General features: G+C 43.9%; 4 protein-coding genes and 1 long non-coding RNA gene across 8 annotated transcripts; 3 read left to right on the forward strand and 2 right to left on the reverse strand.

Annotated features, from left to right (window-relative positions):
• The first annotated feature begins 26,039 nt into the window (after positions 1-26,039).
• Positions 26,040-31,667, forward strand: LOC127347366 (mitogen-activated protein kinase 14). The gene is made up of 10 exons (XM_051373560.2): positions 26,040-26,197; positions 27,187-27,592; positions 28,482-28,609; positions 28,696-28,755; positions 29,360-29,509; positions 29,592-29,747; positions 29,836-30,047; positions 30,428-30,529; positions 30,644-30,780; positions 30,910-31,667. Exons 2-10 carry the CDS (start codon positions 27,196-27,198, stop codon positions 31,194-31,196), a joined length of 1,629 nt encoding a protein of 542 aa, XP_051229520.1. The 5' UTR covers positions 26,040-26,197; positions 27,187-27,195; the 3' UTR covers positions 31,197-31,667.
• Positions 31,668-33,996: 2,329 nt separating this feature from the next.
• Positions 33,997-38,375, forward strand: LOC127347377 (ribosome biogenesis protein NOP53). The gene is made up of 11 exons (XM_051373570.2): positions 33,997-34,304; positions 34,705-34,895; positions 34,978-35,073; positions 35,159-35,239; positions 35,388-35,498; positions 36,268-36,383; positions 36,781-36,900; positions 36,988-37,110; positions 37,600-37,666; positions 37,736-37,812; positions 38,004-38,375. The coding sequence occupies exons 1-11, from the start codon at positions 34,094-34,096 to the stop codon at positions 38,020-38,022; spliced, it is 1,212 nt and encodes a 403-aa protein (XP_051229530.1). The 5' UTR covers positions 33,997-34,093; the 3' UTR covers positions 38,023-38,375.
• Positions 38,376-38,841: 466 nt separating this feature from the next.
• On the forward strand, positions 38,842-43,026 carry LOC127347386 (F-box/LRR-repeat protein At3g03360). Of its 2 annotated transcripts, none has more exons than XM_051373582.2 (5): positions 38,842-39,010; positions 40,711-40,825; positions 40,945-41,877; positions 42,019-42,174; positions 42,268-43,026. In XM_051373582.2, the coding sequence occupies exons 2-5, from the start codon at positions 40,721-40,723 to the stop codon at positions 42,625-42,627; spliced, it is 1,554 nt and encodes a 517-aa protein (XP_051229542.1). In that variant the 5' UTR covers positions 38,842-39,010; positions 40,711-40,720; the 3' UTR covers positions 42,628-43,026. The 2 variants fall into 2 exon arrangements, with proteins under 2 accessions (XP_051229542.1, XP_051229538.1); XM_051373578.2 differs by lacking the exon at positions 38,842-39,010 and adding an exon at positions 40,180-40,414.
• A 1,941-nt stretch (positions 43,027-44,967) lies between these two features.
• On the reverse strand, positions 44,968-50,302 carry LOC127347396 (LEC14B homolog). Of its 3 annotated transcripts, none has more exons than XM_051373595.1 (10): positions 50,185-50,302; positions 49,520-49,897; positions 49,280-49,399; positions 48,096-48,173; positions 47,827-47,997; positions 46,954-47,031; positions 46,442-46,614; positions 46,199-46,354; positions 45,560-45,620; positions 44,968-45,480 (listed from the first exon to the last, which is right to left on the reverse strand). In XM_051373595.1, the coding sequence occupies exons 2-10, from the start codon at positions 49,871-49,873 to the stop codon at positions 45,262-45,264; spliced, it is 1,410 nt and encodes a 469-aa protein (XP_051229555.1). In that variant the 5' UTR covers positions 49,874-49,897; positions 50,185-50,302; the 3' UTR covers positions 44,968-45,261. The 3 variants fall into 3 exon arrangements, with proteins under 3 accessions (XP_051229555.1, XP_051229549.1, XP_071682984.1); XM_051373589.1 differs by having other exon boundaries at positions 49,520-49,958; positions 50,185-50,290; XM_071826883.1 differs by lacking the exon at positions 50,185-50,302 and adding an exon at positions 50,048-50,149 and having other exon boundaries at positions 49,520-49,958.
• Positions 50,303-53,056: 2,754 nt separating this feature from the next.
• LOC127347408 (uncharacterized) lies at positions 53,057-54,967 on the reverse strand. Its single transcript, XR_007879625.1, has 2 exons — positions 54,194-54,967; positions 53,057-54,111 (listed from the first exon to the last, which is right to left on the reverse strand). It is a non-coding gene; the product is annotated as an uncharacterized lncRNA (long non-coding RNA).
• Between the last annotated feature and the right edge of the window lie 15,959 nt (positions 54,968-70,926).

Below are 70,926 nucleotides of genomic sequence, written 5' to 3' on the forward strand. Positions count from 1 at the left end.
TATCGCGTGACAAAGGGAATTGGTATCATATGTGAATGGTTCATTCGATCACTAAGTCATCGTTGAATATGTGGGAGCCATTATGGATCTCCAGATCCCGCTATTGGTTATTGGTCGGAAAGAGTTCTCAACCATGTCTACATAGTTCGCGAACCATAGGGTGACACACTTAAGGTTTGATGTCGTATTAGTAGAACTTGAATATGGAATGGAGTTCGAAGTATTGTTCGAAGTCTCGGATGGGATCCCGGACATCACGAGGAGTTCCGGAATGGTCCGGAGAATAAGATTCATATATAGGAAGTCATTTTATAAGTTTGAAAATGATCCGGTGCATTTATGGAAGGTTCTAGAAGGTTCTAGAAAAGTCCGGAAGAAATCACTTTGGAAGGCGGAGTCCCGAAGGGACGCCACCACCCATGGCCGGCCAACCCTAGAGGGGTGGAGTCCCAAGTGGACTCCACCAAGGGGGCCGGCCACCCCCCTCATGGAAGGGTGGGAGTCCCACTTGAGGTGGGAATCCCACCTTGGGTAGGTTTCCCTACACATGGAAGGTTTTGGGTTGGGGTCTTATTAGAAGACTTGTAGTCCAACACTCGGGGGTTCCACCTATATAAAGAGGGGCCAAGGGGAGGGGGCCGGCCACCACAACACCACCACCTTGGCCGCACCCCAAGGAGGCCGGCCACCCCCTCTCCCAAACCCTAGCCGCCCCACCTCCTCCACCTCTCCCGCAACGCTTAGCGAAGCTCCGCCGGAGATCTCCATCGCCACCGCCACCACGCCGTCGTGCTGCCGGATTCAAGGAGGAGCTACTACTTCCGCTGCCCGCTGGAACGGGGAGAAGGACGTCGTCTTCATCAACACCGAACGTGTGACCGAGTACGGAGGTGCTGCCCGATTGTGGCACCGTCAAGATCTTCTACGCGCTTTTGAAAGCGGCAAGTGATCGTCTACCGCAGCAACAAGAACCTCATCTTGTAGGCTTTGGAAATCTTCAAGGGTGAGTCTTGTTCATCCCCTCGTTGCTCCCGTCTTCTAGATTGCATCTTGGCTTGGATTGCGTTCTCGCGATAGGAAATTTTTTGTTTTCTATGCTACGAATCCCTACAGTGGTATCAGAGCCGTGTCTATGCATAGATGGTTGCACGAGTAGAACACAATGTTTTTGTGGGCGTTGATGCTTATGTTGTCTTTAGTTTGAGTACTTTGCATCTTTGTGGCATAGTAGGATGAAGCGGCTCGGGCTAACTTTACATGACCGCGTTCATGAGATTTGCTCCACGCTCGACATGCAACTTGTATTGCATAAGTGTCTTTGCGGGTGTCTGTCTCTCCTACTATAGTGAAGATTCAATTTACTCTTCTATTGACAACACTAGTATCACCGTTGTGGTTCATGTTCGTAGGTAGATTAGATCTCACTCGAAAACCCTAAACCACGTAAAATATGCAAACCAAACTAGAGAACGTCTAACTTGTTTTTGCAGGGTTTGGCGATGTGATATGGCCATAATGTGATGATGAATATGTATGAGATGATCATTATTGTATTGTGGCAACCGGCAGGAGCCTTATGGTTGGCTTTAAATTTCATGTTGAGTAGTATTTCAAAGAAGTTGTAATAGTTGCTACATGGGAGAACAATCATGAAGACGGCGCCATTGACCTTGACGCTACGCCGACGATGATGGAGATCATGCCCGTTGATGATGGAGATCATGTCCGTGCTTTGGAGATGAAGATCAAAGGCGCAAAGACAAAGGGGCCATATCATATCACATATGAACTGCATGTGATGTTAATCCTTTTATGCATCTTATTTTGCTTAGATCGCGAAGGTAGCATTATAAGATGATCCCTCTCACTAAAATATCAAGATAATAAAGTGTTCATCCTTAGTAGCACCGTTGCCAAGACTTGTCATTTCGAAGCATCTCGTGATGATCGGGTGTGATAGACTCAACAAGTGCATACAACGGGTGCAAGCCAGTTTTGCACATGCGGATACTAAGGTGGCCTTGACGAGCCTAGCATGTACAGACATGGTCTCGAAACACGTGATACCGAAAGGTAGAGCATGAATCATATGATTAATATGATGAACACTTTGAGTGTTCGCCATTGAAGTTACATCTTGTCTCGTGATGATCGGACTTGGTGTGGTGGATTTGGTTCGTGTGATCACTAAGACAATTCGAGGGATATTGTTTTGAGTGGGAGTTCACCTAGTTTTTAATTTTGTTGAATTAAAATTTGAACTCAATTTGTCATAAACTTAGTCTAAACTATTGCAAATATATGTTGTAGATATGGCGTCCCCAATCAATTTTAACCAGTTCCTAGAGAAAGAAAAGCTTAAGAGCAACGGTAGCAACTTCACCGACTGGTTCCGTCATGTGAGGATCTTCCTCAATGGTGGAAACCTGCAATATGTGCTTGATGCACCGCTAGGTGACCCTCCTGCAGAAACTGAAACCGATGAAGTAAAGAATGTTTACGCGACTCGGAAAACTCGGTACTCTCAAGTTCAGTGTGCCATCCTATGCAGTCTGGAAGCCGATCTTCAAAAACGTTTTGAGCACCACGATCCTCATGAGTTGGTCAATGAGTTGAAAACTATCTTTGAAACTCATGCGACCGTGGAATGCTATGAAGCATCGAAACACTTCTTCAGTTGCATGATGGAAGAAGGCAGCTCCGTTAGTGAGCACATGCTCGCCATGACCGGGCATGCGAAGAAACTCAGTGACTTGGGAATAGTGATTCCTAATAGACTGGGGATGAATCGTGTCCTTCAATCACTGCCACCTAGTTACAAGAACTTTGTGATGAACTACAATATGCAGAACATGAACAAAGAGTTACCTGAACTCTTCGCCATGCTAAAATCTGCTGAGATTGAGATCAAGAAAGAGCACCAAGTGTTGATGGTCAACAAGACCACCAGTTTCAAGAAACAGGGCAAGTCTAAAGGCAAAAACAAGAAGGGTGGCAAGAAAGCTGCCACGCCTCCTGTGAAACCTAAGACTGGCCCTAAGCCTGATGCTGAGTGCTATTACTGCAAGGAGAAGGGACACTGGAAGCGTAATTGCTCCAAGTATTTGGCGGATCTGAAGAGCGGCCTTGTCAAGAAGAAGAAAGAAGGTATATCTGATATACATGTTATAGATGTTTATCTTACTGGTTCTCGTACTAGTACCTGGGTATTTGATACTGGTTCGGTTGCTCATATTTGTAACTCGAAACAGGAACTAAAGAATAAACGAAGACTATTGAAGGATGAAGTGACGATGCGCGTTGGAAATGGATCCAAAGTCGATGTTATCGCTGTCGGCACACTTCCTCTACATCTACCTTCGGGATTAGTTTTAAACCTCAATAATTGTTATTTTGTACCCGCGTTGAGCATGAACATTATATCTGGATCTTGTTTAATGCAAGACGGTTATTCATTCAAGTATGAGAATAATAGTTGTTCTATTTTTATGAATAATATCTTTTATGGTCGAGCACCTGAAAAGAATGGTTTATTTCTGTTAGATCTCGATAGTAGTGATACACATATTCATAACATTGATGCTAAGCGAATTAAATTGAATGATAATTCTACTTATATGTGGCACTGTCGTCTTGGTCATATTGGAGTGAAACGCATGAAGAAACTCCATACCGATGGATTACTTGAATCACTTGACTTTGAGTCACTTGATAGATGCGAAGCATGTCTAATGGGAAAAATGACTAAGACTCCATTCTCTGGTATTATGGAGCGAGCTACAGACTTATTGGAAATCATACATACCGATGTGTGCGAACCAATGAGTGTAGCCTCGCGCGGTGGTTATCGTTATGTTCTAACCTTCACAGATGATTTGAGTAGATATGGGTATATCTATTTCATGAAACATAAATCCGAAACTTTCGAGAAGTTTAAGGAATTCCAAAGTGAAGTAGAAAATCAACGTAACAAGAAGATTAAATTTCTACGATCTGATCGCGGAGGTGAATATCTAAGTTATGAGTTTGGCATGCATTTAAAGAAATGTGGAATACTTTCACAATTGACACCGCCGGGAACACCACAACGAAACGGTGCGTCCGAACGTCGTAATCGAACTCTCTTAGATATGGTTCATTCTATGATGTCTCTTACTGATTTGCCGTTATCATTTTGGAGTTATGCATTAGAGACAGCCGCATTCACTTTAAATAGAGCACCATCAAAATCCGTTGAAACGACACCGTATGAATTATGGTTTAATAAGAAACCTAAGCTGTCGTTCCTTAACGTTTGGGGTTGCGAAGCCTATGTAAAAAAGTTACAACCGGACAAGCTAGAACTCAAAGCGGAAAAATGCATCTTCATAGGATACCCTAAGGAAACTATAGGGTACACTTTCTATCACAGATCCGAAGGCAAGATCTTTGTTGCTAAGAACGGAACCTTTCTTGAGAAAGAATTTCTCACTAAAGAAGTGACTGGAAGAAAAGTAGAACTCGATGAGATTGATAAATCTTTACTCGTTGATCAGAGTAGCGCAGCACCGGAAGATGTTCCTATGCCGCCTACACCGGCAACAGAGGAAGCTAATGATAATGATCATGAAACTTCAAACGAGATAGCTATTGAACCTCGCAGATCGACAAGGGAACGTGCCACTCCTGATTGGTATGATCCTTGTCTAAATGTCATGATTGTGGACAACAATGATGAAGACCCTGCGACGTATGAAGAAGCGATGATGAGCCCAGATTCCAACAAATGGCAAGAAGCCATGAAATCCGAAATGGGATCCATGTATGATAACAAAGTATGGACTTTGGTAGACTTACCTGATAGCCGCAAGGCTGTCGAGAATAAATGGATCTTCAAAAGAAAAATAGATGCTGATGGTAATATTACTGTCTATAAAGCTCGACTTGTCGCAAAGGGTTTCCGACAAATTCAAAGAGTTGACTACGATGAGACTTTCTCACCTGTAGCGAAGCTAAAGTCTGTGAGGATTTTGTTAGCAATAGCTGCATTTTTCGATTATGAGATTTGGCAGATGGATGTCAAAACAGCGTTCCTTAATGGAGACATTGAGGAAGAGTTGTATATGGTACAACCCAAAGGTTTTGTCGATCCTAAAAATGCTGACAAAGTATGCAAACTTCAGCGTTCAATTTATGGACTGAAGCAAGCATCGAGAAGTTGGAACCGACGCTTTGATAAGGTGATCAAAGACTTCGGGTTTATACAGTGTCATGGAGAGGCCTGTATTTATAAGAAAGTGAGTGGGAGCTCTGTAGCGTGCCTGATATTATATGTAGATGACATATTATTGATTGGGAATGATATAGAACTATTAAGCAGTGTAAAAGGTTATTTGAATAATAGTTTTTCAATGAAAGACCTTGGTGAAGCATCGTATATATTAGGCATCAAGATTTATAGAGATAGATCAAGACGTCTAATAGGGCTATCATAGAGTATATACCTGGACAAGATTCTAAAGAAGTTTAGAATGGACGAAAGTAAGAAAGGATTCTTACCTATGTTACCAGGCAAGGTCTTGAGTAAGACTCAAGGTCCGGCTACGGCAGAAGAAAGAGAAAGGATGAGTCAGATCCCCTATGCCTCAGCAGTAGGCTCTATCATGTATGCCATGCTATGTACTAGACCGGATATAGCACATGCTGTTAGTTTGACTAGCAGATATCAAAGTGATCCAGGAATGGAACACTGGACAGCGGTCAAGAATATCCTGAAGTACTTGAAAAGAACTAAGGATATCTTACAATGTTAAGGAGGTGACCAAGACCTCGTTGTAACAAGTTACACCGATGCAAGTTGGAACACTGATCCCGATGACTCTAAGTCACGCCTGGGTACGTGTTTATATTGAATGGTGCTGCAGTAAGCTGGGCAAGCTCGAAGCAGTGCACGGTGGCGAAGTCTTCAACAGAATCGGAGTACATAGCGGCTTCAGAGGCTTCATCAGAAGCGGTATGGATGAAGAGGTTCATTGTAGAGCTCGGTGTGGTTCCTAGTGCATTGGACCCACTAGTCATCTACTGTGATAACATGGGTGTCATCGCCAATGCACAAGAACCAAGGTCACACAAGAGGCTGAAGCATATCAAGCTGCGTTATCATTCGATTCGCGAGTACATCGAAGATGGAGAAGTAAAGATTTGCAAAGTACACACCGATCTGAATGTAGCAGATCCGTTGACTAAAGCTCTCCCTAGGGCAAAGCATGACCAACACCAGAATGCCATGGGTGTTAGGTACCTTACAATGTAATCTAGATTATTGACTCTAGTGCAAGTGGGAGACTGTGGGAGATATGCCCAAGAGGCAATAATAAAAGTGGTTATTATATATCTTTATGTTTATGATAAATGTTTATATACCATGCTATAATTGTATTAACCGAAACATTGATACATGTGTGTTATGTAAACAACAATGAGTCCCTAGTAAGCCTCTTAACTAGCTTGTTGATTAATAGATGATTAGTTTCATAATCATGAACATTGGATGGTATTAATAACAAGGTTATATCATTATATGAATGATGTAATGGACACACCCAATTAAGTGTAGCATAAGATCACGTCATTAAGTTATTTGCTATAAGCTTTCGATACATAGTTACCTAGTCCTTTCGACCATGAGATCATGTAAATCACTTATACCGGAAAGGTACTTTGATTACATCAAATGCCACTGCGTAAATGGGTGGTTATAAAGGTGGGATTAAGTATCCGAAAAGTATGAGTTGAGGCATATGGATCAACAGTGGGATTTGTCCATCCCGATGACGGATAGATATACTCTGGGCCCTCTCGGTGGAATGTCGTCTAATTAGCTTGCAAGCATATGAATAAGTTCATAAAAGACTACATACCACGGTACGAGTAAAGAGTAGTTGTCAGGAGACGAGGTTGAACAAGGTATAGAGAGATACCGATGATCAAACCTCGGACAAGTAAAATATCGCGTGACAAAGGGAATTGGTATCATATGTGAATGGTTCATTCGATCACTAAGTCATCATTGAATATGTGGGAGCCATTATGGATCTCCAGATCCCGCTATTGGTTATTGGTCGGAAAGAGTTCTCAACCATGTCTACATAGTTCGCGAACCGTAGGATGACACACTTAAGGTTTGATGTCGTATTAGTAGAACTTGAATATGGAATGGATTTCGAAGTATTGTTCGAAGTCTCGGATGGGATCCTGGACATCACGAGGAGTTCCGGAATGGTCCGGAGAATAAGATTCATATATAGGAAGTCATTTTATAAGTTTGAAAATGATCCGGTGCATTTATGGAAGGTTCTAGAAGGTTCTAGAAAAGTCCGGAAGAAATCACTTTGGAAGGCGGAGTCCCGAAGGGACGCCACCACCCATGGCCGGCCAACCCTAGAGGGGTGGAGTCCCAAGTGGACTCCACCAAGGGGGCCGGCCACCCCCCCTCATGGAAGGGTGGGAGTCCCACTTGAGGTGGGAATCCCACCTTGGGTAGGTTTCCCTACACATGGATGGTTTTGGGTTGGGGTCTTATTCGAAGACTTGTAGTCCAACACTTGGGGGTTCCACCTATATAAAGAGGGGCCAAGGGGAGGGGGCCGGCTACCACAACACCACCACCTTGGCCGCACCCCAAGGAGGCCGGCCACCCCCTCTCCCAAACCCTAGCCGCCCCACCTCCTCCACCTCTCCCGCAACGCTTAGCGAAGCTCCGCCGGAGATCTCCATCGCCACCGCCACCACGTCGTCGTGCTGCCGGATTCAAGGAGGAGCTACTACTTCCGCTGCCCGCTGGAACGGGGAGAAGGACGTCGTCTTCATCAACACCGAATGTGTGACCGAGTACGGAGGTGTTGCCCGATTGTGGCACCGTCAAGATCTTCTACGCGCTTTTGAAAGCGGCAAGTGATCGTCTACCGCAGCAATAAGAGCCTCATCTTGTAGGCTTTGGAAATCTTCAAGGGTGAGTCTTGTTCATCCCCTCGTTGCTCCCGTCTTCTAGATTGCATCTTGGCTTGGATTGCGTTCTCGCGATAGGAATTTTTTTTGTTTTCTATGCTACGAATCCCTACAGATACTTGAATATCAAATATGCTACGTTCAACAAACAAGATCATCACTTTTATCACATGATAAACATAGCACATGCATTCACTTTATACCTAGTGAGGTAGCAAAGGAAAAGGCAAAGCCATAATAGATCATGAATTTGTTGTCACTATCCAATCACTAAAACCTTGATACTCCATCTAATACACACATCTCTCCACACATGTTCTTGCATACAAGTTGGATCAAAACCAATACTTAAGAACGGGGTACATAATATGCATTTATCAATGCATCTTACACATAATAGATTCCAATATCATATCACAATATCATAGAATAAAGATCCACCACATAGGAATTACATATATGACCACAATCATGTTGGGCAGCTGATACGTCTCCAACGTATCTATAATTTCTTATGTTCCATGCTAGTTTTATGACAATACCTACATGTTTTATTCACACTTTATAATGTTTTTATGCATTTTTCTGGGACTAACCTATTAACAAGATGCCACAGTGCCAGTTCCTGTTTTCTGCTGTTTTTTATTTCAGAAAAGCTGGTTTACAAATATTCTCGGAATTGGACGAAACAAAAGCCCACGGCCCTATTTTCCACGGAGTATTCCAGAAGACCGAAGAAGCGTCGAGGAAGGCCAGCAGGGGGCCCACACCATAGGGCGGCGCGGGGGGGCCCACTGCCGCGCCAAGGTGTGGTGAGGGAGCCCCCTGGCTCCCCCGACGCTGCCCCTTCGCCTATATATTGCCCCAGACGCGAAAACCCTAGAGAATCCAGTCATATTCCACGAAGAGTTCCGCAGCGCCGCCGCCATCGACGACAAGTTTCGGGGGACAGAATCTCTGTTCCGGCACGCCGCCGGGACGGGGAATTGCCCCCGGAGTCATCTCCATCAACGCCACCGCCATCTTCATCGCCGCTGCCGAATCCCATGATGAGGAGGGAGTAGTTCTCCCCCGAGGCTGAGGGCTCTACCGGTAGCTATGTGGTTCATCTCTCTCTCCCATGGTGTGATCTTTATGTGATCATGAGCTTTGTAATCTAGTTGAATATGTAGATGTTACTCTTGTCTATTATGCACTCTAGAGGTTACTTTAATATGAACTCCAGAGTCACTCTCCACGGTGTGATGGTGACAGTGTGCGCATCGTGTGTGATTCCTTTATGATGTTGTGGAGCTTGTTTACTCCCGCTTGAGGTGTGTGATACGTCTCCGACGTATCGATAATTTCTTATGTTCCGTGCCACATTATTGATGATATCTACATGTTTTATGCATACTTTATGTCATTATTATGCGTTTTCCGGAACTAACCTATTGACGAGATGCCGAAGGGCCAGTTGCTGTTTTCTGCTGTTTTTGGTTTCAGAAATCCTAGTAAGGAAATATTCTCGGAATCGGACGAAATCAACGCCCAGGGTCCTATTTTTCCACGAAGCTTCCAGAAGTCCGAAGGGGAAACGAAGTGGGGCCACGAGGTGGGGACACAGTAGGGCGGCGCGGCCCAAGCCCTGGCTGCGCCGGCCTAGTGTGTGGCCCCACCAGGACTCCACCGACCTTGCCCTTCCGCCTACTTAAAGTCTCCGTTGCGAAAACCCTACCACGTTCGACGAAACTAGAGAAAACCTTCCAGAGCCGCCGCCATCGCGAAGCCAAGATCTGGGGGACAGGAGTCTCTGTTCCGGCACGCCGCCGGGACGGGGAAGTGCCCCCGGAAGGCTCCTCCATCGACACCACCGCCATCTTCATCAACGCTGCTGTCTCCCATGAGGAGGGAGTAGTTCTCCATCGAGGCTCGGGGCTGTACCGGTAGCTATGTGGTTCATCTCTCTCCTATGTGCTTCAATACAATAATCTCATGAGCTGCCTTACATGATTGAGATTCATATGATGATGCTTGTAATCTAGATGTCATTATGCTAGTCAAGTGGATTTTACTTATGTGATCTCCGGAGACTCCTTGTCCCACGTGTGTAAAGGTGACAGTGTGTGCACCGTGTGGGTCTCTTAGGCTATATTTCACAGAATACTTATTCACTGTTATGAATGGCATAGTGAAGTGCTTATTTATATCTCTTTATGATTGCAATGTGTTTTGTATCACAATATATCTGTGTGCTACTCTAGTGATGTTATTAAAGTAGTTTATTCCCCCTACACGGTGTAATGGTGACAGTGTGTGCATCGTGTAGTACTTGGCGTAGGCTATGATTGTGATTTCTTGTAGATTATGAAGTTAACTATTGCTGTGATAGTATTGATGTGATCTATTCCTCCTTTCGTAGTGTGAAGGTGACAATGTGCATGCTATGTTAGTACTTGGTTTGGTTATGTTGATCTGTCATGCACTCTAAGGTTATTTAAATATGAACATTGAATATTGTGGAGCTTGTTAACTCCGGCATTGAGGGTTCGTGTAATCCTACACAGTTAGTGGTGTTCATCATCCAACAAGAGGGTGTAGAGTCTAGCATCTATCTATTTATTCTGTTATGTGATCAATGTTGAGAGTGTCCACTAGTGAAAGTATGATCCCTATGCCTTGTTCCTAAATACTGCTATCGCTGCTTGTTTACTGTTTTACTGTATTTATACTGCCTGCAATATTACTACCATCAACTGCACGCCAGCAAGCACTTTTCTGGCGCCATTACTACTGCTCATACTTATTCATACCACCTGTATTTCACTACCTCTTCGCCGAACTAGTGCACCTATTAGGTGTGTTGGGGACACAAGAGACTTCTTGCTTTGTGGTTGCAGGGTTGCATGAGAGGGATATCTTTGACCTCTTCCTCCCTGAGTTCGATAAACCTTGGGTGATCCACTTAAGGGAAACTTGCTGCTGTTCTACAAACCTCTGCTCTTGGAGGCCCAACACTGTCTACAAGAATAGAAGCACCCGTAGACATCAAGAAAATTTCTGGCGCCATTGCCGGGGAGGAAAGGTAAAAGGCACTCATACTCCAGTCCTAGGTAAAGTACTTTTCCGGCGGCATTGTGTGTGTGCTCGAAGCTATTTCCTTTAGATCCTGCAATTGCATCTTTTTGTTTCTTGTTTACACTAGTTTGACATAATGGACAACGGTGAGCTTCTTATTCTATTTCCTGATTTAAGATATGGATGGTTTGATGCGAAAATTAAAAAACCTATGGAACATATTAGTATGAACGCTTTGAACACCATTGTTGCTAATGATATGGAAAATTCTAAGCTTGGGGAAGCTGGCTTTGATGAGCATGATATTTTTAATCCCCCAAGCATTGAGGAGAAAATTTACTTTGATGATACTTTGCCTCCTATTTATGATGATGATAGTAGTCTTGTAGTACCGCCTGTTATGGAGGATAAATTTGATTATGATTACAATATGCCTCCTATATTTGATGATGAGAATAATAATGATAGCTACTTTGTTGAATTTGCTCCCACTATTACCAATAAAATTGACTATGCTTATGTGGAGGGTAATGATACTTTTATGCATGTGAATAAAGATGTTTTATGTGATACTTATATTGTTGAGTTTGCTCATGATGCTACTGAAAATTATTATGAGAGAGGAAAATATGGTTGTAAAAATTTTCATGTTACTAAAACACCTCTCTATATGCTGAAATTTTTGAAGCTACACTGGTTTTATCTTCCTATGCTTGTTACTTTGCTCTTCATGAACTTGTTTATTTACAAGATTCCTATGCATAGGAAGCATGTTAGGCTTAAATTTGTTTTGAATTTGCTTCTTGATGCTCTCTTTCGCTTCAACTCTTATTTCTTGGGAGAGCATCATTAAAATTGCTGAGCCTATCTTAATGGCTATAAAGAAAGAACTTCGTGGGAGATAACCCATGTGTTTATTTTGTTACAGTACTTTTATTTTGTATTTGAGTCTTGGAAGTTGTTACTACTGTAGCAACCTCTCCTTATCTTATTTTATTGCATTGTTGTGCCAAGTAAAGTCTTTGATAGTAGGGTTGATACTAGATTTGGATTACTGCGCAGAAACAGATTTCTGTCTGTCACGAATCTGGGCCTAATTCTCTGTAGGTAACTCAGAAAAATCTGCCAATTTACGTGCGTGATCCTCAGATATGTACGCAACTTTCATTCAATTTGAGCATTTTCATCTGAGCAAGTCTGGTGCCACTTTAAAATTCGTCTTTACGGACTGTTCTGTTTTGACAGATTCTGCCTTTTATTTCGCATTGCCTCTTTTGCTGTGTTGGATGGATTTCTTTGTTCCATTGACTTCCAGTAGCTTTGGGAAATGTCCAGAAGTGTTAAGAATGATTGTGTCACCTCTGAACATGTGAATTTTTAATTATGCACTAACCCTCTAATGAGTTTATTTCGAGTTTGGTGTGGAGGAAGTTTTCAAGGGTCAAGAGAGGAGGATGATACAACGTGATCAAGAAGAGTGAAAGCTCTAAGCTTGGGGATGCCCCGGTGGTTCATCCCTGCATATTTCAAGAAGACTCAAGCATCTAAGCTTGGGGATGCCCAAGGCATCCCCTTCTTCATCGACAAATTTATCAGGTTCCTCCCTTGAAACTATATTTTTATTCGGTCACATCTTACGTACTTTACTTGGAGCGTCTGTTTGTTTTTGTTTTTGTTTTTGTTTGAATAAATGCTTGTGTGGGAGAGAGACACGCTCAGCTGGTTCATATGAACACATGTGTTCTTAGCTTTTAATGTTCATGGCGAAGGTTGAAACTGCTTCGTTAATTGTTATATGATTGGAAATGGGAAATGCTACATGTAGTAATTGGTAAAATGTCATGGATAATGTGATACTTGGCAATTGTTGTGCTCATGTTTAAGCTCTTGCATCATATACTTTGCACCTATTAATGAAGAAATACATAGAGCTTGCTAAAATTTGGTTTGCATAATTGGTCTCTCTAAGGTCTAGATAATTTCTAGTAAAGAGTTTGAACAACAAGGAAGACGGTGTAGAGTCTTATAATGTTTACAATATGTCTTTTATGTGAGTTTTGTTGCACCGATTCATCCTTGTGTTTGTTTCAAATAAACCTTGCTAGCCTAAGCCTTGTATCGAGAGGGAATACTTCTCATGCATCCAAAATCCTTGAGCCAACCACTATGCCATTTGTGTCCACCATACCTACCTACTACATGGTATTTCTCCGCCATTCCAAAGTAAATTGCTTGAGTGCTACCTTTAAATAATTCAAAATTTATCACCTCTGATTTGTGTCAATGTTTTATAGCTCATGAGGAAGTATGTGGTGTTTATCTTTCATTCTTGTTGGGCAACTTTCACCAATGGACTAGTGGCTTCATCCGCTTATCCAATAATTTTGCAAAAAGAGCTGGCGCGGGGTTCCCAGCCCCCAATTAATCAACCTTCATTAATAATTCTCTTCACATGTTTTGCTCTGATTCATCAGTAAGCAACTTAATTTTGCAAATAGACACTCCTTCATGGTATGTGAATGTTGGAAGGCACCCGAGGATTCGGTTAGCCATGGCTTGTGTAAGAAAAAGGTTGGGAGGAGTGTCATCCATAAATAAAACTAAAATACATGTGTAAACAAAAGAGAAGAGGGATGATCTACCTTGCTGGTAGAGATAACGTCCTTCATGGGAGCCGCTCTTTGAAGGTTTGTCTGGCAAGGGGGTTAGAGTGCCCACTACCATTCGTTGACAACAACAAACACCTCTCAAAATTTTACTTTTATGCTCTCTTTATGTTTTCAAAACCAAAGCTCTAGCACAAATATAGCAATCAATGCTTCCCTCTGCGAAGGGCCTTTCTTTTACTTTTATGTTGAGTCAGTTCACCTATCTCTTTCCACCTCAAGAAGCAAACACTTGTGTGAACTGTGCATTGATTCCTACATACTTGCATATTGCACTTGTTATATTACTTTACATTGACAATATCCATGAGATATACATGTTATAAGTTGAAAGCAACCGCTGAAACTTAATCTTCCTTTGTGTTGCTTCAATACCTCTACTTTGAATTATTGCTTTACGAGCTAACTCTTATGCAAGACTTATTGATGCTTGTCTTGAAATACTATTCATGAAAAGTCTTTGCTTTATGATTCATTTATTTACTCATGTCATTACCATTGTTTTGATCGCTGCATTCATTACATATGCTTACAATAGTATGATCAAGGTTATGATGGCATGTCACTCCAGAAATTATCTTTTTTATCGTTTACCTGCTCAGGACGAGCAGGAACTAAGCTTGGGGATGCTGATACGTCTCCGACGTATCGATAATTTCTTAAGTTCCATGCCACATTATTGATGATATCTACATGTTTTATGCATACTTTATGTCATTATTATGCGTTTTCCGGAACTAACCTATTGACGAGATGCCGAAGGGCCGATTCTTTGTTCTGCTGTTTTTGGTTTCAGAAATCCTAGTAAGGAAATATTCTCAGAATCGGACGAAATCAACGCCCAGGGTCCTATTTTTCCACGAAGCTTCCAGAAGTCCGAAGGGGAAACGAAGTGGGGTCACGAGGTGGGGACACAGTAGGGCGGCGCGGCCCAAGCCCTGGCCGCGCCGGCCTAGTGTGTGGCCCCACCAGGACTCCACCGACCTTGCCCTTCCGCCTACTTAAAGTTTCCGTTGCGAAAACCCTACCACGTTCGACGAAACCAGAGAAAACCTTCTAGAGCCGCCTCCATCGCGAAGCCAAGATCTGGGGGACAGGAGTCTCTGTTCCGGCACGCCGCCGGGACGGGGAAGTGCCACCGGAAGGCTCCTCCATCGACACCACCGCCATCTTCATCAACGCTGCTGTCTCCCATGAGGAGGGAGTAGTTCTCCATCGAGGCTCGGGGCTGTACCGGTAGCTATGTGGTTCATCTCTCTCCTATGTGCTTCAATACAATAATCTCATGAGCTGCCTTACATGATTGAGATTCATATGATGATGCTTGTAATCTAGATGTCATTATGCTAGTCAAGTGGATTTTACTTATGTGATCTCCGGAGACTCCTTGTCCCACGTGTGTAAAGATGACAGTGTGTGCACCGTGTGGGTCTCTTAGGCTATATTTCACAGAATACTTATTCACTGTTATGAATGGCATAGTGAAGTGCTTATTTATATCTCTTTATGATTGCAATGTGTTTTGTATCACAATATATCTGTGTGCTACTCTAGTGATGTTATTAAAGTAGTTTATTCCCCCTGCACGGTGTAATGGTGACAGTGTGTGCATCGTGTAGTACTTGGCGTAGGCTATGATTGTGATCTCTTGTAGATTATGAAGTTAACTATTGCTATGATAGTATTGATGTGATCTATTCCTCCTTTCGTAGTGTGAAGGTGACAGTGTGCATGCTATGTTAGTACTTGGTTTGGTTATGTTGATCTGTCATGCACTCTAAGGTTATTTAAATATGAACATTGAATATTGTGGAGCTTGTTAACTCCGGCATTGAGGGTTCGTGTAATCCTACACAGTTAGTGGTGTTCATCATCCAACAAGAGGGTGTAGAGTCTAGCATCTATCTATTTATTCTGTTATGTGATCAATGTTGAGAGTGTCCACTAGTGAAAGTATGATCCCTATGCCTTGTTACTAAATATCGCTATCATTTGCTTGTTTACTGTTTTACTGCATTTATACTGCCTGCAATATTACTACCATCAACTGCACGCCAGCAAGCACTTTTCTAGCGCCGTTACTACTGCTCATACTTATTCATACCACCTGTATTTCACTACCTCTTCGCCGAACTAGTGCACCTATTAGGTGTGTTGGGGACACAAGAGACTTCTTGCTTTGTGGTTGCAGGGTTGCATGAGAGGGATATCTTTGACCTCTTCCTCCCTGAGTTTGATAAACCTTGGGTGATCCACTTAAGGGAAACTTGTTGTTGTTCTACAAACCTCTGCTCTTGGATGCCCAACACTGTCTACAAGAATAGAAGCACCCGTAGACATCAGTGTGCTTTTGCAGCCCTACACAATGAATGGTGTTTGTTATCCAACAAGAGAGTGTTTGAGAGTAGCATTTATTTATTCAATTATGTGATCATTGTTGAGAGTGTCCACTAGTGAAAGTATGATCCCTAGGCCTTGTTTCTAAGCATTGAAACACCGTTTCCAACAAGTTCTGCTACATGTTCGCTTGCTGCCATTTTTATTTCAGATTGCAATTACTACTTATAATCATCCATATTACTTGTATTTCACTATCTCTTCGCCGAACTAGTGCACCTATACATCTGACAAGTGTATTAGGTGTGTTGGGGACACAAGAGACTTCTTGTATCTTAATTGCAGGGTTGCTTGAGAGGGATATCTTTGACCTCTACCTCCCTGAGTTCGATAAACCTTGGGTGATTCACTTAAGGGAAACTTGCTGCTGTTCTACGAACCTCTGCTCTTGGAGGCCCAACACTGTCTACAGGAATAGAAGCGTGCGTAGACATCAGCAGATCATATGGTACTAAGATTTATGAAGAACAAGAGAGAGGTAGATCAAGCTACTGCCACAAACCCATAGTCCAGAGGTGGAATACTCCCTCTTGATCATGGTGTTGATGATGAAGACGTTGGAGAAGGTGGAGATCCCTCCGGCGTCGGCTCCGGAGAAGTTTACCCCTCCAATCTTTCCTATTGCAGCCTCTGTTTGTGTGTTTGAGTGTTTCTGCAATGCTCTCTTCGAGGGAACCCTAGGGGTTGTATATATAGGGGTTTTTAGGTCAAAAGAAGTCAGTGGGCACAAGATTGAAGTGAATCGGACGGTCTCGAGGGGGAAAGAGACAGGGTGGCGCGCCCCTTTGCAGGGCGTGCCACCTGTGCACTTTTGGGCGTCCAGCCCTTCCAAGTGAGGTCCAGATGCTCAAACTCTTCTTATGATGAAATATTAACGTGCCCGAAATGCTAGGTCAAATTGACTCTGTATATGTCCTTGAAAGTGAAAAATACGTACAAGATTTTTTTGTCCTCCAGAGTTATAACCCAAATAAAGGAATCATTGGTAAATCCCCATAAATCAATATAAAACATGAAAATAACATCATATATGTTGCAAATATGTGGGAATATATGTTAATAAAATGCAAAGTTCATGTATGCATTTTACATGCATCAAATTCCCCACTTGGTCATTGTTGCTCTGCGAAGACTCACAATTGCTCCCTCATACACCACTATTAGATAGCTTCATTAGGAAGCATCTTCAAAAGTCCATTATCACCGAATGGACGGCAAACTTTAAGCATGTGATCTTCTCGAGATGTGTATCTTGAAGTGGCCCTTCTAAACCTTGACGATGATCACCACTTGATGTCATCCGCTCATGGGCTATATGATATCTTGCTTTTGATGCATGCCTGTGGAAAGATGCCTAACCCATGTAGCCAACACAAATACACACATATGATGGGTTAGTTCACAAAACATATTTGACAAGGCTTACCATACCACAAGATCACATGATCCAATGTGGTACATTTTGTATGCTTCATGAGTTGACCTACTTGATTTCAATCTTTGATCTTAGTCATGGTCAACCTTGTATCTCTTCATGGTCTATCATAATATATTGATCATCCATTGCTTAACACATAAGCTAGAGCATGTCTAAGTTGAGTTCCGCACAAGAACTCCATCTTCATTTCTTCTTCTTGATCATATCATATTCTTCTCTTCAAATCGTTGATCTTCATGCCAATACTCAAAGTGTGTCTTTATATTAATGGTATCCACACTTGAATCGAACACATGGATTACAAGAAATACCTATAGAATATTCCTTCATATGAACTGAATGAAACATTAGTCCATAAGGATTTTCATTAATTACCAAACCACACATAGGGGCAATGTACCCTTACAATCTCCCCCATTTTAGTAATTGATGACAATCTCAACAAGATAACTTATATAATGAATATTAGAAACAAGCGTGCTACTTATCCGAGAATAAGTTGTATACAAGATGTTGTATTTGATATGGTCAAGTAACACAAAGCTACTGGCCCGTATCAAAACCGACTCTACTCACACAAACTACAACTAATACAAGAGATGTGAGTAAAACCAACATATATATAGACCCCCCCATACACAATATATGTACACATATGATGAACTTGAATTTCATTGCAATGGCCCGTAAACATGAAAAAAGGAAAAGGAAAAAAATGAAAAAAAATAGATATTCTGTTAACACATGTGTTGCAAGGACAAAAGCATGGCCATAGCAGCGCACGTTCATTCAACTAATCTTTATTGTTAAGATGAAACCCGATGTTATGGTATGTCGGGTGGTGCTACACTTCTCACGATTACATAATAAATTCCACCACACTCAATCCCTTTAGAATAGACAACGTCATTTTTCACCCGCGTACACACACTCCTTAAAAAAGGCTAACAAACCTTATCATTCAAAACTACCAGTAACAAACCTTAGCGTATATAACCAAAGAAAGACAGCTAGCGAACATGTCGTGAAAATCTTGCGGGCATTCATGTCATGGCCCGTATGCCGAGTCCGCAACTTTCATGAACTCTCAACATCCAATTTGTATGCTCCAAGCAAGGTGGGGTCAGTTCTACACTATTATCGGTGGGATCTTGGACCCGTTTGTCTTTATGAGCTTGTTGATGACTGCAAGTGGACAATTCTTGTGTATCTAGTTTCAAAAGTAAGAGTATCCAACGACGGAAAGCCAGAGTTCAAGTGGTCGTAATACCTTTTGTTGCTTTTTTTAAGAGAATATTTAATAATTGTTCTAAAGTCTAGGTGATGCGTGAATGGTGAAAATAGTTGGGTTGTTTTGGCTTCAAACTAAACAATAAGTAAAGTGGAAACAATAAACAAAGAGAATAACTCGTAATGTAAAAGGATGAAACTGCAATAGGGCAAAGTGTTCGGAGGGAGCGTTGGTTTCACCACTAGCATTTACGAATTACGGTTATGATAGTCTAACCCTCCCTTCATGCGTATTATGGGGTGGAGCTCCATAGTTGGATGAGTGTGGATGAGCCATCAACCCCTCAACTCCCCATCCCTCATAACCACCACAATGATTGATAGTCAGCCACTTCAATCCACTATAATTAATGGTTTCCCCATGGTCGTGGCTAGGCTTAGCGAGTCCTCTCATACCCCCTTGACTAGTAAGTGAAGATCCAATACGGCATGTCACTTAGCACCTTCAACATCACCTGACGTGGGCATAACCCTTCGGGTACTCGACATTGCTATACCCGGTGCAAACTATGAAGGTGGACCAGCACGAGGACTCGACAAGCTGGACCTGTACGCGCCTCAACTTGGACTACAAGGAAAGAAGACTCCAATATGAATCCTACTAGGACTCTTGTAAACCCTAGCTTGGCTGATATATAAAGCCAGGCAGGGGCACCCCTTAGGGACACACACAATCAGAACCATAATCATAGAGGCGACACGCCTAGACACCGCAACTCGCGGATTAGAACTAGACTAGATCCAACAACTCCGCCTATGGCGGCCCCCTGTATACATATATTCATATAGTGGATTGCTAGCAGGACGTAGCGACCCTCCACCGCGGGGGCGTGAACCTGGGTATGTCGTGTACCGTCTCGCTCCCGGAACTTCCGTCGTCGCCTTTCTCTAAAACCCAAGCCCCTCATGGTGGGCATTGCCGAGGAACCGCCTCGTCAATTGGCGCCGTCTGTGGGAAACGCGGCGACTGGATTTCGTCATCCGGGCGGGATCTGTCGAGTACGTCATCAACAAGATTAGAAGATCAGAAAATTTGGATTTAATCCGAAAAGTTACGCGGGCGGAAATCTACATCTACATCAACAACTAGGTCACATCTGGCTGACTCGTATTCACCCGGCGAGTTCAATTCCATTGACAACTTCGTTTGGAGGCTGCTATGTCCTGTATTTACACAGGCAGGATGGTTCACTTCGATTGCGAAGATCGCGGCCGCAGCACTCAGCTTTTCTGGTTCACATCATCTATGGAAATAGTATCGGGTACAGACTCAAGTGGCTATGTGTCAGGAAGCAAAGTGCAACCCACGCTTGTCCATTGGGAGTAATTGGCGAAGTTTCCAAAACATCATCTATCGTTGCATGGTGCAAAGATCAGCAAATAAGAAAGAAAGAACAAGAAGAGAAGAGAGCGGGTGGCTGTCAAAAGTCAGCGTGATTTTACCTACACGGCAGGAGCACCCGCAAGGAACAATCAAACTACCGCACAGCCGAATTAAGTCTCGAGAAGCAGTGCAAGCTGTACATCACCAAGCCCAATCGCAGCTACAATTTCTGAAGTTCCAAAGGAAAATTCAAAGAGTCGATCAAATTGCTTGCTAGTAGAGCTAGCTCGCATACATAAAAATTTCCAGTGGAAACAACGACATCACGGATCCGCCAGATTCATCATCCGACACAAGGATCATCAGTCTTTGCGCCCCAATATAACTGCAGTTTGGAACAAAATTTCGGGTACCTTGCTCGGATGACTGCGCCCGCTGTCGCGCACCAGCCGTACTCGAGGGCTCGCCTACCGTGGACCCGACATTACGGACCCGATATATTCGGATGCTCACCCGCCACGGATCGGCCATGTCAACCGCGTCCTCTTCATCGGCGACGTCAGCTAGGCGCCGCGTGGATTATCTTGGATGGCGCAATTATTTCGGCTGCGCCCGCTGTATGGATTAACTTGGATGGTGCAATTACTTCAGCCGCGCCCGTCGCATGGAGTATCTTGGATGGCGCCATTATTTCGGCTGCGCCCGCCGCACGGTCCCTCGAAGATTCGACTGTGCTCACGGTCCCTTGAAGATTCGACTGTGCTCACGGTCCCTGGAAGATTCGACTGTGCTCACGGTCCCTCGAAGATTCGACTGTGCTCACGGTCCCTTAAAGATTCGACTGTGCTCACGGTCCCCTGAAGACTATTACTCCCATCGGGAGCACCGGATCGCTGGGCGCTGGTTCGCTAGAATCCACGCTGGAATTATAGAAGATATGAAGACTATTACTCCCATCGGGAGCACCGGATCGCTGGGCGCTGGTTCGCTAGAATCCACGCCGGAATTATAGAAGATATGAAGACTATTACTCCCATCGGGAGCACCGGATCGCTGGTTCGCTAGAATCCACGCCGGAATTATAGAAGATATGAAGACTATTACTGCCATCGGGAGCACCGGATCGCTGGGCGTTTGTTCGTTGGAATCCACGCCGGAATTATAGAAGATATGAAGACTATTACTCCCATCGGGAGCGCCGGTTCGCTGGGCGTCGCTTCGCTGGGCGCTGGTTTGCTGGAATCCACGCCGGAATACAAGAAGATTTGAAGATTATTACTCCCATCGGGAGCGCCGGTTCGCTGAAACCCAAGAAGATTTGAAGACTCAAGTTTTGAAGAATTGCAGTAATTCGGGACACCCGAACTACATCGTCAGGAGCCTTGTTCGTATATTTCAACGAACATCGGTGCGATGGAAAATACGCCCAGAGATTGCACTCTAAAAAAGCCTCTGAAACTACGAGTGCTATGATGCATAATCAACGGGGACATTGCTCTTTTCCTTTGCTATAGATGCCTCAAAGAGTGCCGCAGATATCAAGGATAATGAAAAAGCCTCTGAAATTACGAGTGCTATGATGCAAAATCAACGGAGACCTTGTTCTTTTCCTTTGCTATAGATGCCTCAAAGAGTGCCGCAAATAGCAGGGATCATAAAACAACGGGGACCTTGCTCTTTTCCTTTGCTATAGATGCCTCAAAGAGTGCCGCATATAGCAAGGATCATGAAACACGTACAAAAGCGACCCACGTTCGGTACTTTACTTATGGAAGTATCAAAGAGCAACGGAGTCATCGGCAGAGCTAGTGCTTCCGATACATTCGGGAGCTGCTGTCAGAACATACATCGGTTGAAAGCAAAGTTGCACATACAACGGGTTTAGCAAGACCTGCAACACGAGCTGATCACTCAAACAATTTGCTGACCAACGAATACACATACGCTTAAACGGGCAATTAAGATTTGCTCCTTCAAAATTTGCCAACGGCATTGACATGGTAAAAGTACATATATTTGTACCTACCGAAAAACTTACAAACAATGGCATCAACGATGCTCAAAGGTGCATTGAGGATTGCCCCTTGAAATAAACAACAATGTGTCAACGGCACCTGAAGAAAACTGTAAACATCGGGTCACTCGACTTGAGTCTACTCACGGTTGCAAGCATCAGTGCCCAGACTCGGGGGCTACTTCCATCGGGAGCGCTGGACGTGCATCCGATAAAATTATCGGCTCCTCTGGGCCATCATCCCAATCATCGGCTCCTCTGGGCCATCATCCCAATCATCGGCTCCTCTGGTCCATCATCCGAATCATCGGCTCCTCCTGGGTATCATCCGAATTATCGGCTCCTCTGGGCCATCATCCGAATCATCGGCTCCTCTGGGCCATCATCCAAATCATCATCTCTTCAGGGCCATCATCTCAGTCATCGGCTCTTCTGGGATATCATCTGAATCATCAACTCCTCTATCTATGGCATCATCAGAGTCATCGGCATCAAGTTCTCGGAACTTGAAAAAGTTTACGGTGTTTGACTTAGCATTTTTTACACCCTGCACATAACTATTTCATATTTATCTACAGGCTCGGGGGCTACTCCCATCGGGAGCGCTTGCCGCGCACCCGATAAAAATATGGCAACCTCGCCAACAAAGAAGAATAAAGTTGAAGACATCGGCATCAACAATCAAGATCTTCGAGTAGTACAACTTGAGTCTATGCGTGGCTGCAAGCACCCGCCCATAGACTCGGGGGCTACTCCCACCGAGAGCGCTTCGCGCACCCGACAGAAAGCAACTTCGATTCTACATCAAGCACAAGATTCAACAGATGATCAAGACATTCGGCGAAGACAACTTTAGTTCCTGCCCGAAGCTTCACTTCGGCCAGACACTCGGGGGCTACTGACGTGGGCATAACCCTTCGGGTACTCGACATTGCTATACCCGGTGCAAACTATGAAGGTGGACCAGCACGAGGACTCGACAAGCTGGACCTGTACGCGCCTCAACTTGGACTACAAGGAAAGAAGACTCCAATATGAATCCTACTAGGACTCTTGTAAACCCTAGCTTGGCTGATATATAAAGCCAGGCAGGGGCACCCCTTAGGGACACACACAATCAGAACCATAATCATAGAGGCGACACGCCTAGACACCGCAACTCGCGGATTAGAACTAGACTAGATCCAACAACTCCGCCTATGGCGGCCCCCTGTATACATATATTCATATAGTGGATTGCTAGCAGGACGTAGCGACCCTCCACCGCGGGGGCGTGAACCTGGGTACGTCGTGTACCGCCTCGCTCCCGGAACTTCCGTCGTCGCCTTTCTCTAAAACCCAAGCCCCTCATGGTGGGCATTGCCAAGGAACCGCCTCGTCATCACCCTCTAACCAAGAGTAGTTCCCTCTCTTGTCGCGTAGGAAAATGTTACGTGTTGCACAACACATAACATCGAGAAAGTTAACTAATACATACAATCATGAATGAAAAGTATAAATCATCTTTATTCAACACATAATGTAGCTAGGGTTTCTCCAAGACTACCCAAAAACAAGGGACACTACTCACACATAGGAAATGAACATCATCATAATGGTATGAATGGAGGTGTAACTAATGGACGAATCCTTATGTAAATTCACAACAAAGTTTAGAAATTACAACAAGATGGATGAATGAATGAGGTGAAAATGGTGATGTCGATGGAGATGCTGCTGTGATGATGAAGATGACGCCAAATCTTCCAAGGGTCTTTGTAGTTTCAAGGATTGATGGCCCCGTGCTTGTTTCACCTCCAGATCCCTTTTGGAGGTGAGGTTTTTGCGAATTCCGGTGTCTCTAGATCTCTGATTTGTGATCTGTCTTCACAAGGCGGAACTATTTAAAGGGACGAAGCCAACCGACAGGCTATACATGCATCGATACGGGCAGGCTCTGCCTGTATTGGTGCTCGTTAAACTCCATGGAGCTTCTCCTCGTGAGGCTCTTCCACCCAGGTGAGCGTATTGGTGCTCGTTAAACTCCCTAGAGCTTATCCGCGTGAGGCTCTTCCACCCAGGTACGTGAATAATTATTTTGGAGTCTTTTGTAATATTTAATTTGCGTATTTATCCAAAAAAAAATGGCGCGCTAAGTCTCTTTTTCAAATGAGTTTTTCGTATCTGGAATCCTGCTGAAACAAGCATAAAAGGTGCGCGCAAGCGCGGTAAAATGGTAAAATCCTACCGCTACTAATGCAATAACATAAGATAAAAATATGATGCAAATTGGACTCATCACTTGTTAAAGACCATGCGGCGTGTTGGCCGTTGGATCAGCATTCTGCACATTCGACCGTCGCAGTGCGATCTTACCGCAGCCACCGTGGCATCCAACATCCACAAAACATATGTTGGTGTTTGTAACACAATCACAAGCTTCATGCACTTTCACATGTTTGTTTTATAGTGAAAAATAAGTGCACATATTCATCCTTATTCTATTGCAACACATGTGATATTTTTTTTTGAGGATAAACAGTATGAGAGAATCCCACTGAATATTTTATAATTTATAAATAAACAGATTCTTGCACATGGTCATAAAAGGAAAACAAAATTACATTATTCTTGTCATTCTATATGTCACCATTCTCAACTCTTGAATGTAAATTGCTTTCCAACTTTGAAATGTTGGATCCTCGTTCTTGAAAATTTTGTTATTCCTTACCATCCAGATTTCCCACACAACAAGAATGATAATCTTCATTGAGAAATGAATTTTTAGCTTGTCTCTTACGTCTGAAAAAGCTTCCATCACAGATGTGTTTCTTGATATTGAGGGCAAATGAAGTCCCAACATCCAGCAAAAGGGCATATGTCCAAAATAAATGAACCAAAATTTCCTCATTTTGACATTGTAAAGTAGCACATGAGTATGATGGTAAATGCCAATTCTTTCTTCCCAGCAAGTTTCGAGTGTTCGGCCTCTCATGACTAACCAGAAGAAGAACTTGTGCTTTTTTTTGACATGATGATTTCCAAATCTAATTGAAGTGCTAAGGAGTGTGTCGAAATCCAATCATCATTCTATAAGAATTTTGGGATGAAAACTCATTACTACCCCAAATATTGTCAAGCATCCTGATTGCCTTGCTGATAACTTGCTAGGTGGAGTGAGATAATGCAAGGGGTCAAGCGTCGATGTAGGGAGAAATGCAGAGTTGAGAGAGAAAAAAGGAGTATGAAAGGTTCAAAGGTTAATTTTCCGGGGTAGGAGAAATACACGACAGAGCGATGCCGAGAAGGATGGCGACACGGTGGAGAACAACAACATGCAAAATGTAGAGTATTGTGCTGCTACGTGGTGAGTTCAAGGGGAGAGGTGGACTTCAGTCACGTAGATCCGAGGATTGGGAAAATGTACACACCCAATGACGAAATGATGAAACATAGAACGTTGCTGCCTTGGTGAAAGGAATTAAATAGTACATTGGATTTGTAGCTAGTAATAGCATCAATAGGTAATTCGAGAGTGAAAGAATCTACATTGAAGAACCAAAAAAGTCCAATTACAATGTATTTATACGTTATGTCATAGTACTTGTTCTTCCGTTACAATCGCATGGGCATTCAACTCGAAGAGAGTGACGAATAAATTGGGCAAATGACGTGTCTTGAACAAATCGTGGTCACCGTCGCCAAACAAGCAACAAAACAGGAAATGATCCGCCACCTGAAGCCTCCATGCCGCCCAACAGCCTTTCCTATTCGAGTGGGTGTGCCTCCAAATCAAACGAAGCCAAGCGATTTTTTTTCCTTAACCAAAAAACAACAAATCCGCGAATTTAGTACTCCTACTAGTTGAAAAAAGGAAAATCCCGATATAAATTCCGAAAGCTGAGGCCACCGGTGGTCTCCTCTCCCTGGACTTCCCAGCTACCGCCGTCCCTTTCTCTCTCCTCGAGCTCTTCTTGGATCGCAGCTGGACTCCCCGGCCGCGTCCTCCAGCTTTCTCCCCTCCTCCTCGGCAAACGCGTGAGCAAGTGAGCTCCCTCCCTCCCTCCTCCCCCTCTCTTGCTGGATCCGAAAGATCCTGCCTTTCTCGCGCAAAGATCCATCCCCTCCTCCCTCGGGAGATCTGCTCTGCAGGCCGGATGCGGCAGGTTCAGAGGAGGAACAAGAACGCCCCTCTCGCTCTGCCCTGCTGAAGCGTGCCTGCCGTTTGTCCGCGCGGTTAGCTGGCAGTGTTTCTTCTTGGAGTAGATTGGTAGCGTTCTTGGTTAGAGATCTTGGGAAAGTCTGGAGCTTTTGGTCGACGAATCGCGAAACTGTGCTGTTCTGGCAGTAGGTTAGTTTGCCGCTGTGGAATTTGGGGGACAGGATAGATCTGTTCGATTTGGAGCTGGTTGCTTTAGAGGCTCGCAAGCCTAAATCGATACTACTCGGTAGGAATGGCGCTAATGTTCATTAGCTGTTACCCTGCTAAAGAGACTCTCACTTGGCGCTATGAACTCTAGGCTTCAATATTGTCCATCGGGCAAAAGTTCCATCTTGTTCCGGAGAATGAAACTATGCCCCGTTGACACCGTTGCATCATGTGGCTCTAATACTGTTCGTTTGCCTCCAAGCAACTTTCGAGATAAAGTTAATTATTTGATGCTGTATAAGCCATGGTAGCTGTATGAATCCTCCTTGGAACTTAGTATCTCATGTATCTGGCCACTGAATGAAATTATGCCCCGTAGACACCGTTGCATCATGTGGCTCTAATGCTCTTCGTTTGCCTGCAAGAAACTTTCGAGATAAAGTTAATTATTCGATGCTGTTTAAGCCATGCTAGTTTGCGCTGTATGAATTCTCCTTGGAACTTAGTATCTCATGTATTTGGCCATTGTTTTCTGTTCATAGTCCTCGTCACTAGAATCTATTTCACCCTAATATTTTTGTCAGTATCACGGGCTCTCCATGTGATAGTAAAGAAACCCAAATCAGCAGTGCTCAAGCTGACTCCATTCTGTTTCGTGTGACACAGGCATCTCAAATGGATTTTTTCACCGAGTATGGTGAGGGAAACCGGTACAAGATAGAGGAAGTTATAGGAAAAGGGAGTTACGGCGTGGTCTGCTCTGCTCTGGATACACACACGGGTGAGAAAGTTGCTATCAAGAAGATAAACGACATCTTTGAACACGTGTCTGATGCAACACGGATACTTCGTGAGATCAAGTTGCTTAGGCTCCTAAGGCATCCGGATATTGTGGAGATAAAACACATTCTGCTTCCCCCGTCAAGGAGAGAGTTCAAGGACATATATGTTGTTTTTGAACTCATGGAGTCTGATTTGCACCAAGTGATAAAGGCTAACGATGACTTGACTCCAGAACATTATCAGTTCTTCTTGTACCAGTTGCTCAGAGGGTTGAAGTACATACATACAGGTAATTGATTTATTTTCACGTGAAAGATTGTTCTTTTGCATATTCCAACAACCATTGATAATGATTTATCTGTTACAGCCATGGAAGTTCTATTAGTTAACAGTGAAATTTAGTTCAAAAGTATTGTTCTAGTAGCTGACGACGATGTAATGACCATAACGAATTTAAACTTTATAATCAAGAATCCCTGTTTGAGGCTGGAGAACTTCGGTTTAATTTTTTTATGAATTAAGTGTTTGTGATCAAGTAGGTAGTTGATCCCAATATCCCATTATGTTAGGCGTCAATTGTTCTTCACAAGTCCTGTTATGCTGGGCATATTTTGGAGCAGTAGGTTTACGTGGTTTTTTCCCCCATCTTTGCCCCTCCGCATGGTCCACTACATATGTCGATTTATTACTCTGGTCGCTTCATGCGGTACGTATAGCAGTCGAATGGGGCAAGCCAAATATTCACGGGAGGGCAAATCGGCCACCTTTTTGTCTGGTTGCCAAATTATCGAGTGCGCTTGTGGAAGGGGATAACCCCTTGCATAAAACACCAAAGAGAGTATTTTTCTATTTTATTTTTGGGATGATAAGAAACACATTTTTTGCTGCAATAATAGCAAATGAACAGCACATGTCAATCATCTTCCCCCATGTAAAGACCAATATGTTTAAAAATATTTTTTGTTCAAATTATTTTAGCTAGTCGATTGCAATCAAGTACCAGTACTTTTGTCGCGTGAGTGGCTAAAACTGCAAATGTGGCATTACGAGATGATGTGCAATAAGGTTTATTTTGTCTTCACTAAATACTCTATCTGTGATTCCATTTGTCAGTCAATCTTGTCTGTGATACAAATACTCCTGTGATGACTGATGCGTCTTCCAATAGCTTCTTGCAGCAAATGTATTTCATCGAGATCTCAAACCAAAGAATATCCTGGCGAATGCTGATTGTAAGCTCAAAATATGTGATTTTGGCCTTGCAAGGGTAGCTATAAGTGATACTCCAACAGCCATCTTTTGGACGGTATTACCATTTTCCCTACCATGCTGCCTGTTTCTTTTAGCTAGTCAATATTGGTAGCAGCTGCTAATTGCTTATCCTGTCTGTAGGATTATATTGCGACAAGGTGGTACCGAGCACCTGAACTGTGTGGATCTTTCTTCTCGAAGGTCTGAACATGTTAATGTTTTAATGATTTGTGATATCCACATAGAAATTTATTACTGAATTTTCCCTAATTACTCCAATAATCTGATTTACCTCCTTTACTGTTTAAGGCCAGAAAGGTGCTGCAACTTTGTGACAGCAAAGCAAAGTAACCTCCCCACTGACATTTCCTTCGTAGTTCTTTTCCTAATAGGTTATGTTCAAACATATCTTTGATTATGGTCTTAGGGGCAACATGGTAATAAGACAGCATTGTTTATAAAAAAGTATTAAGGGTGGTTTCTAAAATCCAGCACAGCTCATGCTGTTCCTGTCTGCTATACTCTGCTTAGGATCACTAACTGTTAAAATGATTTTTTTTTCTTCATATGTAACACATTTGTTCTTATGTTCATGGTACTTGGAGTGCTTCAATGCCATTCTGTCTTCAGTAACTACCTTGTTTTCCATATTTATTTTCACAAACCAAATGATTAAGCTGTAGAAGAAAGAAGGGAATCTGTAGATGTAATTCAAGCACCTTATGTCTAGGGTTGACTTATCCAGTTCTACATAATTTGGAATATCCCGAGCACCTTTAACATCATTTTCTCCAATATCTTGCAGTACACACCAGCAATAGATATATGGAGCATTGGCTGTATATTTGCAGAACTTCTAACAGGAAAACCTCTTTTCCCTGGGAAAAATGTGGTGCATCAACTGGATATAATTACAGATCTCTTGGGAACGCCTTCTCCAGAAACAATAGCTAGGGTCAGTATACTCTGGCACAAAACAGTGGTATTTCCAATAAAATCCTCTGATGTTTGTAGCTAAATGTACTTACACTCTACAGATTCGAAATGAGAAGGCCAGGCGCTACCTGAGCAGTATGAGGCGGAAAAAGCCTATACCATTCACGCAGAAGTTTCCGAATGCAGATCCATTTGCACTAAATTTGTTAGAGAGAATGCTAGCATTTGATCCAAAGGACCGGCCAAGTGCTGAAGAGGTAGTTTTAGTACCACAATTTTTTTCCTATGTTTTGCTTTCCTTGTAACCTCCAGTACCAGCAGCTAATGTATTACACATGCTGTCAGGCTCTTGCTGATCTTTATTTCAAGAACATAGCTAGTGTGGACAGAGAGCCTTCTGCACAGCCCATTACTAAGCTCGAATTTGAGTTTGAGAGGAGGAGAATTACGAAGGACGACATAAGAGAACTAATATACAGAGAAATTCTGGAATATCATCCAAACATGCTGAGGGAATTCCTTGAGGGCGCTGAGCCAACTGGCTTCATGTACCCAAGGTGCGAAGTTGTCTTTTGTTACTTTAACATTCTCAACTGACGTGGGGTGCCTTTTTCAATTCCCCGGACTATTTTAGTGACACTATTCTTACAAGCCAGTTTAGTTGTGTGAATACACTGTACATTTTTTTGGTACCGTTAATGTCTGAAGGCCTGTGGATATATAAAATCTATCTATATATAGCGTGGTTAGTTTTTTACTCTTTTGAAGATGCTGATAGTTGAGAAATAAAGCATTTGACAGTTGTTCTTGTTTGATATGCATTAGGTAGTATTACATACTCCATGAGTTCGCATTTGTTGCCTGGAGTCAGTCAGGCTCTACATAAGCTACTGACTAATTCATCGAACTAACATTGGTTGCTCTAATGGCATTTCAGTGCAGTAGATCATTTTAAAAAGCAGTTCACATTCCTTGAAGAGCATTATGCGAAGGGATCAACAGCTGCACCGCCTGACAGGCAACATACTTCGTTACCAAGGTAAGATGTTGTCCTTTGCTTTATGGTACGGATGGACTGATGTTATCAGGCTGAGTGTTATCAGGCCTGATCTTTGAATGTGTGGTTCTTGACCGTCTATTTGCTTCTTAACAGGCCGAGTGTTATCTATTCTGATAACCGGCCACAAGGTGCAGCAAACATCACTGATGATCTTTCCAGGTGCATAATCAGAGATAATGCACAAAAAACACAGAAAGATCCTTCAGTTGGTGCAAGCCGATTTCCTCAAGGTAAGCATGTGGATCTTCCAGTATATTATTGACTTAAATCTGCAAACAGACCTATACGAATATATCCTGAACTGTATCTGTTAGCCCTGGTAATTCGAGACTAACTTGATACATCGCTTCATCTTACAGCTGCTGCTGCTGCTGCAAGGCCTGGTAAAGTGGTTGGTTCTGTGCTTCGTAACGGTAACTGTTCAACATCTGGTACCGATCAATATGAACAGCGAAGGGTTGCCAGAAGCCCAGGAATTGGTCCGAACGGTGTTCCTTCGGGCAGCTCATACCCAAGAAGGAACAACACCTGCAAGAGCGAAACAGGTGAACCTGAAAGGATCAACGTGAGCCAAGCTGGGCCACCAAAGCCATATGCAGGAAACAAACTACCTGCTACCGTCGATGGCCGCAACGGGCACTGGTAGACTGCTGAAGCAGTACCAGAAAAATCTTAGTCATGGCACATCGTGAAGAGTTGCTCATCAAAAGTACACGTTCAAACACTTCTGCACAGAGTTGTATTATTTGTCAGGTTAACATCTCCAAAAGACCGCAAATGAAGTCCTTGAGATGGGCGGTGGCTCAACTTCTGAATGAGCTGGTACAGAAGACTACCTGGATTTTGGTAGATTCAGTTCAACTGCTCCTGAAGTTGGTGGAAACCTTGCGGTTGACCTGACTAGTGGTGTTACTCACCGGTGGCTCTGAAGATGGGTCGAAGCACTCAATTGTACACTATCTGATATTGTAACTTGCAGGTTAATCGACTTTATTGAAGTACTTTCTAGTTGCTAGTAGCTTGTCATTCAGCTGCAGCCTGTAGTACTGAACTATTTACATGTCTGATAAACATTATTTGGAGACAACTCACTATTCAAACCCCTGATGTTGTATCATTATCCTTGAGGTTCTCTGACCGAATTCGTAATATGACCTGTATTATGCACCATTATAAAGTTGCGACGCTGAAAATGGAAACAATGTAGGTTAAAGGTTCCTTGATGGTATTTGATTTGCCAATTCGCAGAATATGTTTACAAGTCAATTTGAATTATTATTTTATGCACGTCTTCAGCATGCTTAGCAATTCCACCCTAATGGTTTATATTTTTTTTTCTTAAGGATGTATAGGCATATAGCCCTGAGAGGGCCTTTGTGCATCCTAGGGTCATCAATCGAGTTGGAGAAGGACAGCGAAGCCCACCACCATTTTTCCAAGAAAAAGTAAAAACAACATCGCCCATGTCTCCCTATTCCATTTTTTTTTTTGAAAGGACTCCCTATTCCTGATTTTGAGGCCACTGACGAATGCCATCGAGTAACACACCCTGCGGCCACCACTGCATAGAGTCGAGCTGAGGGGTATGACGACCACAAAAACCTTCAAATATTCCACCAGATCTGATAGAAGGGTTGGACGACCACAAAATGCTGAATAATCCACCAGGACTGTCTAACTGAACTCTCAGCATGTTCCACTTAGGTATTGCTAGCCCATCGGAGTGGGGGCAAAGCATGAACGACTTATATTGACACAAGAACATTGGCACCACCTCTCCATCATTGCCACTATAACTTAACCTACATAGAAGTAGGACGTAGTAAGATCCATGGCATCTGAAGGCCACGAGGCTGGGCTTCAGATTCGGAAAGACCGATAAGCATGCCGGTGGGACGGCACACCTCATATGGTCTTCAATGACTCTTCTAGGCTTCTAGCGGCTAGTTTTTCTTCTTCTCAATGACTCTTCTAGGCTTTTAGCGGCTAGTTTTTCTTCTTCTCTGGAGTGGAGACATGCGGCTGCCTCTCATCAGGGGCGGAGCTACTTGAAGCTACCAGGGTAGAAAAAAAAAACCCTGCAATTAGCCTGAAATCTAGTGTGTGCACCCTCTAGACAATGGTTTGTGCACCCGTGTGGCTTTAATTTGTCTAAAATTGTAGGTTAGCTAGGAGCTGTGCACCCTGATAAGCTTTGCTCTAGCTCCGCCAGTGCCTCTCATAAAAGTATACTTTCCTTCAAGATGCTAAAATGTCTACTTTTATGCTCGGACTACCAATACAACCCTGGACACCTAAACGTTGTTAGTAAAAACTGCACTGTGGCGGTGTAAAACTCTTGCACCGGGAGGAGCTCCACTCTCCCTATCTCCCACCAACACCACTAGTTTCACGCAGCCTTGAATGTCACTTCTCCCATCTCTCTCATTGCTGCATCTTTTGCCATACCATGGCCATCCGTCGTTGTCTCCCTGTCTTATGCCTTTAAGGTCCGCCTCGCACGCCTCGACTTGCCTTAGCCATCCTCCCAATACATCATCTATATTTAAGGGCTATCACGCGCCTCGGCTACCTCTAAACTCGGCCACATTGGAATAGATGGAAGAAAAACAATGATCAAGTGAAGGTGGCCTCCACTTGTCATTGATTGCATAACGAAAAAAGAAGAGTGAATTCCACTTTTTACCCTATAGTTGCGCGTTTGTGACACATATTACCTCATTTAGTGCAATTTTTACAAAAAATCACATCTAGAAGTATTTAAACACGGATTTACCCCAATTTAGCATTTTGTTTGTTTTTGTTAGATAGAACCGGCGTATTTCGTCGATGTGGTGCGACAAAATGCGTAATATCGAAGGCCATCATCTACGATTATATCCAGACTTCTCTTATCTAATTGTTCCATTCCTCATCCTCGTAATGATATTTTTGAAAGTCGGTAATCACCTCACACCTTTCCCAATGAGTACGCACCAGAAATCAAAGGTCCAAATATTCTAAAATGCCTAATCTATATGATTTTGTATTTAACGGGGTAATTAGTGTCATAAATGCAAAACTACATGGTAAAATGTGGAATTCACTCAAAAAAGAAAATAGGATGTAAGTATTGGTAGTTTGACGAATGACCGTTAGAGCATCCACCCCCCCCCCCAAAGGACCAAAAAAAACCAAAATAGGAGTGCCGGAGAGAGAAAATGCGCCCAATCACGTCCCCATAAACAACTTTTGTGTCGTCGCAAAATTTACTTTATCCGGTGCCCCTAGAATAAAATTATATATGCTCTAGAATAAAATTATTTTCATTCTGTTTATCCACACGAACGAAAATTAACTTGCCGTTTGCACCAACGTCATCCTCAGTGGGCCCACAGAGGGGTGGAGCCCACATGGCAGTCCACCAGCTCCCCTGCAAGTACGCCCAGCCCGACCAAGGCCACAAACCCTAACACTCCCCCTTCCCTCCCAAAACCCTCCCCGCTTCCCCGAGGCGGCGGCCGGCGGCGCGAGCAACCGCAACCGCAACCGTAACCGGCGGCGATGGGGAAGGCGGCCAAGGGCTCGCGGAAGGGGAAGAAGGCGTGGCGCGCCAACATCCGGACCGACGACATCGACGAGTTCTACGAGAAGCAGACGCGCGACGCCCACGCCGGCGCCGCCGCGATCCCCTCCCTCCCGTCCGACTCCCTCTTCTTCGTCGACAAGCCCGCCTCGGCCTCCACTTCCTCCGCCGCCGACCCGGCCCCCCAAGGTCCACTCTCTTTTCCTCGCGTCCACCATCGTTAGTTTTCGGAGCCGGGAGCGTGCTGGTACAAAGACTTGAAATTTCTTGAGGTTTGGTGGTCTAGCTCCGGACTAGGATTGACGCTTAGTCCGAATTTTAGGTTAAAATTTGTATGTTTAGAATGCAGTGACATGAAATTGCTGATCGTATGATGTTATTATTTTGATAGTGTATTAATCTAGTGGCCTGATGTCGTGTCTGCTCATTTCGATGTCAACCCACCAGGGTTCTCATATTATCCATAATGGAATTGTTACACTACAATCAGCAGAAGTTTGTCTGAATCGCTATTTCTGTTGCTGCACATGTATGTTACTGTGCTTATCCTGCTAATGCATCCGTACTGAACGTATGTTGCTGCTTGTAGATGTTCCTGTCAAAAGGAAGATTGAGAAGAGCAGGGAGAAGGTTCTTTACCACGAGAGCGTGTTGAAGCGGAACCCGTATGTGCAGCCAGTCCCGTCTTCTTTGGTGTCAAAGAAGGATAAGAAGAAGTTCAAGAAGCACGCAAAGAAGAAGGAATTGCAGGAATCAAAGGAGGAGAAAACTGTTCCCATGGTATTTAACTGTTGGAGAAAAACATGTCTTCCTTTCTCTATGAGGCCCAGCTTGCTGATTGCTGTATTGGTTTGTTTTTCAGGAGGAGGATTCAACCGAGCCAAACCTTGACATCTGGGGTGGAGATGGTAAAGCAGATGCTTTGCCTAAAAAGGGGATGAAAAGGCTTATGAAAAATGTAAGTTTGTATTGGTAAAATCTGCAGCTGTTCCATTTTTTGTCGGTCTTAAAAGTCCATTAATATCATGGATAACTGCTTGCAGAGGTCTACTACATCTGTTATTCCTGCGGTTGAAGTTGAGCCTCCAGGGTGTTCGTTTAATCCTAAATTCGAAGACCATCAGGTATGTGCTTGAAGATATGTTCTAAGTTTTAAGATATTTGGAGCTTTATCCACTTACTAATCTCTAGAGCTTTGGCTGTTGGATATCTTGGTAAATTTGATAAATATATATATTCTCTTACAGATGTTTATTTTGTTGGCCTTTGCAGGACTCTCTTGCTCAAGCTGTTGCTGATGAAATGCGTAAGATCTACACGAAAGAGTTAGGCCCCAAACCAGTGCCACTCACTGTTCTTGGTGAAGCAGTCGCTGAAGAAGACGTAAGTTCTATGACCAACTCATACTGAGTCTTAAACATAGCCCGTCCTGAAGATGATTTAAGTTTGGACAATATCCCAACCTCCTATATGAATCCTGAACTATGCTTTTAAATACTCCTCACACATTGTACTAAGGTATGCATTATGTATTTAAATTCCTTTTAGAGAGTTAGGTTGTATTGAAGATGTCTGTTGTATTCTGGAAAGTCTACCTTGCACCAAGTATAAAAAATTCGTTGTAATGATGGATTTATCGAAGAGAATGACCACCATTTAGGTACAGACAGCATTAGTATAATGACTGAGATTATTCATCTATTCTTCAAAAGGTGCTATGATAATTTCTCATTCTGAGATTTTCCATTCTAGTCTCTAGAATTTCTGCAAGTATAAGATTATACATATGTTCGTCAAAGTAGTCCATACCCAGGCTGTTGCCATCTAGGCTATGAAGAGTAATTTAAGCAATTTAATGTGAATTTTGTTATTGAATGTGTATTTGAACTAGATTGGTTCATTCTTGAACCTGAAATGCTCAAAAGCAGATGTACAAGAACGAAATAATATAGTATGGTTCTGAAGAGTAATGTAAGCAATGTAAAGTACCTGTCTGCTGTTGACTTATTAGTGTCGAAATAATGTAGTATGGTTCTTTTTTATTACTAGTGTCGAAATAATATAGTATGGACCTGTACTAGTGGCTTGTGTGTGTGTGTGTGATTTTACATTACATTTAATAACTATCTTTTTTCTTTCATCTGGCCTGCAGAAATTTTTCCTTGATGCTGCTGATGATGGAGATGGAGATGCTGCAGAAGGTGGTGGAGATGGAGTTGCTGCAGAAGGCGACGGAGATCAGGATGCTGATGCTCTAGCTGGGGAGAGGTAAACTCGGTTATGTCAAATCTATAGTTGGTATGTGTAATGCTGTACTGTTTTGGCTTTAGTACATGTTAATGATGACTTAAGTTTACTGTCACACAGTCAATCATGGTGCTAAGCTTTGTGTTAGTTTTTCCTCTGATACCATTAAACAGCTAGCAGAGTATGATGCTGGATATCTGTTTAGAGCACCTAGATGAATACACATTTGCAGTGTTTCTGATAATGTCCACGTGAATTTTAGCTTTGCATCTTTAGAACCTCTCAAGAGCAGTTTGTAAGGGTTTTGTTTTGAAAATAAGCTCCCTTTTTTACCCTTCAATTTAAAGGTTTTTGTGTCAACTTTTAAAATATTATAGGAGTCTAATACGTTTTATTGGTATAATTTATTATTTTTCAGGAAGACCAAAACAAAAAGAGTTACAAGAGTAGAACTGAACAAAAGAGCTCGTCGTAAGGAGAGGTTGAGGACAGAAGCAGATGCAAAGAAATTAGAAGTTCTTTCGAAGCAAATTGACAGGTAGGTTTCACATTCTTATAGTATCAAGCTCCCAAGAATGGTCCAATCTTAGTCGTCTGGTTACATTATTTTTGCTATTTTTTGCAGCTTGCCTAATATAATAGCTGAGATAGCTAAAGAGGATGAGGAAAAGGAGAAAATGCACACGCGGCGAACTCTCGCTAAGGAGGAAAGACTTAAGTCAGCCCCACGCCGTCTGGGCAGACACAAGTATGTTCCTAACATGAATTTAGTTGGCTCACACTTGTTTACAGTAATGTCCCCCCACAGTGGCGTATGAGGTCACATTTAAGTTAGTTGCTGGATGTTTCTAAAAGACCAGCACTAGTTCATTTTTCCTTCTTGAAGGTCATGCAATTGTAATTCAGGGAAGCTCTCTGTGAGAACTATTATGCTGTATTTTCCGAACAGCTGCAGATTTATCATAGCAAATCTGGTCTGCATATTTTAATGTTGCTTATTTTCATGAATCTTATCATTGGTAGGAAATCTTTTTAAATTTGGTGCAAGTTTAAATATGAAGTTAATCTGCTCACTGAGTTTTTTTTATCAATTACCCATTTTATGTTTTATAAAATTTGATGACGGTGTTAATAATTATTTTTGGGCTATATTTATACATACAAGTAATGTACGTGGTGAGATTTTGTACTTGCCATTTGATATTCCGATACTAATTTCAAAATTTGAATCTAACAGATTTGAACCAGCACCAGTTCAAGTTCTGTTGACAGAGGAGATTAGTGGTTCTCTTAGACAGCTGAAGGTAACATCTTTTTTTGTTTCTGTGCTGTCTAGAATCATGCAGGAGCTAACTGCTAAATGTTATATGCAGGGGTGCTGTAATCTAGCGAGGGATCGCTATAAGAGCATTGAAAAACGTGGTATGCTTGCACCAAACAAGAAAATAAGGTATATCTTTCTTTCTTTGCTGATTAAAAAGTTCTAGTGAGCTAGTTGTTATTTCCTTGGTTGTCTTGTATGCTAAAATAATTGATATTTTGTTGTCATACCAATTGTTGAGCATAACTGATGTTCTTCGGGAGAAGTGTAAATGCTTTATAGATGCCCCATCTTAAACACACGTATTTGTCCATGAGCAGCAAGCGTCGTCGTCGCTGAATGCATGGTGTACGTCCAGTACGTTGTGGCAACCTGATCGGGTAGTCCTGCCAAAGAGATGTACTGCAAGGCAAAGGATGTGGTGGTTGCTGAAGTATTGGAGGACAAGCGCCGATGACCCTATGTTCTATGGAAGGCAGACATATGCACAATTTTGCTTCGTTAGTTTTCAGGGGGCATTTGAATTTTGTTTACTCCCCTTGGTGTGCCTGCTGGAATGCAAGTCTATGTCGGACTTTGTATCTTACTATACATTGTAATAGAACACTGTTTTTCGATGGCAAGTATAATACCATCTCCTTTATTAATCTGTATTTCAAGAGCTGGTATAAAAGAAGGTGGGTTCTTGTTCATGGCAATCATCTGCAGAGTTCAGTATGGCAGCAAATTTATACATGCATCGCTACCGTTACAACCATTCATTGTTGACCTGCAGCCGACTTGACTGGCATGAATGCTTACAGTGCGATACGGGCATTGGCTTTTTTTTTGTAGGAGAAATTTGAGAAGAAAATAGAGGGAAGCTTTGCATATTTTGGGTGCAATTGGGAAGGATAATCTTTCCGGTGTCTAAACATTTTCTTGACAACAATGTGCAATTTTAGCCTAGTAAGACAAACAAATGCAAATACTAAGAAAACTTGAGGCGATGATAGACATAAAAAATGGCCCAAGGTGCAGTGGAAAATACCATAGGAAAACTAGCACGTTGGATGCTAGACCTGCGGTCCAGATCGATCTGTGCGGTCGCAAGACCACCCAAAGATCTCATTTCCATCATCTTCCCCAAGAACAGCTGCTCCCCCGACCCCGTGCCGTGAGCCAGGGTTACGGCGGCGGCGAGCTCCGGTCCAGGCGACGAATGTCGTGGCGGTAGGCCAGGGCTACGGTGCATTCCTCCCTTCCTAATCCTCTATCACCCCCCGTATAGCCTGTTCCGCGTGCTTCCTCCTCCGGCGGCGACTCCCTCCTCCGGCGAGGTCCTCAGGTATCTTGTGATTTGCTACTTGACGAAGTCCTTTATTTCGGGAAATATTTAAGCATTCGCAATCTATCCGGTGAATTGTTTTGTGGATTTGTGTATTGGTTCTACGATTCTGCCATTTCCTCTCAAAGAAATGCGTTTCCCATGACAACTACCCTATGCCCTATGGGGCCAATTCCAATCCCGATCTGGGGCTCCATGTTGCAAAATCATATGTAGGAGCTTGTGCTCCTCTCCTCCATCCTAGTAATAACTTAGTAGAAAATACCTGCACTAGTATGATGCATCATATGATCTGTTTAGTTCTATCATCTTCTGTATCTAAATAAAAAAAGCCATAAACGTATTTAGAATGCAGGTCAGTCGATGCCTAGTATAATGATACTTGAGCGATTCACGATGGTGGCATGCGATGCGCAAGCTGGATGGGTTGGGATGTTGCTGCAACTGCACTTCGTGTGCAATCTGCGACTGTTATTTTTGGTTTGGCACGAAGAACAAAAGCAGTTAGTAATGAACGGACAGTATGTTCTGTTTCTTGGGATTTTGTACTATAAATGGAAGCAGGTAGTAACGAACTGATCTGGGATACTCTTCATGAATATAATCGTTGAATTATTGTCTATAATATGCAAAAAAAAAAATGTGCACGCTATTGAGATGTTCTCATTGATCTATTCTCATCTACTGCGTCTTATACGGTCGCAACCTACTGTGCAATCACTTGCTCTTTCTTGATTGGTAGGTAGTCGTCGTTCTCATTTTGTTTTTTTCATGGATTTTGTTATTTCAACAATTTATGCAAAAATTAAACGAATAATCGGAGTATAGGATAATGTAGTGCATGGAAGGCTGAAGGGGTGGAAGGAAGAGGTGTGGCTGATCAGTAATGCCAACTGGTGGTGGCGAGCTTGCACGTGGTGCCTAAAGATATGCCTGATGGGGGTTCGTTTGCGCCCCAATGATCTTTGAGAAGGGGCGGTGACGGTGTAGTGCAAAGAGGGGGCAACAAGGTGAGGAGGAGTAGTTGTAGGGAAAGCGCGGCACAGATAAGTCAAATGTCTGAATTTCTTCTAATAAAAAGTGTAAAATTTTATAAACTGGAAAGAAGAATGAACCAGAAAAAATGTTCTATTTTAGAGGAGAATTAATACTAGTCGGTAGAGAAAATGTTAACCCATGTTGGATATGAAACATGCGGTTCAGATCAGCCTCTCTCCCTTCTTCTGCCCGATCTATCAATCCCCTTTGGAGCAAGAATTGTTAGGGTTAGTGCGGCAGTGAGTTCCTATCCAGGTGATCAGTGGCGCAGCAGTGAGCTTCACTGGTGCTGTCCATTCCTTCCTTTGGCATGTCAGCTTGGCGCCGCTCCTTCTTTGTGCTCCCCCACCATGCCTCCATCCCTAAGTACGTTATTTCCAATCCCCTGTCATACATAGCTCGATCGAATTCCAATCCCCATCCAAAGCGACCCCTGTTGCAAAATTTCTAGCGATTCCTGTTGCAAAATTTCAATATTTTTTTCACCTGGTCGCTGCTCCACCAGTCCAAACTAGTAACTTGCAGGCCTATACAGATTTGTTGCCAGATTCAGCTTATCTGCTTGTTTGTTTGTTTGCTTCATGAATTGCTAAAAATATAATTATGCTTCATCTACTTTGTACTTCTTCACTGACACATAAATACCTCTGTCTATTTATCAGGGCTAATCTGATGGACAAACAATGCAGTCAAGAACATTCAAACAAGGGCGATGCTTTCAGTAGGGTGGTGAAACCGAATTTAGCAGAACCAATGCAGCTTCAACTTCTACCCCCTGTAAGGATCGACATGCCTTATTGATATCGATTATCCACTCTTCTAAAGATCATGGTTTTTGGAAGGAGCATGACTGTTGATCACTCGTGCCACAACTTGACTCCTGGTTCTCATTACAGGACATTCTACGTGACATACTGTCTTGGTTATCTATCAAGCAATTCGTGCGGATGAGCATACTTTCTCGTGAATGGAGACGGCTAAGGATATGCCACCCAGACCTGGTCTTCACCAAAGACACCTTTGGTATAAATACGGCCATGGATATTGACAAATCCATGACAGTTGGTGAGCTGTTGAACATGCACGCCAAGAAGCTGGAATTGCTCAACAGGAAATTCATTGACAATGTGGACAGTGTATTGCGCCCATTGTGGTCAACTTCCACTACATTGGATAAATTTGTTATCAAATTTGGTCTTCGCAGGGAGCATAAGCATTACATTGACAGATGGGTTAGCTTTTCCATCACGTCAAGGGCCAAACATATTGCTCTTGATTTCACGTCCGATGGGTCTAGCTGTGACTCTGGATTTGACAAGTATGTTTTTCCGCTCTGTGATCTCAGTGGCCCAAATGGCTCTTGTATCATGTCTCTTGATCTCGGCTATATATTTTTAAAGCTGCCCCTCAGTTTCTGTGGTATCACAAACCTTAAGAAACTCACACTAAAGATGGTGTCTATCAATGGTGGTGATCTCCAGCGCCTGTTGCTAAGTTGTGCTCTTCTCGAGAGTTTAAGCATTGAGATGTGCTCAGACTTGTCAAGTTTATGCGTACCACAGGAGCTGTCCCAGTTGCAGTACCTGCGTGTGCGCTATTGTGGTATGAAAATGTTAGAGTTGCATGCTCCGAATCTTACCAATTTTGTGTTCGACGACAGTCTCATGCATACTGTGCTCAGTGAATCCTCAAAGTTGTCAGAGGCAATTTTTGTGTCTAACCTAAGAGTGCTCAATGGTTATGATGATGTTTTGGATGATATCTTCACTGAGCTTCCAGCTGCTCTTCCTCATATGGACACACTACTTCTACTTTTGACTTCTTCTCAGGTTTGCTCTTGAAACAAGTGCCTTATTTCATTCTTTAATTTTGCCGTCCTGATATTCACATTTAGGTGCTTGTTGACTTTCCATCATGATCGGTCTCAAATTAAATATTTCTTTCATGCCCATGCATTATTTTTGTTGCAGGTGCAAAGATTCAGTAACACACGTGATAGCTTCATCTGTTTGAGGCATCTGAACATGAACCTTAATATCTCTCTGTATCCAGATGATGATAGTTGGGTTATGGGGTTTGTTAATCTCTTGGAGTTAGCACCTCTTTTAGAAGAACTGGAACTGCATGTAAGCGCTTCATTTTTAATAATGGTATTTTTCTGATTGTTTTCTCCGCTCGAACAAAGATAAACATTGAAATTAATGAATATGCACGTGCAGATGGATCATTATAGACATTGCTCTTCTAATCTGAGGATGGTGACAGCGGCGCAAGGGCCTCTGCATCGTCACCTCAAGAGTGTCTACATGTCTGGATTTTCTGATGTATCAGGGCTAGCCGAGCTGGCGTTCTACATCCTTGAGAATGCTATTGTGCTTGAACGTATGGTAGTAGATCCTGTGACAGGGATGAAGGAAGATCTGAACACCGAACGTTTCTATTCGGTCAGCAAGGCTGGTAGCAGTGAAGAGTTCGTTCTTCCAACCGAGGGTGATCGGTACTGTCTTGAGGAGATGAGATTGTTTGCGAAAATGAACCTTGACAGAGAGGAGTTTCGTCATGTTCTCACCGTGTTATGAATAACAAATGTAGAACTATAGTTCTTTTCTACACATGTGGATGATGGACGAACCGGTGTGATGGAAAATTGAGCAGGAGTTCCCCCCATCCCTCTGATATTCCTACCTGAAGCTTTTAAGAACTACTCAGAAGGGAAGCATAATCTGAATCCTTGCAGGCTGGCAAAGCATGTCCACAAAAGTTCAGTACTAATTGTTTCTGAATTTTTGTTGCACTCTAAGTTAGGCTGGGTTCCGAATTCTGAACTTTGAGAGTGAATAGAAGGCCTCAAATTGGGTAATTACTATCTATTATGTAATGTAGTGATATATATGTGTTCTTTTGATAGTGAAATCGTGTAATTATTCCCCCTTTATCCAGCCAAAACTTATGCACAAAATTTATTGATCGTTTCATGTCATCTTATCTCATGGTTTCATCTCATCTTATCTCATGCGTGTATGATGCAGCTGAGCACTTCCATTCCTACATTTGATTTTAGATCTATAACTCAGAAGTCAGAACCAACAGAATCAGAGAAGCCACCCCTTCTACCATCCAATTACTAACTTCGCCCCTTCTAACTACTCTAGAGATCCATCATTGTAAACACTCAAAATGTGTGCATATCTTGATTTGTATCATGGGTGAATCTATAGTGGGGGTGTTGCAGTTTTTTAAAACATTATAATAATTTATCTCCTTGGTTGCCCCGAATCGACCTCTATTATCACGCCAATTGTTAGAGCGTAACCAGATGTTCTTCTGGAGTTAGATGCTTTATGACACAAGAAGCTAGTACTTAATTTTGCAAAAATGGCCCCTTCTTGAAGAAACACGTATATTTGCCCATGAGCTGCAGCGCCGTCATCGCTAAATACATGGTCCAATACAGCGATGAACAAAGCAACCTGATGAACGATATTGAGAGAGAGGCTTTCCGTAAGGCAAAGGATGTGGTGGTGGCTGAGGTATCAGAGGATCAGCAGTTCACCACCTGGTATCAGAGGATCAGCAGTTCACCACCCATGATCCTATGAAAGACAGCCATCTTCAAAGATTCTTGCACAATTTTGAAGTTAGTACTTACTGTCTCATTTATTTGCCCCCCACCCCCCTAGTGTGGAGTGATATTTGGACTCTTGGATGCATATGCTCTCTTTATGAAAAATGCATCTTTGATATATTTAAAAATGTTAAAAAATTAAAATGAAAAAATCACATATACATCTTCACATGCTACTTGCGCACAAAGTCTTTCCATGAAAAATCAGCTTGTTGTTTGGGTTGTATAAAAAGACAAAAATTAGTGCTAAAAATAAGACTTTTTGTGTGACATTTTTTGTCTTTTTTATATCGACAACAAAATATATCGCTTTTTCGCGAAACTATATGAACACATATAGATTGTTAGATGTACATGCGATTTTTTGTTGTTGAATTTTTTTAACAATTAGAAAGATGTTTTTTTTGGATGGAGGGAGCATATGCATTCCGGAGCCAAATTAATTTTCTGACCATAGTGTAACTACTGAAATGCAAGTTCATACTAGGCTTCGTATCTTGTCATCCATTGTAACAAACCACTATGTTTCGGTGACAAAGCATTATGTCATTTCCTTTACTAATCTGTTGGTAGAAAAAGGGCCGAGTTCTTGTCATTGTAATAAACCACTATGTGTTCCCACTCCAAAGTCTGTATTCCAAGTACTTCCCTCTGCCCCATAAAACATGTTAAAAACATGTTAAAATTTAGATGTATCTAGATACTATTTAGTGACTAGATATATCTAATTTACATAAGTCTAAGATAAATTTCATTAAACGGAGGAAGTAATAGAAGAACGGCCGAGTTCTTGTTCTATTAACTTGCATCACGCACCACCGTACACTATTTGACTTACAACTGACATCGCATGTACACAAACTTGTTGAGGTACGACAGACAGACTCTTCCCATCCCTACACTTTCTGTTGGTGAGAGCAAGAGGAACCAAGTTGCCGAACATGACAATTGACATGAACGGCTAACACTGCCAAACAAACACGGCAATTCTTTTCTTTTTGTTTGATAATCAAACACGGCAATCAAGCGGACCTAGATAACCCAACACGATGGACCCAAGCTGCGTTCTTAGTACCTTTGTTTGAATTTTGTTCGCTACTCGGCAGAAAATTTTGTTCGCTACTCTGCCGTGTCTCTCCTGAAATGACCTGTGGCAAGTTTTGAAATATCAGACTTTGTACCTTTGTTGTCCATTGCAACATATTATATTTCTAGAGCAGGTATAATAATAATAATAATAATAATAATAATAATAATCTGTTGCTGTGCTGGGGTCTATTCTGTATTTCAGCTCTAAAGGAACGGCACACTGGCAACTGCACTCTTCATTCATGGCAATCATCTGGACAAATCCGTACCGTGACTAAACTACACATACATTATTAACTTGCGTCATTACAGTGAACTCACTATCATACTTTATTGGCTTGTCACTGGCATGGCATCACAAGATCAACCGCACACAAATTTACAAGACAACATGTTTCCATCCCTGCATTTTCTATTAGTGACAGCAAGAGGAACCAAGTTGCCTGACATGAATGCTCATACCATGAACCCTACGCGAGGTAACAGCGCCTTGGCTCTGCTACATGGCAAAGGACAACCCGTATGTCTGGTGGTAAGGGCTGGTTCTCTGCTCATCGAACGAGAGCATTGACGGGTCCTCCTTGTCGCCTGATGCCTCCCACCGGGCCACATACCCGTCCCAGGAAGAGCTGACGAGTGTTGGGCGGTAGGGGTGCCAGGTGCAGTCCCTGATGATCGACCGGTGCCACGAAAGCTTCTTGACGACCGCCCCTGTTACCTGCAAGAGCAGCAGGTGCGTAATTGACAACAGAAATCTGCAACCATGAACTAGGAATGCTGAAAGATTGGATACATACCACATCATAGATATACACAGTATCGTCACTTGATCCGGTGTATATGTACCTCTGACCCGTGCTGCAACAAATAACACAACAACGGGAAAGAAAACAATGAAGTGCTCGGCAGTTACAAATGGATTCATGTTCATTTAAATTTAAATGCACTGTGTCAAATAAAGCAGCATCTTCAGATGTTCGCCTTTAAAAGAAAAAGAGTGTCTAGGAGGAACTTGACACTACTTTTATTAAGGAGGTGAGATTCGAACCCAGGCTGCCTAGACCATCGCCCGTGGTTCAGTAAGCCCCTGGTAAGTGGTAACTACTCAGATGTTCACCTTTAAGTGGCTACAAACTCTAGCAAACGAAGTTGTTCCGACCCTATAAGAGAGGTAATTGAATGCTTGGTCAATCCATTTTTTCACATGGCAACTTTAACATTTCTTGGTGAGCTGGTAAAGCATGAATGCTGCAAAATAAATCTCAGTCATTCTCATTCCCCTACCACACTCCATTACCTCGCTAAGAGGTGGTTTCTGATCACAGGCCCTGATCACACCGTGTACTTCTACTCCATACAATAACACAACCTTCCTAATTAGCTACAACGAAAATCCAAATTTGAAGTTGACAACACAATCATCATTCAATCCTAACCTGTGCATTGGGGAAAAGTAGCAACGTATAAGTGTCCGCAGAACTGAATGCCCCCTGTATGTTGCCAGAGACTGATCATTTGGATGCTTATAGTATCTAGCATTTGTTGGGAACGCCATCCATCTGTAGTCCCAGTCATATAATCTTGGTGGTCGTCTGAAAATAAAGTAGCAAACTGAGGAATGAACGAAATTGGAGACATCATTGTTAAAGTTATGTACAGCCGTAAAACAAAAGTGTTACCCTTTTGTGGTGGCCGACATTTTCCTTATGTCCCAAAGTTTGATAGTCTGATCCTTGCAGTTGGAGATTAGATAACGCCCATCACCACGGCTATCAATACACGTAATCCCATCCAAGTGACCTGACAAAACACCTGATGGTTTTTCTCTTACAAGGCAACGCCTATCCCATACCTAAGAGTTACAAAGCATGGTCAGGCTAATGTGAGATCAGATAAAAGGCTGATTGCGTTTCTAAAAGGTTGTCCTAACAAGCCCTTCATTTGTTTACTTTCGTAGCAGAATCTGAACAATAAGCACTCAATTCTTCCGTTTTCAAAGCTATTTGGAGCATAAGGAGCCATTAAATCTTTTAGTCCAGCTACGCAATTACATCTATTATACACAAAGCCTATGTTAGTTATGTTCTTTAGTAGATAAACTAGAATATAGTTAATCGACGGCTGTACTGAAGCAAGATAAAAGATAGAAAGAACCAAGCGGCGATCTAGATAAATTAACAAAAATACTGACCTTACAGAGATTGTCATCACTTCCAGAATACAAGACATTACCACTTTCATCAGCGAAGGTGACCGTGTTGACATCAGCCTTGCAGAACCAATGGACAAGAAAATAAGATTGTGAAAAACAAAGTATTGCCCGAAGGCATGCAGCGATTAGATCTTATACTGCTAAACTGTCTAAACATGAGGATGGTTCTAGATTGTACACCATCAGGTATATCATTCACATCCATAGATTTTGATTTTACTTAGTCTTCCTATGGAAAATGTAGTAAAGATTATGCTGTTAATGTAATGAACTGATGATCCCGTGGTTACTCACCGTACTCCAGTAAACCGAGACTACCTCAAACTTGGAATACATTACCCATCATGTTGATATGCTGATATTGTGTGATGGAAGAACGAAGATTTATTGCAAAGTGTTATTTCATTTTGCGTTCTTATGTTTCCTTTAAAGTGTTTCATGAGTCTTCAAGAGGACCGACTCACATTCTATTTAAACATGTGGCTACTTCCAACTTCCCAAAACACCTTTATGATGCAAGGGCTGAGCTATACCCATTTTGTTTAGGAACTTTAGTTGATGGTGATTTGATTTGAGGTAATAAACTGTTCTTCTGTGGATAACAGACATATTTTACAAAGTTAAGTCCATATGTGCACCCCCCTTGAGGTTTCACGATTCGATCATTTGATCTCCTAACCTTCAAAACAGGGTGTTTCATCCCATAGAACTTGGAAAACCGGACAAGTAACCCCCCAGAGGTCTGGGCGTAAGAAATGATTGAATTTGAACCAAAACAGAACAAGTCCAGGGTGTAGAAATGATTGGAATAGATGAAATGGAACGCATATGGCTAATCGAGTTATTTCATACCGCATGAGCACGGATGCGGACTGATACTTTATTTGCTCCAAGATCATAGACATATATTGAACTATCATTATTCCCAACAACAACGTCTCGACCATCTTTTGAAAATTTCACAGAGAATATCCCAAAAGAGTACTCATCATCATCACAGAATTCCAAGCCCTCGTGAATTTCCTGCAGAAAAAGAAGAATGCTGAAAACTGGACTACACACACATCATTTTATGAATACGAATCAAGCATCTAGTCATAGTTTCAGAGTATAAAACATACATTAACATTAGCATCCGATTCCCTTCCAGCACTCTGCACATTCACAATGTGAACAACAGGCGACAAACTGGAATAGGCCTGTGAAGGATTGAGCAGACTTGAGTAAAAGATGAATAAGACGTATATAAATGAGCATGAAACAACTAGAATACAACTTATTTGAAGTCCAAAACCAACAGCATAATAAAACAAAAAGTCAGAAAGCACACTCCAAAGAGTCATTTTTGAGAAAAGAAGTGAGTAACGCTTTAAATTTTATAGAATTTCGAAATTAAAAATGGCAAAGTAAAATAGAAAAATGACTGAATAAGCAAATAATGTTAATAAAACATGGGAAGCAACTGTCATCGTTTGGCATTGCAGCGGCTTTTCAAAAGCCCCTTTGAGCGAATTTATTTCTAATTTTGGAAACAGTATGTGTTTCAAAGCATTATTTTGAAGTCATAACAACAAAACCATTCCTCGTTAAGACTCCAATGACTAACTAGATTCCACATTACAAGAAACCAGTGTAAACTGGTGGCCCTTACTCAGGTGTTTGTTACATACACATGTATACAATTGAAGTGTAGTAACTTCTAAGGAGTAAATGGAAGATATCCTAAGGATACATAACTGCCCATTACTGTGATAGTAAAAATGATGGCTATGGATCGCCTTTCAGAACGGCTGCAGGTCATTTTGAGGACTGCTCACCATGTAAGACATTCTGAAGCAGTTTAGTTGTAATGTCATATTGATGCTGTAGAGTAACTACTAGAGAAATTTTCCTTAATAAGAGAAGAAAAGCTTTGAGGAAACTAATTCTAATTCCTAATATATTTTTAAAATATCTTAATATGCAGAAACCAGACGCTCAATACAAATATGTTCTATCAATCTTGAACTAACCAAAAACTATAGGAAATGGACTGTTGAATATAAACTTAAGTCTAACGGTCCTAGTCTTGCCGTGGGTGTTGGTTGTAGTGGCTTAGTCTTGTGCTTGCCAATACTGACTCTTTGTATCAATTTTATCGCGACACAAGCTTTTCTAGAGAAAAAGAGAGGATGGATGCCAAGTAAGGCGGTCGGTGCCTGAATCTTTAATTACTTATGTCATATGTAGATTCCACACTACCAGGTAAAGTTATCTGAGATCAAAAAATCCAGGAGACAATATGGATGGAAAAAAGAAGACTTACAAGGTACCGCTGATCAGGGGAGAGCGCGATATCTGAAACCGTCCACCGCATGCTTCTGCAGCTTATGTTCTTATGAACCTTCCAGCCTTTATCGACATCGTAGATTCTGATGCGGCTTCCCTTATCATCAAATTCAAGTCGCAGAGAAACATTAGCCACAAGCTGTATAAATTTTCTATTCGCAAGGTTCACACGAGCACTGTAATCACACTAGAAAAGAAAAGAAGCAAGATCACGTACCCGAAACCCGGCAACGAGCAAGGAACCGTCGCTGGAGAACTGCGAGACGTAGGCCTCGCTGTCCATGTCCTCCACGCACCAGGGCCCCTCCGCCGGGAGGTGCTTCCCGGCGGCGTAGGCGCGGTCGGCCGAGCAGAACCCGCCGCCGCCGGGCCCCGCGCGGCCGGACTCCCTGGACGCCAGCATGTGGAAGGCCGAGACGCCCCTCCTCCGCCTGCGCGTGCGCGGGCACGGCTCCGACCCAATCCGGGTGAGGTGGGACACCTCCTCCTCGATGGTGAACGGGTCGAGCTCGCGGGCTGCCTCCTTGGCGGCTCCCCGCCGCCGCCCCCGCAGCCTCGCCAGCGCGGACATTGCTGCTTGGCCGGGGTCCAAAACCTGCCGGAAAGAGCGCAAGAACCGGTTTTTAGAACCGGATTGGTGGAGCTCGCGCTCGCGCCTGCATGAAAGATTCGGGGGGCGGATCGATTAGGGTAAAATCGGTAGGGAATTCGTCGGATTTCTGAAGCCGGCGGGGTTTTGTTCTACCCTGAACCTTGTTCACCAACCGAAGCTGGAGCCAGAAAAGGCGTTGAAAAAACTATGGAAAATTCAGGGAATCTGCAGCTGGTTCGATTGAATCAGTGGAGCGCGCAACAGAGGGAAAGGAATCGCGGGAACGGTACCTGGATTGGATTCAGCGGAGTGGCGGGCGGAGAAGGAAATGGGGGAAGAGGAGAGGGGAGGAGGAGACTAGAACTGTGAGAGTGGTGAATCGGGTTGGAGTTGCGGATAAATGGGAGGGTGTTTCTGCAAAATACGGTCCAGGCTAATCTGGTTTTATTCTCGCTGACGTGTGGGTCCATGTTGGCAGTAGGTTGCGCTGACGTGTGTGCGTGCGTTCCGTGGGACAAGGCTAGGACGAGGAGACAGACGCGTGTCGCGTGCCCGTCGGGTATATCACGCATCGACGTCATTTGTAGCTGGGCGATGCAAAATATCAACCCATTCAATTTGTTTCTGTTTACTAGTTAAGTGCCCGTGCTTCGCCACGGGTTTTTAATTTTGTTTTTCCTAAACATAATAGTTACATACCACTTGCATTATTAAAAATGAATTGTACTAATACGACTATTTGTTTATGTTTCATGATAGTTACATACCACTTGCTTTTTTATTTTGTTTATGTTAAAATTATGATAAATGATCATTACAATTCATCAACATGTGTAATAAATGTTTGCTAGATGAAATATGAGATGTCGTATTAGTACATGTCATGAAACATAAACAAATAGTCCTAGAGCTTTCTTTCTCTAGTGTTTATTCTTAGGAGGACATAAGCTGGGTCCAAATTTATAAGCTCTACCGAGCTAAAATTTCTTGAATGCAAAGTTATCTTCTTAGGTCCTAAGGTGATAACCATTTTTCGCATCTCTCAACTGTTTGGTGATTCAATGTCCTCCAAGCTCTAAAAAAGTGTGATGGCATAGAACAAAACATGCTACTTTCTCTTCTCACGACTCACTTTTGTCTTCTTCCTAAATTCACTATGAAACTCATTGATGTTTTTTATCGAGCATGAATCCAACAAAGTTCATCACAATCGCCCTTACAACCGTAGAATCCGGCTTCTCCATGCTTCTCCCCTGCCGCTGTAAAAATAACCTCAAATCCCCAAAACTCGTGCACTATCGAAGGAGGAATCTTTGGCACCGAACTTTGCTCATCTTTGCACCCACGTCGACTAATGAACCAATACAAATGATGTGTAAGCAAAATTATTATTATTATTAAAAAAATCGCATAGAAGTGATGACTGCCAACTTGTTCCTGCTAGTAATGTGCACCTTGGTAAAAAAAAATGCACTATTACACGATACACAAACAAATAAGGAAAAATTCAGCCACATGATTGCAAATTGTAGGTTCTAAACTGAGTTGACCATAGATCGCAGACTTGATCAAAGTCTAACAAAACTGGCATTCCCTGTCTATTAGGTTCTACAAGTGAGATTTTTTTTGTTTTTCCATTAATTTCATGAACTTGAAATACCATATTTCTTCATTTCGGTGCCAGTTCACCGAGATGTGTATATCACAACAACAAATATTTATAACCTAATCATCAAGAACATGATAAATGTATGATTTGGAATATTTGGTAGATGCTTGAGATGTGTAATACTGGGACTTTTCCACAGTAATTGTCACAAGTACAAAGCGGGAAAATAACATTAACAAAGGAAGATAAACAAAGCTGTATTTTTTTTAGCAAAAGAGAAGCCCTATTGTTATTGCAAGTTCAGCAAAGATTAGAATATGAAAACATAACAGGGAATGAGGCTATGCGGAATAGAAGATTGTTAGGTTCTACAAGTGAGAAAAACTATTTGTTTAGCCATTAATTTCATGATCTTAAAATACTATATTTCTTCATTTCAGTGCCAGTTCACCGAGATGTGTATGTCACAACAGCAAATTATTTGTAATATAATAATCACCAAGGGCAAGAACATAATTAATGAGCACGATTCGGAATATTCGGAAGAGGCTTGAGATGTGTAATACTTGTACTTTCTACACTAATGATTAGAAGTAAGCGGGAAAATATCATTAACAAAAGAACCTAAACAAAGATGTAGTTCTTTTAGCAAAAAAAGAAAAGAAGCCCTGGTGTTATTGCTAGTTCAGCAAGGAATTGAATACGAAAACATAACAGACAATGAGGCTATCAGAATAGAAGGTTAAATATTCAGTGTCATCAGCAAGGCTTTTTAAAATAATCAATGTGAGCTAAGATATAACCTGTACAACCTGAAGACTTACTTAGATCCAAAGACATGTTACTCAAACTCAATGGGAGTTAATTGTTAGCATCTTTAGCAGTCTAAGTCCTATGGGAATAGAACTACTGTAGACAAGAATTCACTTTCCCACCTCACTTCTTTAGCTGCTGGAATGTTCCACCTCTTAAACCGCAGCTCGTTTCTATTAGTGCTTGCTGAAGTGATCCATAGACTATCCGAATGAATGAACAATATTTAATTTCTTATTGCTTTAAATAATTAACTTCAAACAACATTAATAGTTCCAATAGTACGGCTTTCTATCGCTGGGCAGAGCAAAAAAAACTATCTAAGTCTAGCATATGTACTGGTGTCATGTATCTTATTGATTGCACAATTCACATCTATTGAAAAAACTCACAGAAATTGCAGTACGGAGGCATATATTTTGTCAGGTGCTTAAAAAATATCTAAAAAAACATATGCTACTTTAGAAAAATACAATCCAGAAAGGTTATTTGCAAGAAATTTCCTCAAAAGAAATGCAAAAAAAAGAACAATAAATATCGTGTTTACGCTCCATACCAAAAAAATTACATAGATCTTGTGGTTAACGAATAATGTTAACCTGTGATCCTGTAACAAACTGGTCACACCAGCTGCCTCCTTATTGTTCGACCAACACCAAGTCCACTTCAAGCCACATAAGGCCATTGCCTCTGCAATTGCATCAAAAACCTGTAGCCTTGAACAATGGGGCATCTGTGCATGAGTGCAAGAGTATGTATACATCAGCCTGACCAATGCATCGGATATTCAAGTCAATACTCAGTTACAATGCCTCATGTTATTTGCAGAAAGCTATGACACATATTACATGCCTAAAGAAGCACTCGGGCATGCATGGATAGGCTAAAAGGCATCATATCATATACTCCAAATTGGCTGGGCTTGAGCAATTGGTAGTTCACAGCTGATCTTCTCTGCACAATTAGCATACACCAAATTACATGTAAGAGGCATCCGATGAACATCTTATATATGATTAATCAAGGCACATGATTAATCGAACACTTTTAATACAGGCATAGAAAACAGCAACCAAAATCAAAGGTAAACGATAAGATTTGAGCATAATACCATAATGTATTATTGTTAGGATAAAAGGCTTCATACACTGAGCGTTTTGTATACCAAAATTGCTGGATCATGTATTTTCAAAGGCAACTGAATTTGACGAAGGTTGCCTCTCAAAACAAATGCTACTAACATCAGTTACCTGAATGAAAGTATGAAATGCTATTGGGCCTTTTTCCCATTGGAACCAATGATTTGCTTAATTCAGTACGCTTCAGATTATCCCCGTTATTATTTTTGGCAGAGCAATTGTATAAGGTATATAAAAAGCGGTTTCGGTGAAGACAATGAAGAGTTCGTTTTGTTCAGTTGTGAAGATGTAGACAGGCTGCAAAGAGTGTTGCATAGTATCAGACTGCAAAATAGTGCTTCTAGCACAATAGAGTATAGATATTGTGGTCAACGGGAAGGCTGATAGCACCCTTATAGGTTTATTGTCCTTCTCTGTTCCACTTAGAATAGGCATCGACGAACATGTTCCCCAGTTGCATTTATTTTGAGCATCTGCATGAGACAGTTAATAACAAATAGGGAATATGTTAATGCAAACAGTAGATACACATCTATCATGAACTGGAGCACTATGTAAGTATGTAGAGAAACTGGACTATCAAATTTAGTGTACCCGGTGGATGTTTCTGTGAGTATAGGACTCATCAGCTGGCTAATCCTCTCATGCATATGCTCCTAGTTTGGACAAAAGAGAGCAAGAGTCAACACGATGTAAAGGCCAAAAAAAATATGTGAGACGAAGAAAGAATGCACATACTGATTGGGATAATCTGCACGCGCGTGATGACTATCATGGTACTGGCTCCGGCGTAGAGATCTCATGCCACATCTAGCTGGAGGAGAAGGTTGTGCTCGGGCTGGACCTCGAGATGGACTGAATCCTTCGCAGTGTCTCCTTCCTGCCTAGTCCAGGACTCCTAATGAAGAGGTGATCCGGCATGGATAGCTGATCCCTGGTTCCCGGCTGGGATGAGTACGACGTTGTTGAAGTGTGGCCGGTCGCATGGGTGCAGGCATGCGAGCGAGGGGAAGGGCTTACGGGAGTGCGTGGGCCGGTGCGTGCGAGGGTTGAGGCCACCCTGGTCGTCCGTGCAGGCTGAATCGGCAGGTCAGCGTGGCGCCGCGCCGCCGCAGACCTCGAGATGGTCCGGGCCATGGTGGGCGCGGCGGGAGATGCCATGGCGGAAACTGCGGTAGACGATGCGGTAGCCGGAGGAGCCGCGGGCGGCGTGCAGATGGGAGGGGGAAGTGTCCGTGTCTTGATAAGGGTGTCCGCAAAACGACTTTCCCTTCTCTCTCGTTTCTCTCCACAGAAAAGGGCGAACCGAGAGGAGACCAAGGTTCCGGCGGCGGATCCAGCAGCTCCTCTCCCCCATGGGCCTCTGGCTCGTCGGAGGGAGGGGGGTCGCTGGTTCCTCCGCCCGGATCTGTATAGCTGTAGACTTAGGATAGTCTTCGTAGCTAGTGGTTTGCCGGCTCTCGGTTCGTCTCCGACGGCGAGGTCGGCGTTCAATAAATCAGCCCCAGATCTTGCCCAACCACGACGTCCTCCGTTGCGATTGGGTTTGGATTTGCGAGCTGGGTGTGCGAGCGGGGTTGCCGTAGCGGCGGCGGCGAGCTCCGAAGTCGCTTTTGTCTTCCGGCTCGGCCGTCGTTGCCACGTGCGTTCCCGCGTCGCTACGGAGCCGGGGAGTTGTTGTACAGGGGCGGTGCTGGCGGGTGGCGTCCTGTATGCCATCGCTGTCGGCGTTCTCCGCATGCTGGCGGATCCGATGCTGGGCTTGCGGTTGTTGGTGGGCGGTGCTGCTTGTCTTCGTCGCTTCGGTCGACTGATTGAGGCAGTACGGCGACCCGGAGGAGCTCGGGGTCCTTCCCGGCCGGCGTGCTCCAGAGTATGTGCCTCCGCCGCTTCGCGGCGGATCCTTTTCGAGGTCCACAAAGCAGCTTGTCTGCGAGGAGGCTGCTCCGGGTCCTTGGTGGTAGTTCTCGTCTCCTGCTTCGTCGTCGGCTCCGGCTGCGGGGGGTTCGAGAGACGTGTGCTGGCGTGCTGCACAGTGTCTTCCAGGGGGTTCTTTCTAATTTCTTTGTTTCTGGGAGACTTTCGTGTAAAGCGTCGTGATCAGCTGGTGTGTCCGGAGGGTTCCGGATGTGTCTACGTGTTGTAATCCGACTTTTATATAAAATGAACGCGTGACTTCTCTCAAAAAAAAAGTGTCCGTGTCTTGTGGGTAGGTTGACTTGGGGACAGTTTTGATTATGCGTTTTTCGCGAGGCACAGTTTTGATTATGCGTTTTTCGCGAGGCACAGTTTGCGGATAGACGATGGGAGTCGGACGAAGGCGAGCGACGTACCGCCTGACGACGGAACACTCTCGTATTTTTTAGGTAGTAGAGATTTGGGTCGACTAGATTGCGTTTGCCCGCCTCTTCGTGGGCGAAGGTGGCACGCAGATAACGGCGAAGGATGGAAAAAATTTGAGGTAGGGAAATTAAAAAATAATGTAAATATCAAAATAGTCGTAAGACATGAACGTCATATATAATTCTATATTCTAACGAAATAATTCAGTATGATAAAAATAAAGACATATTTGATATACATCGAACCCAATAACATAACAATAATGTCACCTTAATGCCAAGGTTTTACTTTTTTTTTTAAAAAAAAAGAATAATTTTAACGATTAAGACTTTTAAATATCCATCGTGAGCAACTAGGTTTTAATTATCTTTGTTTCCAAGAAATCCTTCCAATTCGCCATCTCAATGAGGTGGTAATTTCTTTGATAAAATCATGATGTGTCTTTCAAATATCAAGAAATCTCTAAATTTCCCACTACACGATATCACAAAGTTATCCTGCATACTAAGATTCATGATAAATCTCAATAATAGAAGAAAGATACTAAGATTCATGATAAATCTCTATAATAGAAATATATAATCATTATTATTTACATTGAACCTGGAATATGAGTATATGTTTCTAGTTCACTAAAACAAGCATAACTTTCTCACACGGAGTCTGTTTTCGATGCACGACCACTCGAAATATTCGAAAAAAATATGTGCATCTAAATGTATCCACCAAACATCAAGGTAGGGCGGCTGACCTACTTTGCCCTAAGGGGAGCTTCGCTCCTGCACGCGGATACCCTTGTTCACATGCCACCCATGTGGCATGAAGACGTCGCGGTGGCGGCAGGGGTCACCCTGCGCCCATCGCCGTTGCGCCTCGTGCAACGACACGTAGCACCTGTTGCGCCTTGGTTGTTGCGGAGGAGGCAGCGGTGTCGGCGCCGCGATAGCTTTGTGGCCCGATGAACCACGTCGTCTGTGGGGACGGAGTCAAACATCGAGCACGCAAGGTTCCGTCAAGGCGGAGAATCCCGACAGCGGCGGTTGGAGAGGATCCCGCCTCATGGTCGTTGGCGGTCTTCTTGAGCCACCTGGGCATCTTCATCTTCGGTGAGAGTGGGCGGCGAACTCGGATTGCAGGAAACGGTGCATGCCGTGCGAGAGGCGGAGAAGAGGCGGGCACACGGGGCGGTTAAGTACCGCTGGCCATCAATGCCGATGCGGGTACTCGCAGCTTCCAGCGCCATCGGCATCAATGTCGGCACGGGAGCTGAGGCGGCATGCGCAGTAGTCAGCGATGACTTTGATGTCTAATGCTTCCACCGGTTAGCCTTCTGCCACCAGTTCGCTTCCAAGTGAGCCCACGACATGCGCGACCGTACATGCGTGCTGTGCTGTTCGCACAGACGCATTGGTTCCCCAAATTTGATGGGTCGATAGACGCAACAGCTTCTCGTGGGTCGTAGCCCATCATCGCCTCCTTCCTGTCGTGCATCTTCTCCTTCCTCTCATCTTCTCCATCGAGACCACCACTCTCGCGGTGCCTCGCTGCCTCGGCTTACTCCACCGCAGCCCACTCCCGGGTCTATCGCCACCCCGACCTTCTATCTACACTTTCCCAACTCCGGCGAGCCCTCACCCGCCCTCCCCTAAGTTCTTCAGCGGTCCCCCACCCGCCCCTAAGTTTTTCGGCGAGCCACACACCGAAAACCCTAAGGTTTTCGGCCTCACCTCCGCCAGGGATGCCGCGGCTAGCCGCGTCTTCCCGTCTGCGACGAGGTGGGTGGTGGAGCATGGTCGATTTCTTCCTCCGTTAGAGCATCCCCACTCGTCTCCACGACGAGGCCCCCGAGCGACGTTTTTCCAATCCGGACGGCGTAATTTGGCCCAGTCGCGCCCCCGGTTCCTCGATTTCGTCCGGATTTGGGCCTAAATTCATCCGGGGAGCCCACGCCACCCCCGGTCCCCCGAGGCGCGCTCGGGGACTCCGGACGAAAGAATTTGGCGCGAAAGGGGCTTGTGGACCCTCGTAGTCGGCGACTGGACCGCCAAATCCTGTCGATTTCCCTCCAATTTGCTTGCATATCCCCATTCTCTCCCGCCGAACTTGTGTAGCCGTCTCCATTCCCCTCCTCCTCCTCTCTCTCGTCCACCACCATGCCGCCGAAGCCGAGGAAGTCGCGGCCGCCGGGTGTGTCCAACGCACAGTGGGCGGTGGACGAGCTCCGGCGATAGATCGAGGATTTGGTACGAGGGTCACCGCACCGATGTCCTCCGACCCACTCCGTCCAGTGCTTCGCCCTCAGCGTCTACGACGTCGACTGCCGCCGCCTCGACGTCGACTACGGCCGCCGCGACATCGGCCGCCGCTATGACCACGGCGTGTGACGAAACTGGGCCGTCAGACACCGCCGTGCCAGACGTCCCTGTTTCAGTGTAATTTCCATCCGATCGCCGATCTGTGGCTGATCCTTTTGCCGACCTATTTGTAGCGGGACAATGTTTTGTTTGAATTTTGACTTTATCCGGCGAACTCCGGGTGGACGACTGGGAATATGGTTCTCCCCTAGATTTAATTTCGTCCAATCCGACGGTTGTTTCATCCGGATTTCGGCGTGGGGAGGCCAAACGAGTGGAGATGCTCTTAGCACCATCTTCTTTTCCCCACCACCTCCGACCTGGTGTAAGGGTATTTTACCCTTATCCATTATTTTGGTAACAATGACACCGTGCTAGAGTATTTGACCTAATACGTTCATAAGGATTATCTCAGGTATTAGGCAATGAGGCATAAATGGTGTATCAAAGGAACAAGAAGGCTAAAGGAGACCCCCCACTTCAACAACAATCGAAAAGGGGTCTACAGGAGAAATCCGGTTGGTCACCCGGTTGGACCGGGCCACAGACCGGATGGTCCGGCGCACGGTCCGGTCGACCGGGCGCCAACCGGGCGCCAACCGAGCGTCAACCGGGATGCAAATCAACGCTGGAAGAATCCGGTTGCCGCCCGGTCAGCCGGGCCACAGACCGGCGCGTCCGGCGCACGGTCCGGTCGACCGGGCGCCAACCGGGCACCAACCGGAGGAGCCTCTGGACGAAGAAAAAGGGAATCCGGCCCAGCATCCGGTCACAACCGGCTGGTCCGGTCACTGGTCCGGTCGGACCGGACTCCAGACCGGACAGTCCGGTCACTAGTCCGGTTGACCGGATTTGACGAGAAAAAAGCTGAGGTGGCAAGTGACCAACGGCCATATTTCGAAGTACACTATAAATAGGCCTTCTCCTACCTCAGAACATTTAGGCAACACACTACAACCTGTTCTTTAGCTCTCTCTCTCTTACTCCATTATTAGAAACACCAAAAGCCTCTGATCTCCCTCCTCCTCCACCCAAACTCAAATCCCTCCAGGGAATCACTAGAGGAGGACCCGATCTACTGTTCTACCAAGCCAAATCTCATTCCCCCTTGTATTCATCGAGAAGCTTGCTTCCTAGGGTTCCTTGGAAACCCTAGGTGGGCAAGAGGAGTCCGGAAGCATCCGGGCTGTGGATTTGCTCCGGGCAAGATTGTGAAGGTTTGGAGGCTACCTCAAAGTCTACCACAAGTGAGTGAGCTATTCCTTCGTGGGATAGGCTCCGGAGAATAGGGCGAGCCTTCGTGGCGTGGGGAATCCTTCGTGGGACCTCCACCCCTCCAAACGTGACGTACCTTGTTGCAAAGCAAGGGAACACGGGAATACATCCTCGTCTCCGCGTGCTATCGGTTATCTCTAACCGAACTCCTTACTTGTGATTTAAACTGCCTGAGAGAGCCTTCGTGCTCGAGATAGTTGTATCTTCATATAGGTTGCTTCACCTAGTTTGCATTAGGCTCACCTTTATATTCCGCAAAGCCTAATATTGCAAAGAAAGAATTAAAATCTGTAGAAACCTATTCACCCCCCCTCTAGGTTTACCATCTCTATACTTTCAATTGGTATCAGAGCCTAGACTCTTATTAAGGGCTTCACCGCCTTAAGAGTGAGATGGAAAAACTATTCGAGGGTCTAGATGAAAACTCTAACCTTTCGGTTAAAGAGATGAAATCTAGATTCTTGGCATATGATGCCGAGAAGAAGAAAAAGGAGGATGAGCTACAAAGCCAAATGGCAGAGATGTCTACCATGCTTAAGAACTTGACTAGTGGGCCTCCTAGTACGGCTTCGGCCTCACTAGGGAGCTATCGCAAAGTCAACCATGACTATCCCAAAAACACTTCACCCATGCCTCATATAAACCATAGTGGGAATGTTCCCCATTTTGATGGAACTCACTTTCCTTTTTGGAAATCTTCTATGGAATCTCATATTCGCAGCTGCAGCGTGGAGTTGTGGGAGATCATTGTTCATGGATACCGGGAGCCACAAGATCCCATTCGGTTGACCTCCACCGAATTCTACAACCGTCAACTCAACGCCTCCGCCCGTGACAAGATTAGGAGTGGCATCAACCGCAAGCTCCTTGATCAAGTCAATGACATAGAGTCCGCTAAAGAGTTGTGGGATCGAATCGTAGTACTCCAAGAGGGAACCGATTTGATCCAATCCGCTCTTTATGAGACCGCAAAGCAAGAGGCTCATCAATTCATGATTCGAGAAGGAGAGTCCGTGGCCGATGCTTATGCAAGACTCGGTGCTCTTAGAGTAAGGGTCAAGGGACTCGGTGTTGAGAAGTACAATGACGGCTTCGAGATGAATGAAGCATTTATAAAGTCCAAGGTCATTGCTATGATTGCCGTCAAACAAGAAGACACCAATCTTGCACTCAACTTACAAATCATGACCAAGAGTGCCGACCTCAACTCCGATGATCTAGTCTCCTATGTGGCCGCCAATGAAAACATGGCCAAAGCGGGAAAGAGGCTCATGGCAATGAACCGTGTTGATGAAGCCTCACACAACCATGAAGCGCCACGCAATCTTGCTCTCAAAGATAGGGCCGATCATGGAGGAGAAGAAGAATATGAATTTGAAGAAGAGGAAGAGATGACCTCAACTAGTGACATTGGTACCGACTTTGCCTTCTTTGCCAAGAAGTACAAGGGAAAGCTTCCAATGCTCTTCAATGACAAGAAGAAGAAGATAACTTGCTACAATTATGATGAAGATAGCCACTTTGCAAATGAGTGCCCTTATGAGAAAAGGGTAGACAAGCCAAAGTTCATCAAAGGGGTCAAGCCAAGGTTGAAGCCAAACCCAATCAATGATCGATACAAGAAGAACAAGGGAAGGGCTTTTGTTGGAGCCGAGTACTTGTCCGATGAAGAAGAGGAAGATGAGGAGGAGGAGGCCGGAGTGGCCGGTTTGGCTTTCTCTAAGCCCGGGTCACTCTTCACATATGACTACTCCAAGGATTACTCCACGGAGAATGATGTTGGTTCTTCCTTCATGGCAAGAACAACTCAAGACGATGACTCCGATGACTCTCTCCCCTCTACAATCGTTGGCTCTTGCCTAATGGCAAGAGAAACCAAGGTAATGGAACCTCCACCTTCTCTATCTAGTGTTCTTGATGATGAAAATGAAAATCAAGATGAATTAATTGTGCTTAAGGAACTTTACAATGTTAGATGCACCCTTCGTGGTGAAGCTCTTGTCAAGTTTGATTTCTTGATGGACTCTCTCAAAGAAAATGATGAGTCCATTGAGGAATTAGAATATCAATTGGATGAAAAGGAACGGAGATTCAATCTCCTAAGACAAGAGCTAAAAACTGAAAGGTGCATATCTCAAGGTCTTAAGCAACAAATTGAAACTTATGAACTTGATAAAGTTAAGGACCTAGAAACTATTGATAGGGCTCAATTATTGACCCAAGAGCTCAATGCCTCAAAGGAGGAGCTTGAAGTTGCTCATGCTTCTCTCACTAGGGATCTTGACCACCTTGAAAGAGCTAACAAGCTTGTCAAGGATGAGCTCAAGAAACTTGGAGAGAACCATGATCTACTTCAAGAATCCTACAAAAAGGCTCTTGGATCAATGAAGGATCCCATTGATGTTGAAAAACTTGCTTGTTCCTCCACTTCCTTTACTAGTGAGCATGCTAAACTTGTTGAGGAACATGTTCGTTTACAAGAGGAACTTTCTTTGCATGTTGAGACCAATGCATATCTAGAGTCCTTGGTGACCAAATATGGTCCTGACTATCATCCTAATGAATCTTCTTGTGAGCAAGCATCTATTCTTGAGGAAAATGTTAGGCTAACAAAGGAACTTGCAAAGTTCACCACCGCAAGAACACGATGGGATTGGATGACCTCTTGAGTAAGCAAAGGTCAAACAATCAAAAGTATGGACTTGGATATGCTCCCAAGTCCCACAAGAAGAACAACTACAAGAAGGAGAAACCCGCTCAAGATAAGAACAAGAAGGTCACTAACAATGGCAAAGCCTCAAAGGGCAAAGCCACTAGTGGTGACCGCACGGGGCCAAACGATCACTATGCATTATTTGTTGATTATTATGGTGATGTCTATGCTAACTATGTTGGCCCTCCTAATGGCTATGCTTATAGAGAGTACTCAATTTGGGTACCAAAAGATATTGTTGCCATTGCAAAGGAACCCATTAATCGATGGGTTCCTAAATCCTCTACTTGATTTTGTAGGGGTATTCCTCCGGTGGTCCAAAATGGGTGTTTGATAGTGGATGCACCAATCATATGACCGGAGGAAAAGGTGTGCTTGATCAATTCATTGAAGATATCAACAAGAAGTCAAGCATCACCTTTGGTGACAACTCAAAGGGAAAGGTACTTGGGTATGGCAAGGTAGCAATCTCTAAGGACTTGTGCCTTGAGACGGTTATGCTTGTTGAACACCTTGGCTATAACTTACTTTCTATATATCATCTTGCTGATGCCGGTTACAATTCATATTTCACTAAATATTATGTGCAAGTCTTTAGGAGTGACAATCTCAAATTGGTCCTTGTTGGATATGTGGAGAACAACCTTTACGTGGTTGACCTCTCGAAAGAGAGCCCCTCCTTCTCCACATGTCTAATGGCGGCCAAGCATGACGAAGGTTGGTTGTGGCATCGCCGCCTTGGTCATGTTAACATGAGGAATCTTAAACAACTCCTAAAGGGTGAGCATATTGTGGGACTAACCGGCATTTCTTTTGAGAAAGATCGTGTTTGTAGTGCATGTGTAGCCGGAAAGCAACTCAAGAAGAAGCATCCCATCAAGAGTATTGTTACCACATCTAGGCCTTTGGAGCTCCTTCATTTGGATCTCTTTGGGCCATCACATTATGATACTCTTGGTGGGAGCAAGTATGGACTTGTCATTGTTGATGATTACTCAAGATACTCTTGGGTCTTTCTCCTTAAGTCTAAGGACGAGACCCATAGAGAGTTCATCACCTTCGCCAAGAAAGCTCAACGTACGTATGAATCCGAGATCAAGGCAATTAGGACCGACAATGGCACCGAGTTCAAGAACTACACTATGCAAGAGTTTGTTGATGATGAGGGCATCAAGCATGAGTTTTCGGCGCCATACACCCCTCAACAAAACGGTGTTGTTGAAAGGAAGAACCGGACTATCATTGAGATGGCAAGAACCATGTTGAGTGAATTCAACTCACCCCACAACTTTTGGGGAGAAGCCATCTCTACGGCCGTCCACTACTCCAACCGGCTCTTCCTTCGTCCCCTCCACAACAAAACCCCATACGAGCTCCTTACCGGTAACAAGCCTAACGTCATGTATATTCGTGTTTTTGGATGCAAATGTCTTGTTAAAAACAACAAAGGAAAGCTCGGTAAATTTGAAACTAGAACCATAGAGGGTATATTTGTTGGATATGCGGAGAACTCTCACGCCTATAGATACTACAACCGGTCCACCGGGACTATTTAAGTATCTTGTGACGTGGTGTTCTTGGAGGATAATGGCTCCCAAGTGGAGCAAGTTGTTCCATGTGTTGCAGGTAATGATGATGATCCATCTAGTGCCATCAAACATATGGGCATTGGACACATCCAGCCCATGGAGGTTCATAATGATGATCAAGATGATGGAGTAGACGTTTCAAGCACGCCACAAGTGGAGCCTAGCTCAACTCAAGTCTAACCATCAAGTGCAACTCAAGAACCATCCTCTACTCAAGATGAGTCACAATCCGAAAAACAAGAAGAAGATCCTCATTCCACGGAGCAAGACCATGATGATGATCAAGAAACATCCTCAACTCATGATCAAGCTCAAGTGGTCCCTCATGATCAAGTACTAGCAAGAGATGAATTCATTGATCATGAAGGGACCGTTCGGAAGATCAAGGCCGCTACAAGGGCAAGTGACATGAAAGTGGATCAAGTCCTTGGTATCATCTCAAGAGGAGTGGTAACTCGTAGACACCATGCATTACTTATCACTTATTGTCAACATCATGCTTTTGTGTCTAGTTTTGAACCACTTAAGGTACATGAAGCCTTGGTCGATCTGGATTGGGTAATTGCCATGCAAGAAGAATTGGAGTGTTTCACTCGTAATGAAGTATGGTCTCTAGTTGAGAGACCCAAGGATCATCGCATCAATGTCATTGGGACCAAATGGGTATTCAAGAACAAGCAAGATGAGAATGGCATTGTCATACGAAACAAAGCAAGGTTAGTGGCGCAAGGGTTTGCCCAAATAGAAGGTATGGATTTTGAGGATACCTTTGCGCCGGTAGCCCGTCTTGAAGCTATTCGTCTTTTGCTTGCATTTGCATCTTTCCACAATTTCAAATTATATCAAATGGATGTGAAAAGTGCATTTTTGAATGGTCCCCTAAAAGAAACCGCATATGTGGCTCAACCCCCGGGTTTCGAAGACCCATGCCGATCCAACCACGTGTATTTACTCCATAAGGCACTCTACGGTCTCAAGCAAGCTCCACGTGCTTGGTATGAGTTCCTTAGGGATTTCTTACTACATGATGGGTTTTGCATGGGTACGATCGATTCCACCCTTTTCACCAAGCGGGTTAAAGGGGTGGCCTCTTTATATGTCAAATATATGTTGATGATATTATCTTTGGTGGAACTAACCCCAATCATAACAAAGTTTTGAGCTATTGATGACTAGGAAATTTGAGATGTCCATGATGGGAGAGTTGAAGTTCTTTCTAGGCTTCCAAGTGAGGCAACTTGCAAAAGGCACCTTCATCTCTCAAGAAAAGTATGTGAGGGACATGCTCAAGAAATTCAACATGACCAATGCGAGTCCAATGAAGACACCCATGCCCGTAAAGGGGCAACTTGGTTCATGTGACGGTGAGAAGGATGTGGACATAAAGGTATACCGCTCCATGATAGGATCCTTGCTCTACCTTTGTGCCTCTAGGCCGGATATCATGCTAAGTGTAGGGATGTGTGCTCGTTTTCAATCCGCTCCCAAGGAGAGCCATTTAGTGGCGGTCAAATGGATACTAAGATACCTTGTTCTCACTCCTACTCTCGGGCTATGGTATCCAAAGGGGTCAACCTTTGAACTCATTGGCTATTCGGATTCCGATTGGGCCGGTGATAAGGTTGATCGGAAGTCTACCTCCGGGGCTTGCCAATTTATCGGCCGGTCATTGGTGAGTTGGTCATCCAAGAAACAAAACTCCACCGCCCTATCCACCGCCGAAGCCGAATACATATCCGCGGCATCTTGTTGCACTCAATTGTTATGGATGAAGCAAACCTTGAAAGACTATGGTGTGTCTCTTGGTACGGTGCCTCTTCTTTGTGACAATGAAAGTGCAATAAAGATCGCCAACAACCCGGTTCAACATTGTCGCACCAAACATATTGACATTCGCCATCACTTCCTACGTGATCATGTTGCCAATAAGGATATTGATCTCACTCATGTGGGAACAACCTACCAATTGGCGGATATTTTCACTAAGCCTTTGGATGAAGCCCGCTTTGTTAACTTGAGAGGAGAACTTGGTATTCTTGATCCTAAAAACTTGGATTGATTAACTTCTTGCACTATATTCTTGCATTTATCTTGCTATCTAGCTTAGAGGCATAGCACATATGGGGATAGTCACCTACCATGTCTTGGTACGATGCATACCTATGTGTGCAACATAAATAGACCCAATGTCATTATATGGACCCAAGCATGTCTCTTCGCGGTCTCATGACATTTGCGCTTTCACATAGGGGGAGTAATCCCCCGCCCCTCATTGAGCCTTTATTACAACTTGATTTGACTATTTAAGGCCAAATGATCTTATTGCACACATCATTTCCAAATGACTTATGATTCTTGATATGTACTTCGAATCATGCCCATTGTTGCTATTCACATCTTGTTTGGATTTTCTCTCCAATGGGTTTGCCTAGAGAACTTTGTGTTTCCAACCCCATGTCTATGCTCATCTCATCATCATCTATCTATCTATATGTACATGTCATCATCTGAGCACTCACACACTTTTACACAAAGCATAGGGGCAAAACGAGGCAAATCTAGACATATCTGGGCTGTCCGGTCCCTGGCCCGGTTGGACCAGGTCCCTGACCGGATGGTCCGGTCGACCGGATGGTCCGGTCGATCGGGCGCCAACCGGGTGCTGGGCCGGATCGGCCGGCGCTTGGTCCGGTCGACCGGGCGCCCAACCGACCGCGCAGCCTACTATAAATTGGGGACGGGATACCCCTTGGGGTCATCTTCCCCATTATTCCCCAACCTCCACACCTCCATGGCCGGCGCCCTGCTCACCTCCACCAAGATCTAGGCCGTTCCCACCACAAGAACTCCCCCAAACTCCACCAAATCATAGATCGGGCTCTTTGGGACATCTCCACCGAAGGATTTGAGCCCTCTCAAGCTAGTTTGGGAATTTTTGGTGTTCTTGGTTTTCAAGCCTTACCTCGTGCTCTTCTTGTTCTCTTGATCAAGGAGAACAATGTCTTCGGGTAATGTACTCTCCCTTCCTCCCTAATTTCTAGTCCTCTTCACACATTGCTAGTTCTTGACAAGATTTGAGGAGAACTTAGGGTTAGGGTTAGGGTTTGCAAGTCCTCATGCCTTTAGAGTGTCTCACAACATCAAGCACATACTCCACTCTATTGCTATAGTCTATGTTCAAGTTTTTGAGTTTTTGCATGAATTTGTGGTAGAAAATCTGGGCAACTTATTACAATTCGACAAATCCGGTTTGCCGCCCGGTCAACCGGCCCCTCAACCGGCCAGCTCGGCGTGCCGTCCGGTCTGACCGGATTTGCAACCGGCCCGTCCGGTCTGCAGCCCGGTTGGACCGGCCTGTGCGCCGGATCGCCCAGTTTTTTCGCACAATCTCATCAATACACTTGAATATATGCTATGCTTTTTGGTTCCCCTCTTATTGATGACATGTACACTTACCCCACTGCTATCCTTGCTCTATTCTCTCATTCACAGGAAGTTGGAGTGGTGAACCTGAACGACGGGGCACTGTTGCCAAGCGAGGCCGTACTGCTGAGAATCCACCTCGCCGGTCTAGTGCTCGTGCACCTCCTGCAGCTCATCAGACCACTGACACGGGCAGCTCGGAGAGGAGAAGGACCAAGTCAGTGGGTGGTAAGAAGAAGGATAAGCATGCCGCCCAAGAAGATGCTGAAGTCGTGCTGGATTTCAATCTTGCGGATGCTCACCGCGGTGAGTGGCGGGAAGTGAGGTTGGTGAATCCATATCGCCATGAGCGCCGGACTTACTTGTGTGGGGACAAGTTCTTCTGGACCAAGACACAAGCAACCTTATGGGAGGGCTTCTATGATGATCATGACAGTATGAAGAATGGAGCAGTTGTGATGCCCAAGGTCATCAATCCTCAGGAGCTTGCCTTGCATGCAGCCACAAAGTACCGCTTTGTGGTTGAAACCTTGAAGGGTCTGGGCCTATATGACCTTGTGATACTCAAGCCTGATGAAGCACAAGAAGATTACACCTACTGTCCTCTGCTAGTCCGTCAGTTTCACTGCACTGTCTACTTTCATGAAGATGAAGACCGCACCATGACTTGGATGACTGGCAAGGAACAATACTCTTGCACCTACACACAGTTCTGTGAGGCCTTGGGTTGTGGTGGTGACCGTGTTCCAGGGTACAGGATCCACTCTCGGTCCAAGATGACTAAGGGTGACATCTCCTTTTGCTACCCCACTAACCCAACAGCTGCGCCTCCCACCATCTCAGGGATGTACTATTCATACCTTGTCCTTGCCAAGCTATTCCGTGAGAACCTCATCAGCAAGTCTGGAGATACTAGTGAAGTCAGGAACTATCATCTGAACCTGATGTACTATTGCAACCCTGACAAGAGAAGGAAGATTGATGGGTGTGATCTTATTTACTCTGAGATCAAGCGTGCAGTGATGGACCGCATGACTCCAAACTATGCTCAGTACATTCAGCGGCTCATCAACACCTTTGTTCCTGCTCCTCTCAACGTGCTTGGTGAAAAGGTCATCATGGAACCATTCAGATTCCCTACTCCGGAAGGTCGCCAAGAAGTCCCCTCCATGATGCCCACCACTGAGCGCCGTTCCAAGGAACAGCATGATCCTGCAGCAGGACCCAGTTACACTCGGCGCCCTCAGCGTGGTGCCGCTCGCTTCTTCACTAGCATGTGGCAGATGTGAAAGAACACCAATGATGTTGCACATCAGAGTCTTGCCATTAACCAGGAGACACGGAGGCGTCAGAGTGAGTTCATGGCTGCACGACATGCTCCTGTTCCTCCCTCTGGCCCTGAGATGGAGCCTGTGATTGCACCAGCTTGGGAGATGCCACACATTACCGATGAGATGATCCAGAACTTTGACTTCTCCATGTATGCTCATGGTGGACCTCCTCCTCGGACTCCTCGTGCTCCCTCCCCTCCTCTTGATGATGTTGATGAGGATGAGGATGATCGTGATGCGGCTACTCCGTCGGGCTCGTGCTCCCAACCCTCCCAGTTCTATTGATGGGTGCGGTAGCTTCTCTCCTCTTTTCTTCGCCTTTTTGGTGTTCCGATGCCAAAGGGGGAGAAGAGAGTAGAGTCTAGGACTACGGGGTTCCTTCATTGTCACAAGCCATGGGAGTTGCTTTATTTGGATCTTATATGGCTTGTGCTTATTTGCTTTCGATTTGAGAATCATTTGCTACTTTGAATAATTTGTGTATGGACGTGTATGGACGACTATGTGTGTGCTTATTCACTCTATTAGGATAATCATGTTTTATGCTTATATATCTTGATATACTTGTCCATACCATGCTTGTTTCCTAAAGATATTGGGGGAGCTTCTCATGTTACACATATGATGCACTTTGCATTCAAACGCAAACTCTCCAAGTGCACACATTATGGGGGAGTTGTCGTAATATCTTATATGGAATCAAGGTTTAGAGCTTATCATAATATATATATGTGACTCTAGCTCGGTTTGTCATCGTATACCAAAAAGGGGGAGATTGTAAGGGTATTTTACCCTTATCCATTATTTTGGTAACAATGACACCGTGCTAGAGTATTTGACCTAATACGTTCATAAGGATTATCTCAGGTATTAGGCAATGAGGCATAAATGGTGTATCAAAGGAACAAGAAGGTTAAAGGAGACCCCCCACTTCAACAACAATCGAAAAGGGGTCTACATGAGAAATCCGGTTGGTCACCCGGTTGGACCGGGCCACAGACCGGATGGTCCGGCGCACGGTCCGGTCGACCGGGCGCCAACCGGGCGCCAACCGAGCGTCAACCGGGCTGCAAATCAACGCTGGAAGAATCCGGTTGCCGCCCGGTCAGCCGGGCCACAGACCGGCGCGTCCGGCGCACGGTCCGGTCGACCGGGCGCCAACCGGGCACCAACCGGGCGCCAACCGGAGGAGCCTCTGGACGAAGAAAAAGGGAATCCGGCCCAGCATCCGATCACAACCGGCTGGTCCGGTCACTGGTCCGGTCGGACCGGACTCCAGACCGGACAGTCCGGTCACTGGTCCGGTTGACCGGATTTGACGAGAAGAAAGCTGAGGTGGCAAGTGACCAACGGCCATATTTCGAAGTACACTATAAATAGGCCTTCTCCTACCTCAGAACATTTAGGCAACACACTACAAGCTGTTCTTTAGCTCTCTCTCTCTTACTCCATTATTAGAAACACCAAAAGCCTCCGATCTCCCTCCTCCTCCACCCAAACTCAAATCCCTCCGGGGAATCACTAGAGGAGGACCCGATCTACTGTTCTACCAAGCCAAATCTCATTCCCCCTTGTATTCATCGAGAAGCTTGCTTCCTAGGGTTCCTTGGAAACCCTAGGTGGGCAAGAGGAGTGATACGCGTACAGCACGCGACCGTTGGGAACCCCAAGAGGAAGGTGTGATGCGTACAGCGGCAAGTTTTCCCTCAGTATGAAACCAAGGTTTATCGAACCAGTATGAGCCAAGAAGCACGTTGAAGGTTGATGGCGGCGAGATGTAGTGCGGCGCTACACCAGGGATTCCGGCGCCAACGTGGAACCTGCACAACACAACCAAAGTACTTTGCCCCAACGAAACAGTGAGGTTGTCAATCTCACCGGCTTGCTGTAACAAAGGATTAGATGTATAGTGTGGATGATGATTGTTTGCAGAGAACAGTAAAACAATTGCAGTAGATTGTATTTCAGATGTAAAGAATGGACCGGGGTCCATAGTTCACTAGAGGTGTCTCTCCCATAAGATAAATAGCATGTTGGGTGAACAAATTACAGTTGGGCAATTGACAAATAGAGAGGGCATGACCATGCACATACATGATATGATGAGTATTGTGAGATTTAATTGGGCATTACGACAAAGTACATAGACCGCTATCCAGCATGCATCTATGCCTAAAAAGTCCACCTTCAGGTTATCATCCGAACCCCTTCCAGTATTAAGTTGAAAACAACAGACAATTGCATTAAGTATGATGCGTAATGTAATCAATAACTACATCCTCGGACATAGCATCAATGTTTTATCCCTAGTGGCAATAGTACATCCATAACCTTAGAGGTTTCTGTCACTCCCCCAGATTCACGGAGACATGAACCCACTATCGAGCATAAGTACCCCCTCTTGGAGTTACTAGCAAAAACATGGCCACAGCCTCTACTAATA

The sequence above is a fragment of the Lolium perenne genome, chromosome 1 (genome assembly GCF_019359855.2).
Source record: "Lolium perenne isolate Kyuss_39 chromosome 1, Kyuss_2.0, whole genome shotgun sequence".
Lineage (NCBI taxonomy): Eukaryota > Viridiplantae > Streptophyta > Magnoliopsida > Poales > Poaceae > Lolium > Lolium perenne.

Bases quoted from the DNA above. Each gene is read 5' to 3' on its own strand.
- LOC127347366 (XM_051373560.2), top strand. From the start codon at position 27,196: ATGGATTTTTTCACCGAGTATGGTGAGGGAAACCGGTACAAGATAGAG. The intron at 28,756-29,359 runs GTCTGAACATGT...AATATCTTGCAG, and splicing joins GTGGATCTTTCTTCTCGAAG to TACACACCAGCAATAGATAT. The intron at 30,530-30,643 runs GTAAGATGTTGT...GCTTCTTAACAG, and splicing joins CAACATACTTCGTTACCAAG to GCCGAGTGTTATCTATTCTG.
- LOC127347377 (XM_051373570.2), top strand. From the start codon at position 34,094: ATGGGGAAGGCGGCCAAGGGCTCGCGGAAGGGGAAGAAGGCGTGGCGC. The intron at 34,896-34,977 runs GTATTTAACTGT...TTTGTTTTTCAG, and splicing joins AGGAGAAAACTGTTCCCATG to GAGGAGGATTCAACCGAGCC. The intron at 37,111-37,599 runs GTATGTTCCTAA...TGAATCTAACAG, and splicing joins CGCCGTCTGGGCAGACACAA to ATTTGAACCAGCACCAGTTC.
- LOC127347386 (XM_051373578.2), top strand. From the start codon at position 40,359: ATGTCAGCTTGGCGCCGCTCCTTCTTTGTGCTCCCCCACCATGCCTCC. The intron at 40,415-40,710 runs GTACGTTATTTC...TCTATTTATCAG, and splicing joins CACCATGCCTCCATCCCTAA to GGCTAATCTGATGGACAAAC. The intron at 42,175-42,267 runs GTAAGCGCTTCA...ATGCACGTGCAG, and splicing joins TAGAAGAACTGGAACTGCAT to ATGGATCATTATAGACATTG.
- LOC127347396 (XM_051373595.1), bottom strand. From the start codon at position 49,873: ATGTCCGCGCTGGCGAGGCTGCGGGGGCGGCGGCGGGGAGCCGCCAAG. The intron at 47,032-47,826 runs GTATGAAATAAC...TGGTTCTGCAAG, and splicing joins TCCGCATCCGTGCTCATGCG to GCTGATGTCAACACGGTCAC. The intron at 45,481-45,559 runs GTATGTATCCAA...CTGCTCTTGCAG, and splicing joins CTGTGTATATCTATGATGTG to GTAACAGGGGCGGTCGTCAA.